Raw genomic sequence first — 72,089 nt, 5'->3', positions numbered from 1 at the left:
TTCCATGGCTTTCGTTGACCACTTCTATTTGACCATCAGTCCGAGGATGGTAAGCTAAGCTAAAACTAAAATTAGTACCCAATTTCTTCCATAGACTCCACAAAAAATGTCCTACAAATTTAGTGTGTTGATTAGAGACAACACTCCTAGGACCTCCATGTAGTCTAACTATCTCTTTGAAGAATAAATTGGCAATGTTAGTAGCATCACTTATTTTTGTCTAACTATCTCTTTGAAGAATAAATTGGCAATGTTAGTAGCATCACTTATTTTTGTACATGGAATGAAATGAGCCATCTTAGAAAATTGGTCAATTACCACAAATATTGAATCACGTCCCTTTTGAGTTCTTGGTAGACCAAGTACAAAGTCCATACTTATTGAATCCAATGGCCTTTTTAGAATTGGTAATGGTTGATACAAACATGCATTTTGACTACTCCCTTTAGCATGTTGACATACTTTACACCTCTCTACAAACTTCTTAACATCATTTCCCATACCTAGCCAATAATAGTGTGAACTCAATTGGGCTAGCATTTTGTTTTGTCCAAAACACCTTGCTAAGAAGCCACTATGTTTCTCCTTCAATAGGTTCTCTCTCATAGAACTCCTTAGAATGAAAATATAGCTACCCTTGAATAGGATCCCCCTATATCATGTACTACATTCAAGGACTCCTATCCCTACTAAGAGGATTCAAACATGCTTCATATGCCTCTTTGAAGTCCTTATCTTCCTTGTACATCTCCTTTAGGTCATCAAATCCCAATACGTTCACTTGAGATTATTGCATGAGAAAACTCCTTCTACTTAAAGCATCTACAATTTTGTTAGATCTTGTCTACTCTTATGCTTAATGACAAAAGTAAAACTTTGTAAAAATTCAACCTATCTAACATGTATCTGGCTCAACTTAGGTTGACTACTAATAAGCTGCAAAGCATGATTATTAGTGAACAAAACAAACTCCTTGGGCATTAGATAATGCTTCCATTCCTTCAAAGCCTGCACGATGGCATACAAATCCTGATCATATGCTAAATATATCTTCTTTTCAGCATTAAGCTTTTTTCTAAAGTAAGTGATAGGTTTTCTATCTTGAATCAGAACATTACCTATAGTGGTCCCACTGATATCACATTCAACTTGAAATAGCTCAGTAAAATCGGGTAAGGACAAGATAGGTTCTTTTGTAATTTTCTTTTAAGCATATGAAAAATATTATTAGTAGCTTCAGTCCAATGGAATGCCTTTTTATCTCCCTTAATGACATCCACTATTGGAGCACAAATCCAACTAAAATTCTTATGAATTTTCTATAGAAGCTAGCCAAACCATGAAAGCTTCTTACCTCAAAAATACTCTTAGGAGTAGGCCACTCAATTATTTGTTTAATATTTTCCTTGTCCATCTTTAATCATTCTCGTGAGATCACAAATCCCAAGTAAACAAATTCTATCTTCAAGAAGGCACACTTCTTGAGATTGATTAGTAGCTTCTCTTTATGTAGTTTGTCCAACATCATTCTTAAGTGCATCATATGTTCTTCCTTTGATTGACTATATACACTAGGACGTCATCCAAGTATACTATGACAAAATTACTTATGAAATCTTTAAGCACCTCATTCATAAGCCTCAAGGTACATGGGGCATTTGTTAACCCAAATGGCATCACTAGCCATTCATAGACCCCATCATTTGTCTTGAAGGTTGTTTTCCATTCATCACCCTCTTTGATTCTTATATGATGATATCCACTTTTAAAATCTATCTTAGAAAAATATCTTGCACCATTTAGACAATCCATCAAATCATCAATTCAAGGCAAAATAAATCTATACATGATTGTGATTTTGTTGATTGCTTTTGAATCTATATACATTCTCTAGCTTCCATCCTTCTTTATACTCAATACTATTGGAACAACACAAGGACTCAAACTTTCTCTTATTAGTTCTATGTCCAACAACTCTTGTACTCGATTCTTGATTTCTTCATTCTCCTTTGGAGTCATCCTATAGGCTGCCTTATTTGGAAGATTTCCTCTTGGAATAAAATCTATGTGATGGATGATACATCTCAATGGAGGTAAAGCATTAGGAAGATCATCCACTACTATGTCTACATACTCTTTCAACATGTCTTGAAATTATTCAGGCAAATCAATTAGCTTTGTGCTAGTGACTACACTTTTAAGATTTCCTATCAAAGCAAATTTTACCTCTTCCTTCTTCATTTGGTGTAAAAATTCCTTACCTCACATCAGTATCACTTTGGAGCTAGGTTCAACAACAACTTGTTCCTCCTTTAGGGGTGTAATAATGTGTTTCTTCCCATCTTTCTCAAAAGTGTAAGTATTGTGCCCCCAATCAAGTATAAGTTTTCTGTCATATTTCCAGGGTCTTCTAAGAAGAATGTGGTAAATGTCTATTGGCATAACATCACAAACTATTTGATCTTTATAATTTCCTATTTGGAAATCCACCTTGCATTGTTCATTAATCAAAAGATGATGTCCTTTTTGCAACCATGATACTTTATAGGGAAAAGGATGCATTACCTTTTTCAAAACTATTTTCTTCACCATCTCCATTGAAAACAGATTGTTTGTGCTACCACTATTTATGATGAATTTGCAACATTTTCCTCCACTCTTGCAGGTTGTTCTGAACAAATTCTTTCTTTGAAGTAGCTCTATTACCTCCTTGTTGGGTTTAAGTAACACCCTCTTCATCAAGAGTGATTCACCAACTTCAGGCACATCTTTATAAGTAACACGTTCCTCTGCAACTTCCTCCTCTTCACTGTGAGTAATATGTGCAATTCTCTAACTTGTGGTAGGATTCTATAGACACTCATAAGATATATGTCCAAACTTATTGTATTTAAAAAATTTACCAAAAAATCCTCTACCTCTACCTCTTGAATAGGCTCTTCTTCCCTTACAAGAATCATTACCTCAGGAAGATTGTTCCTATTCATGTGAACTATTCATTTCTTCATTTCGAGCTTGCCATTGTTCTCTGCCACTTTGTGATTCTCTTCCTTTAAAACTTTGGCTTTTTCCTCTTGATCTTTGTGTCTACTTCTTGGATAATTTTTCTTTTTCTTTAAGAGCATATTATTGGTATGCTTCTTCTACTATTCTAGGACACAAAAAAATAATTTCATCTTAAGCATTATATCTCAATCCATTGAGATATCTAGCCACTTTTTAAAGATCATCTTCGATATGACCAGCTCTAATGGTCAACCTATAAAATTCTTCTGTATAATCTTTAATTGTCATGTCTTTTTGTCTAAGATTTTGCAAATTTTTTAAAAGATTAAGTTGGTAATCTTTGGGAAAGAATTTACCTTTTATTTTAGCCAACATTCTATCCTAGCTACTGATCTTGGACTTGCCTTTTTCTCTCCTTTCTTCTTGTACTCCATGCCACCAAAGGGATGCATGGCCCTTAAATCTGGTTACAACAAACTTCACTTTTTTATCATTAGCAACATTTCATAATCAAAATATTTTTTCATTGCACTAATCCAATCAACCAGTTCCTCAACATCTAGGCTACACTAATATATAGGTACCTCTATCTTTGGTCTAGAACTTGCTCCCAGAATCTCTCTAACGATTCTTGTTTCAACTCCTTCTTTCTTGGGCTCTACCTCTTCTTCTTGAGGTTCTTGATCTCTATCATTGATATCTCTTGTATCAATTCCTCTCCTTTGTGTAAGTTCCATAGCATGTAATCGTGCTTGCATATGTCACATCTCTTCTAGAATTTTTGCATTTGCAGTTGTTCTTCCCCGACCTCAATCTCATCCTCTTCCTTGAACTTTGAGTGTCATCTCTTGGCAAAGAATGTCTTATATCACAATAACTAATACTTCTTCATTTTCAGATACCAATAATGGTAGAGGATTGAAGAATAATCTTCTTCTCATACAAATTTTGATTCTTACTAAGATCAAAATCATTTAGAAAAGAGATTTCAAATAGACAAACAATATTAAATCTAAATTCATAAAAAATATTCACATATATTGCAATAAAAAAACCTCACCTTCTGATTAAAACTACTAATTCTCTAGAATGAATTCTTTAAAATGATTTATAGGTTTGATCCTCCTCATTCCTAGCTTTCCATCTAACATTTTGAATTTCTCAATTTTGTTGAGAAATGAGAAAGTTATGGGAATTTTACAAGGATTTGTCTTTTTCTTTTGACTATACCTTTATAGTGATGCCTTCTTTAACAAATATTCACGCAACATTCATTATATGGTGACTCATCCAACAATGATGACCTGAGTTGATACAACAAAAACAAAAATGCTAACTGTAAATGGTGAAAAATGGATAACAATAATAACGATATTGAAAGGCTAAATGAATTCAACCACAAAACCCTAGCCTAACAACAACAAAGATCCACCATAACATATGAAGATTACCTAAGACAATGCAAATCAAATGAAATCACAAAGATTATACCATCACATGTCCAATAGGGTTCGGATCTCCATTCTTCCTATCTCCATTGATCTTGCTTGATATATTTGCTCTCAGATTTTATGTGCACAAGAGCTCAACAAAGAACAGAATGTGGTTGCAAGTAGGATCACATATGCCCAAAAGCGTAGTGTAGTCAAGTGCATAAAAATGATTAGGGTTTGATAATGAAGGAAGCATCTCCTTATATAGAAGACACTATATGAAATGGAGGGATAAGATTGAGAGGTGTAAAAGGAGGTCGGCTATGATTAGAGGGTAGGTAAAAGAAATAATAAAATAATGAAAGGGGTAGGTAGTGTATGAATTAAGAGATGAATGACATGTGTCATGGGTAGAAAAGGTTAATGAATTAATTAAATAAATAAAGATTTATCTAATTAATAGAAGAAGTGGGATCAATTAAATAAATAAGATATTTATTTAATTTAGGAAAAGGATAATTTAAATAAATAAAAGTATTTATTTAAATGAGAAATAAGGCTAGAAGAGGATAAATGAATTAATTAAATAAATAAAGATTTATTTAATTAATAGAAGAATTAAGCTTAGATAATTAAATAAATAAAGATATTTATTTAATTAGACTGGACAATTTTGAGTGTCTACACTAACAACAGTTAGTCACTCCTCAATTCTATATGTGATAACTAGATGCCACCTTAATTTCTATGCAATCTCTTTCAATGATTTGCTTTTGATTTGAATTAGCCTTTCACCTTCTCACATGGTTGATGATTTCCTTTTGTGATCCCAGTAAACTACAACACCTCCACAAACAATGGAACCTTCTCTCCTACTCACGATCTTCCTTTGATGATGCAAAGATGCAACAAGTTTAATGTCCAACAATATTATGCTACAACAATATTTAGATGGTAGTAAGGGCCCAACAACAAAGTGCGAGGATGCTTGAAAAATAGCCTCAATAGATCTTGGCTTTTATATTTGAGGAGTTGGATCTACTTCAACCAATTCTATCCTCGGCGGTGTTGACTACAATGAGCTTCATAGAACTTTGCAATCTTGAAATAAGACTCCTGTGCATGATCTATAAAACCTTTAACGACAAACTAGTGATCACACAAGGCTTTCATACCACAATGGTTAAAAACAAAATCACAAACTCTCAAACATATATATTTAGCAAAAAATAAGAGAGACTACATTGATATGTCATTTTGTATGTGACTTCTCTCCCCCCTTTCGAGGCTAAAATATTGCCTCATTTTATACATGACAATAAACTAAATTAAGCCTCCAATGGATCTGATTACTAAGATCCCATTATTTAGAAAAAGTTCCAACCTGCTATGATATTTTTAAAACAAATTTTATTCGGAGGTTTTACAACCTTTCATTTATCAACCAAGACTAAAACATAATAACAATCTGATGCACCTGCATCAATATGTGAGCCAACAAAGAACAAATAAGAATAAAGTATGTAGAAAACAAATAACCAACCATACAAAATTCTTTACCCCCAAATACAATAGATTTTCCTAAAACATATAATTGCTTAGATATATTAAATATTTTCAGAACAATGATATTTTTCCCCCCCAAAATAAGGAATATCCCTAAAACAATGATAATAGACCAGATCTAAAAATATTTGCAAAAATAATCAACTGAAGAATGTCTACAATTCGCTGGTTAGGAGGGTCGAATGGCTCTCCGACTAAAAAAAATTGCTACAAAAATAAATTAACTCAAACATAGACATATTTGTAGTCAAAGTTCATCCAAATAATCTCACATACACAATGGTGATGCTCAGTCAACTTAAAATTATACCAATATCTCTCCAAGATGAATATCAAAAGACACCCTATGTGCATTGTTACCATGTAAGAATTAGCTATGAAGGTAGCCACCCAAGATCTAGAGGCCTAATGGAAAGCCCAATAAAAAGAGAGAGATTATGTAACAAGAATAAATTGTATTCTCATCAATTATGCAAAGAATTAGATCAAGGACAAATGTACATAGGAGACCCCTTGATTACATAGCTAAAGTGAGTACAAAGTAGTGAATGAGATAACGATAAGTGTCGTTATCTCATGACATGATAACCTAAATTGAAATCTATCATCCCACCTAAAGTGGATAGGAGATAGTGTGATAACACAAAAGGTGGATTACCCATCAAAGGTGGAAAATTGTAACCATAATAGTTGGATATAATAAAGAGATAACATGATAAGTCCACCTAAAGTATAAATTCTCCAACTACTCCTATGTAATTACCTAAGTAAGCTTAAGTGATGTGTAACTAGGACCTAGGTGAGATATAACCAATGTAAAATACCTTAGTTACACCAACAACCACAACTTTGATCAACATGTGAGTATTTAGCTTTATACAACCTTTTGAACATACTTTCTACCCTTTTGCAATTGGATCCATCAATTCATCCATAATTTATTTGTATATAATCTTTCATAGATTGTCCATCCCACACTTTATTCCAACACAAATTTTTAGAGTGATTCTTCAACCCACACATTGAACAAGGGTATAGATCACAACACCTCTCTTTTGTATGTCCTTCTCTATTACAATGAGAACACTATATACACTATGTTCCATGAGTTGATTTGAAGTAACTTGTAACACTTGCAACGTGATTGCTATTTCTCTTACCATATCCCAGGCTTTCATTCTTTGGCCTCATAATTGGCTAAATGGGCTCTCTTATTCCTTGCTTATTTTTTCCCAAACCTTTGTCATCGTAACCCATTTTTTCATCCTCTTTAAGCCAATTTTTTTTTTAATTGCTATTAACATCATAACATGCATCTGCAAAATTTGAGGATTCAAATCCATCCTTACCTTCAACTTCATATTCTTTCCACAAACCAACAAACAAATCTTCTATGCCAATAGAGACATCACAAACTAATGGCGTTGATTTCGAACACTGATTTTCATTTTTCAACGCTTGTATTTGATTTTACAAATCTTCATTCTTCTTCTTAACCTCATCAAATAATTTTAAATTTTCTTCTAACTTTGCATTTCTTACATTAATATTCTCTAATTCTTTCTCAAGGTTCTCAATTTCATATAAATAATCACATATATTTTCCAAACTTTTTAAAATTGTCTATCAGTTGTGAATTACATTTCTTAAGTTCAGCTATTCCTTCCTCCAAACTATCTTTCTCACAAATTAAATTTGCATTTTCTCTTTTCACCTTCCTACCGATTTTTCCCATTGAAAACAAATTAAACTTTGCACATCTTTCATCCACCAACCTCTTTGTCTTTAGCTGCAGCTGACTCTCTTCTTTTTTCGTCATTTGACTTATTGTCAATCTTAGCAATTTAACCTAGCAAATATGATTGACCAACTTGTGATACCAATTTGTAGTATTAAAATCACACAAAATAGAATGCTACATCAAATAGAAAATTTGTAACAACAAACACAAGTTGAGTTTACAGACAAACAACCATCTGTAAATTTAATTCAGAAGAATTACATAATGAACCACCTCAATATAGAGATTTTGTTCTCATCTACATGAACAATACAAACAGTAGTATTTTATAGAGGTTATAGCCTCAAAAACATGATAATGACTACATTACAAATAAGAAAAATTCTAAAACATGACAATTACTATCTACTAAAATTTATCAAAACTACTAAAACAAATAATTTAGAATCTGTCTCTAAAAACTACAATTACATTCTTGACATTACTAATTGCATACTTGCATCACTATCCAACCTGAAAGTTTCACATGAAACTTAAAAATATGGCTTTCATGGTTGCAACTTCCGATGCTGCACAGGAGTGGAAGACATATGGAAGAGCAAACTTGTGGTGGATGAGCACGAGCAGCCACAAAATATTTTTGAAATTGGGTTGTGGGCGGGGTGGTAAATATTTTTGAAATTGTGTTGTAGGTGGGACCGGCGATAAATATTTTTGAGATTATGTTGTTAAGTTCTGGCATAGGAAACAATTGTCTGTCACCGTACGTTTATTCCTTCCGCTCAACCCTCCATTTTCATGCGCCCAATGCGAATGGTTCTATGAATGTTATGGATGATTTTAGGCATGTCCAGAGCTTATTTCAATAGAATTCCCTTAAAATTTTATAAAACATATTTTTCTTTTTAATGAAAGATTTTATGTGTAATCTTTTGATTTGACAAAATAGCTATCCCACCTTTAAAATGTAATACACCAATACATAATTACACTACTATTTATGCATTGATCCATCCTAAAGAAACATCAAATACATCCTAAAAACTGAATAGGCGCTTTCTCAAAGTGATAATAGTACCTGATTTGGTAAGAAAATGCGACAACGTCCACGCGAAATCTGGTCATAGCCTATAGTCTCCACTATTAAAGTCTTCAGACTTTTCTGAGAAAAAATGCTCGTCGTTTTCCAATTATTTAAAATGTATTTATAAGAGGACTATTCCACTTATTGGAATGAAATAGATTACGGTACGTGAACGGAATCTTTGGAAATTATATAGGAATGGGTCAGGTTAAGTTAATGGCCCCACGGTCCAGCCGAATTCTGCTTCCTCCAAATTACATGGGGATGACAGACAACTTATACAGATAAAATATAAGACTTGCCACCATGTGATTCCTAATTGAAAAAACCACAGAATACCATCGTCACGGACTATGCAAATGGGACATCCCTATCGATGATCACAGTATAAGTTTTGTACTTCATAAGCAACTCACAAACTTCCTGCGGAAGAGAATTTAGACAATGAAAGATTCACAAGTTCTCCATAATTATGTATGGAATATTGAGCCGAGAAAGAAGCAGCCCAGTTAATCGGGTTTGAAGTACAGGATAGATGATAAAGAAAAGCATTGGAGGAAGAAAGTTCAACCAATTGGCAATTTATGTTGCTATAGTCACCATATTTTCCTGCACTATGAGAACCGATGCAGGTATTTAACACTTCTTTGAAAACATAATATTTGACTGTTAGTAGACTTCCTGGTGTCAATTGTGCAAACCAAACTTCCATGAACTCTTATATTCTAATTGCATGTCATAATATCTTTAGAGGCCAGTTTTGCTTTTCTTATGGACAATCTCATAATATCTTTATAGGCCAGTTTTGCTTTTCTTATGGAGAATCTAAAATATATAGTCCAGTTTTGCATCTCGTCGTTATAAATTGGATTGAATCTTTTACCTGTTTTTATAAAATTTAGACAGATTAGAACAGTACTATGTTTTATTTTAGAAGATAACATTGTTTTATATAATTATATGTAACTTTAAGAGGCATGGCAAATTTTCACAAACATAAATCTATTTTTCACATACATTTATTTAATTCCAACGGTTCTGTCAAATTTCAATATAAACATCATTTCATGAATTCGGAGAAGAAACTTGAATTGATAATTAGGTACTGTGTGAATATGTATAACTTTTAATAATTAATTGTTAGATTTATGGTGACAGAGGTTATATACCTTTCTCTAGTTAAGGAAAAAATTAAATGGAATTAACGTTTTCTTAGAATGCCATATCATAGTTAACTTCGAAATATAGGGATTAAACTACGTGTCCTATAGGGATTAAATCTCATGATCAACTCCATTGTCCCACTTAAACCTTTGCTAGTTTTAATAGTGGTATACATTATTCTACCTGTTTTGGTATGTTCTTAGGATCCCAAAATCCCATACTGGGTATACCCTTTTAAACATCTCAAAATTTTTAAGATTGCGAGTAGGACATTTTGTTAGAATTCATAGGTTCTCTTATATTTCTACTCAATGAAATTACTCTGAATTCTACTCTTAGCTATTTTGGTTCTACTTTTTTTAATAACTGTTTTCTACGAAATCATAATACTTCTACAATTTCATTGTTCTACTTTAATCTTTTGTGAATACTAATACAATTTTTTCTATTTTCATCCATTTGTGGACTGCCCTGCTTAATGAAATCTGTACTCATAAACACGCATTTCCAGGTTGTGGCCTAAACTTCACGTTATACCCGTATTCGCCTTCTCCCAGTTGCTTGAACACTGATAATATTACAAGTAACAATGTACTTTGGATGTCCCTGATAGCAGAACCGTGCTGTATGGATGCTAAAGTAGCTTTTGCTCAAGCATTGACTGTGAGAGAAAACCATAGTTCGAGTTCCATCTTCTTGGACACGGATGAGATGTTGGCTTGTACAGACATTGTAATTCATGGTCATCCTGAGTTTGCAAGCTGCTCCTTTAACGACTTCACCAAATTAGGAGCTGGTTTTTGCTACAGTGAGAGCGTTGATGACATTGGCAAGAAGCTTGGAATGCAGTTGAATACTCTACAAACAATATGTGATGGGACACTTGAAGACTGGGATAATATGAGAAACACCACGGCCTGTAGAGACTGTTATGGAAATTTCACTGAGAAAACAAGATTTTTGAATAATCTATTGAGTGGTGAAAGTAATGTGACAGAGAATTTACAAGATTGTGTGCTGGCCCTTCTCATTGCAATGGGTGCTTCTCGCATAGATAATTATCAATGGATGCCTGCCTTGTCCAGTTGCTTGGTATATCAACACCTAAAAAATGACTGTAAGTTCTTTCACATCCCTTATAAATTCAGTGTGTTAGGTAAATTTTTTAATGTGACTGGTGACTCTGGCATGACACATCCTCGGGTACCATGTGGACTGTGAAAGATTAGACCTTATGACCACGTTCTTCACCACAAGAAACACTCACCAATCGAATTAGGCCCCCAGCCCAACTTTAAATCTGATTAGAATATGATAAATCCTATACATTTACTTGTCAACTCCTTTCCTTACCAGTAAAACATGGCACTTTTGAACTGTTTGTAACTGGGATTTCTATATATATTGAACTAATATGTAGACATAGATATAGATGGATATTTAAAGGACAATAGGAAAATAAGTAGGATGGTTTGAATTAGCGTTACTTGTGCCTCATGTTCTTCAATAAGAATTCTCCTGTCTTTTATTTCTTCCATATCGAAATAAATGATTTTTGCTTAATTTTTTTATTTCGGGAATCATCCCTCTACGGTTGTCATTAGTATTTTGTCGACCCTGACAAAGTTTCGGGGCACATTTTGAATTATTCTCCAAAGTTTTGCTTTTGGATTCACGAGTTCATAAATTTTTTGACAAAAAATCGCTCTTTCGTAATGCATTTAACTTCTTGTTAATATTGGTTTGCAGTGCACCAAATTCAACCTGAACGTTCAAGCAAAAAAAATCAATCTGGTAGGCGTCCTTATCATAAGACCAAGGAATGAGCAATAAATGACATAATAGAGTTTTCTTTAAAGCAAGTACCATTCTAATTAGGTTTGTTCCTCTATGAATGGCTCTAGCAGGAGTAGGAGCTATAGTTGGACTCGTTACCATTGTACTTGTTTTGGTAGCTTCGGTTTCAAATTGGAAAAATATTAAAAAAAGCAGAGGTATTCGAGCTAAATGTTGAGAACATGTATTATATGACTACATTATTTTATCAGGGAATTAAGCTAATACCACAAAAATGCTATGTTTTTTTTTATACTACAGGTGAAGGCAAAAAGACCAAATCACATGGTGCTAATGGATCTTCTTTGATTAGATTTTCACACGAAGAGATTTTAAATGCACTGAACTCTGTCTCTCCCCGGGCTTTCCTTGGAGAAGGAAGTGCAGGTGAATTTATGACCCCACGAAGTGCACTTCTTTTGGAAAAATACTTCAAGTGCTAGAGAACATATTAGAATTTAGTATTTTGTACTAGAGTTCATTTCATGTTACATTATTTGTATATGCTTTAAGTTTTTTTAAAAGTTTATTTGTTTTTAGAATTGTGTGAGCATTTTGTTTTCTTTTAAAGATTTATGTAATGGATTGGTTTATGGAGTGATGTGTTATATGCAGTATTTTTTTTAAAATCTAAAAAATGGTTAAAAGTTTATTAAATACAAAGAGAATTACAAAGTAAGAAAGGTCAACAATCCAATAAAAACAAAGAATTACATATTCTTATATTCACTAACTAATTGCTCCAACATGTCAGAGAAATCCATAGGCAAATGACTCCTATCCACAATACTCAACCATGCATCTGATCGTAAGCCCATTTGGCTAGATAGTTCACAACTCTAATCCACTCCCTAGTAATATGAGAAAAGGTAATAGACTCAAAAGACTTTTCAATCTTAAAATCTGCTGAACAACCATAGCTAAGTGACAATTAACACCATCGAAACACTATTCATTCAATAGATTCACCATCAAAATTGTGAATTAGATTCACAAATAATCATGTTCCAACCAGAAACACAACCTCTCTCCATAGCATACAAAATGGCAAGAGCCTCCATATAGTTATTTGTATGAAACCCTTTATAAATAGAAAAGGATAATTGAACCACACTAGAACTATCATGACCAATTCCAACAATACCAGCGTGACTAGGATTCCCCCTAGAGAACCCATCAATATTTATCGTCAAAATTCCTTGAGGAGATGGAACCATCGACCCACCCGATCAATATTCACCATAGACTATCTACATCTGTTTCCTTTAGCTTGCCTACAACCCATACCAAGAGAAGTACCAACCCCTTGATTATATGAAGTTGAACCTAATTATAATATCTACATCACTAGGATCCACAAGAATAGAGAGATTACACTTTTCTAAGATAATCTCCTAAAGAGTATGAACAATTTTCCTACAAAATTATTGAACAATCAATTTTACATCCTGAAAAATCTAACAATTTTGTTCTTATCAAATATGCTAAATGATGAAAGGAGTTTCAAGACACCAGGCTGTCTAAAAAAAATGATTTATTATATGTAGTATTAAAATCAATGTATTGATTGCTTTATTAATGGCAAGGTGTAGATGCAGTTCGTTCTACAGTTTGTTAATGACTTAAATGATATCATTTTTTGTGTCATAATTAAAAATCCATCCCAAAAGAATATCTTGTTATGAAATAGTTAAATATAATTAGTTTAGATGTCTTAATGCATCTATTTAAAGAATATTGCTACACAATTTTTAATGTATAACTAGTATATATATCTTAGTACATCTATTTAAAAGAAACTAAGAGATATAGTGTTGAGGCATCCATCTATCTTAAATATTTGAATGGTTTGCATTAGCTATCTATACTTGTTTACTCTATATTTACCTACATGATTATTTCAAAAATATTACTATTTTATTTATAAAATTCCTACTTTATTGGGACTCAACGATAAGGACTTGTATGGATAAGGTTTCCAAAGTGAGGAGATAAAGTGTTTAGGAAAAAATAAAGATGATAGGAGAAATACTTGTAGAATCCGAAGTCATTAACATTTTTAATTACACTTGTTATTTTCTCAAAAATCATAGTTCTATCATGGAATGGTAGGGTTTTGCACAACACCCCTCATCAAAATATTTTCAAGAGCTTATTAAATTAAGATCCATAATAAGCCTAATATTATTTTCCTTTCCTAAACTCTCTATGGTGGAAATTTTAGCTGCTTCTTCTTCTTCTATGCTTTGGAAATATAGTTCATGTTAGTTTGTAAGAAGTCAAGGTTTTGTTGGAAGGTTAGCTTGCCTATGGGACTTTGGTTGGCTTGTACTTTCAAGATTGGCGAGTGAATAATGCTGACCACACATGGAGATTGAGATGAGGGGATGAATCAATCTTCACTTAAAACTATTTTACTTCTAATTAATCATTCATTATGCATTAATGATTAAACAATAAGAGTACAGAGAAAACAAATACACAACCAAAATACTAGATTTACATAGAAAACACCCTAGTAAGAAAAGCTTCTTGGAGCTATTGTCCAAATCTAGCATCACAAGAGATAACAAGATTATAATAGGTTTTTATAGGATGAGTCCATAAGGAAGTATACACTCCTCTAGAAAACCCTCATAAATTATCTTCACAACCTCATCCAATAACTTAGTATTGTCCAAATGCTATTGAAGAATCTCCTTTCCTATTGATGAGTGCGAAATATCTCCAAGTTGTATTTTATAGAGGGATCATATATTAGACGAGTCAACTTGTCCATCATGTGTTAGTTTTGGAGCATTTGTGGAGTCACCATTCATTGAAAATATCTTTAAATGAATCAGAGGAGAAATAAGTTTGTTGGTCAATCTGCCCCTCAAGTATAACTAATTTCCCTTTAGTCTCTTGCTCCTTCTTAAAGCAGCCCTTAGTGATATCACCTATTTTCCACTTAACTAATTTTCCTCTAGCATCCAAACTCTTCTTAGGATAATCCTTGGTGTTATAATCAAACCATTCTATGTTTTTTAGGATGAGGGACACTATGTTCTTGTTGGGAAAATGGTGTCTCAACCTTGCATTTACATGAGGTTACTACTTATAGTAAGTTTTTGTTTGAGAACAAAGTTGAATTCTCCCCAAAGCTTCAAATTGACTAGATAAGCATGTGGTAAATTTTTTTCACAAGTTCATAGCTATTTTTGAAGATATTAAAGTTTCAACTGTGGAAGGTGCGATGAAAGGTTTAAATTTAATTTTGAGGACTTTGAAACCTTTGAAATATTGTGAAAAGTGGGTGTAACTGGCAAACAAATTGCAAGGTGATAGAGCACTTCACAAGATTTTGTGTGCTTCAAACAGTTCATCAATCGGACACCCGATTCACAGGTTATGGCATCTGGAAGTTTGGACTCCTGAAATAGGAATATAAAATGCACCAGACTCATAAATGAGTTGTAAAAGGGAGGGACATGAGTTAATTTGTATTTTGACACATCATAGGGTATCTAGATTGGAGATAAAATTAACTCTACTTTATTGGGAGGTTTTAGCCCATGGTTTTGTAATACCATATGACAATTCTTGTATTGTATCTCTTATATATGAGGTGTGTGAGATAGAGGTTGTGTGTAAGAGTCTTATGGCTATTGAGTTACCTCTGAATCTCTAATTAGTGGTACTCCTATGAAGAGTTATCTCTGCAAGTATATTGTAATATGTTATTGATTGTTGAATAATATATTGCGCTGCTTTTGGGGAGTGGGGTTTTTCTCCTAAAAGGGTTTTCCCCAATAAATCACTATGTTATGGTATGCATGCTATTGTGTCCATTTCAGTTAAGTTTCTGTAACTGTTGTAATGATTTGTAATTTTTTTTGCATTACCATCCTCTCAAGGTTAGTGTAGGAAGTTGTTCCACCACTTAACTTCCTTACAGTTCTTCTTGTTGCCATACAATTTGTGTAAATTCAATTTTCTGCCCTTGTTCATCATTCTTCTCGAGTGCAACATTCTCTAATGAGGGAACTTCAAAGGATGAGAGATTTATATTTTGTGAAAATAAATTAGACATATCTTTCTGATCAGAGAAATTTGGAGGAGGAGCAAAAGCTTCTTCATCAATTACCACTTGAATCCTTTTTAGTTCCTCCAAAATGTTGGCTATCTTTTTCTTAGTTTCCTTTTCTATCTTATCTCTATCCTCTTTTTCCATGCTCATGAGAAAATTTACTCTTTGTTTGGTTCTAAGTTCCTCAGCTTGTCTTTGAGATATTTTATCTTTCTATTCTTGTGTGATGGAGGATCTGACCTTATCAAGTGCTTGCTATCTCAACTTAGCATCCTCTTTTATTACCTCTTTCCTATTATCACTAAGTGCATCAACAAGGATTTCTAGAAGCTAATCAATAATCTCATTTAGTGCCATATTATACATCATCATATACATTACTATAGCTTTTTTAATGGTTGCCTTGTCTATAGAAGGAACCTTTGGATAAAGATTTATTGTTTCCTTTAGTAGTCCAAATTGTGCAATACCATTAAATACGATATCAAGTTGATGAGGATCTCTACGAGGTGTTACCAAAGGAGTTTTCTTTGTATTCTTTTCTTTCCTCTTCACCTCAAAGGTTTCCCCTACTTCTTATTCTTCTTCTTCATGCTCTATATTCATTGGTTTCATCTTTCTTTTTACCTTTTTTTTCACCAGAGCTTTAGAATTTTCTCTTCTTATAATAGAGGGAGTTTGGGGAGATCCAGAGGGCTATAGAGTAGTGGTGGTGGCAGATGTGAATCTATTGGCCTTTCTAGGTCTTGGAGCCTTCTCTAATCACACAAGCATGTATTGGGGATCCACCATAGGATATTTCATGGAGAAATTTAATGGAATACCCCACATCTTATATAATTTTTCTCTATTCTTGTTTAAGTGTTCCTGCAAGCTCTTTTTGTTTCTCTTATCTTAGATCTCATCATATGTTCCAAACCTTTCTACACTAAGATATTTAGGATTATTGATCAAGATGTTATCATAAGCAATTATCTCCTCTTTAGTAATCTTATAGGGGAGTGTTGGAATCCAAATTATCCTAGGCTATATAACTTCCTTGTAACAATTGTCCTTGTCAACTATGAAGGTGATTTGTTCTTCATACTAGTAGGGATTCTATATCTATCTTTCATATCTATTTGAAATGTTTTAAAGAAACCCCAATATGCCTAATTGCAAATATTTTCATCCCTAAACCCTCTCATGTGATATCTGATTTGTGTAGCAACAAGCGTGTGCAATTTTTAAACTTTACCTTTGAACCTAGATAACTCATTTAGGAAATAGAATATTAAAAAGATGATTAGGGCTCCAAACTTGAAGTTACATCCAAATTATTTTTTTGTCTTCAAGTTTTTGATTTTTCCTCTCATGACCTTGTAGAGATTGAATTCCTTTCCCTCTTTTGCCATATGATTCGTGGTGTAATTGTAGTGGCAATCAAGTTTGTCCTTCTCTATTTGTATAATAAACTTTGTATGCAATACCCATAGTGGCATACCTGACCCCTCAATCAATTATATCATTGACACTAAGGGTTCACATATCAAATTTCCCACCAGTTAGTTTTATGTCCTCATTTTTTATCGCCTACATTGTTGGGATTGCTCCGGTGGATCATAGACCAGTAATAGCATTAATTACCTCCCTAGTAATTTTGTGGGGTTTTCCAAGATACATGAGGTCATCATTTATTCTACTTAGCACATACTTGACCCATTCATATTCATAGTAGAAATTGGGGTAATCTTTTTAGGTATCCTAACATTTTTCTTCTATATTTGAATACTTCAGTTTGTAGTAGTCAAAAGGTTCATATTTGAGTTCTTCAAACTTGGTGTGGTAAACCTCTAACCATAACCTTCTTGGATAAAGGAATCAAACCAAAATATACTAAATGTCCATACCTTAGATGCCAAAGTTTGGAGGGGTATCAAATGATATTCTTAAAGAATGATTGCTATTGCATTGATGTACATTTATCACTCCTAGGAGCTATCACTATAGATTGGGTTGAAAAACATATTTATATAATCAAAAGAAATATCTAATTATTTTTCATTAGCATTGCTGCACCAATTTCTTTATCCCATTTTCATCAAAGGTTATACATTCTCCTTTCTCAATAATTGCCTTGTAACCCCTTTGGACTAGTTGTCCAAAACTCAAGAGGTATTTATTTATAATAGGAGAAAAATACATATTTTCAATCTCTTTCTTGTCACCATTTTCTCAAAATTGTTCTATGCACTTCACAGGCTTATGCTTTATCAACCCAATCATCAAAAGATGGAGAAAGAGCAACTGAATGTATATCATAGAAAAAACCCTAAAGAATACTTTGTGGGTTACAAGTTTGGAGATAATCATCCTCAGGAGGATAAATTTGATGATGAAGAAATGGGGGAAAGTAACCCAAAAGGTTAGTTTGGGGGCCTTCTATGTTGTTTTCATTGCAAGCTATTTAGGGTTTCCAGGTTGTCTTTTGGTGTAAGGTTTTTGGTGGCTCCTTTTGGTAAATTTTGGGGCTCTATTTTATCTATTTTATTAGGGAAGTATATCGTGTGAGGGATGATGGCTCTCATGTAAAAATATTCTACATTCTAGGGCATGTATGGAAGAGTGAGTGTTGTTTCTCCATTAGCTCCATTTTTGGTAATCATTTTTCTCCTTCCCTCTAGTTACTTAGTGCTAGCCCGCAAATTGAGTATGGCTCTTTGCATTTTAACTCTATTTGATCTGACTATTCTCATATCCCAACTCTATTATTGTAATGTTTATACTTATAATAATTATTATTATATCTATGCACTTGTGCTTTGCCTCAAAAAAAAAAAATCTCTTTCTTGTCACAATGCTTGGTGCCAATTATAATAGACCCTTTGTCCACAACTTGAAATATTTTATTGTTCCCCATTTTAATCTCAGACTTGACATTTTATTAATAAATGCAAATAAGCTTTCCTTACCACACATTATTTCTACAATCATTGTCCAAATACCAAACTTCAGTGCTTTCCTACTCACTAATGTTGCACATGATAAAGGCATTTGACTGATTATCTTCAACTACCTTTTCATCAACCATATTTACACTTTGTTTTGGTTGATCATATTGATTTTACTACACACACTTGCATAATGATCAAGCTTATGACAATAATTTAACACTCCAAATTACTCTTATCATATGTCTAGCTTGATCTATTGTTGTTATTCTTGGCCCCAAATTTAGATTGAGAGTTGTTTGCTCACTCTTGGTTATGTGTTCTTGTAGAGCTATCTACTTTTTAACTTCCTCATTCAAAGTTTCTTCTTCCTCTAATTATTGAGCTCCATCTAGAGCAATTCCTACCCCTCCCCACAATTCTTGCATTAGCTCAAGCTTTGAATGCTTGTTTTTGGGAAGAAGTTGCAGACATATTTAGGCATTGCTTGTGGGTTTGAAGTGAACCCCTCAACTCATCAACTATTAATGTTAAGAGGTCTTTTTCCTCTATAATGACAATCACTATTGCAAACAAACTTTGAGGGAAGACTTCTGAGGATTTTCTCTATGATCTTGTATTCTTCCATGGTTTGACTATCTGTCCTTAGCTAGTTTATCAAACCAAAGACTCTTGTGTGGAAATTAAAAAAATGAGCTAATCATCCTTCATTTGGAGAGTCTCAAAATATCTTCAAGCCATTTGGAGCTTTACTAATCTGACATTATCAATCCCCTTGTAACTTGTTTGTAGGTTTTTGCAAGCTTCCTTTTCATAGTTACTTGTTGTTTTTACAAAGAATATTTCCTCTATTAAGGATGCCTCTACCAAACTAAATCTTTTTGCATATTTCCTTCTTGTCTCCTTCAAATGGGTCTTCTAGTTATTTTTGAGGGTTACATGCAATGTTGGAATAGTCACATCTATGAACCCACTGACCACTATCTTCAAAAAATCATCTTCAACCAATATTATTTTCATTTAATTTTCCCAAACATCATAGTTTTGTCCATTGAATGATGGTGGCAATTGCTAACTCTTGTTGTCTTTTCCAACCATGTCTACAACTCATAAAACTTCAATACCTAGAAAAAACAAATTCTCAACTCATTATAAGACTCAGTGCCTTCTTGCTCTAATACTAGTTTATTAAGTTATTAATAAAAATTCAAGGAGAAGATAGATGCAAATTCTGAAAACTATAAATTATTTTATTCAACTTGTAAAAATAATTACATCTCAAAATAAAGGTTTTGAAATTATATAGATTTTTTAAAATCATAAAATGCAATTAATTAAACTAACTAATTAATTTTCATATTTATATTGGAGGTCCTTAATAAGCATTACGATCCCTATTTTATTTTATTGTATATGCTCATATTTTCTTATCCCCATTGACATTGGTAGAGTTTTAAAACCAATTGTTGCAGGCAAAGTGTACAAGGGAAAGCTACCCAATGGCCAGTTTATAGCCATTAAACACATTTACAAAGACATTCCACAGGCTGACACATTCGAAAAGGAGATTGAGATCATTTCAAAAATCAAGCATAAAAATCTGGTCTCTCTACTTGGCTACTGTGATGAGAATGGTGATAAATACTTTGTTTATGAGTATTGTGCTAATGGAAATCTATCTCAGATGCTTCTGGGTAAAAATCCACTCTTATCACTGATTTTATCAGTTTACAAATTATCTTAACATTCATTTTCAGTCTTCATGTTTCTTTTTTATCCCACTATATTATATACTTCAAGTTCCATTGATGTAGTTTGGTAAATTAAGAAGACTAATAATGTAATTTCATTTGATATTCATTCTAATATCTGAATATTAAACAGGCCTAGAGGATAAAGCGTTAACATGGGAGCAAAGAGTAAAAATTGCATATGACAGTATTGCTGGCTTGCGTTGCCTTCATCTCTATCCAGATGGATGCACAGTTCATCGTGATATAAAGGCAAAAAAAACCAAAACCAACAATTCAGTTTCTTCTTTTAAGCCATATTGATTTGTTCGTTAATCTTGTTGAGTGATCAAAGTCTTTTAAGGGACAAATTAAATCAGCTTCATTTTTATATTTATTGCTATTGGTGTAGTACATAATTAATTGTGGCATTATGAGTTTTATAGTAAAGATTCAAATCTGGTTTAAATTACAGAAAAGTTCTCATGTTGAAAATGAGGTTGTCTATTTATGACTTCATCAATTCATAATTTTATATTAAAAATATTTACCTTTTTTAAAAGCATCATTGAATTACAGAACCGGACCCCCGAAATTCTCATGTTTCCAAGATGGAGGGACTTGGGGAAATGTCCAACCTCGCCACTGAGAAGTCAGGGACTCAAGGGGCACTGCCTCTTGATCCCAAACCGCCACCCACCATTTTTATTGTTAAGGCAATCATTTTAATGATATTTATGTCTATTAGTTTAAAATTCATTTAGTATGCCAAAGTTTCATTTGTAATTTTTATACTTATTCTTGATTCGCTCTTCAAATCTATTTACCATTGTTAATATTCAAATTCCAATAAAATCATTATCATGTTTTCAAAAATTATTAATCTAAAACTTTAGATAATGTAAACAAATTTCATTTACAGTTTTTTATACTTATTTCTTAAACATCTTTTTATAATTAATTTTTAAGTACTCCATTCCACTTCTCCGCTGTCCCCCCGCCATTCCTAACTTAATGCTCTTAGTCCACATCCCCCATCTCAGTGGAACAAAGTAAAACACATACTATATATTTAGTTTAACCAATCACATGCCCACACACTCAGTATTTGGATAGATATAATACCTTGTATTTAGTTGTACGAACCGGATAAGCTCTTCCTCTTATTTAAAAATTTCTGTGTATTTTTGCTCTACAGCCAACAAATATCCTACTTACAGAATCCATGGAAGCAAAGCTTGCAGATTTCGGGCTTCTCAGAATGTTTAAGATTCAGGATACAAATGTTTTTACCGAAGTGAAGGGCACTCTGGGATATCTGGATCCTGACTATGCTAGTCAGGGAAGGCTAACATGCTCTACTGATGTTTACAGCTTTGGTATAGTTTTACTCCAACTTCTTTCCGGTAGAAGAGCAATTGACATCGATCAATCTAATCGAGAATCCCTTCTTAACAAGGCCAGTTTTCTCCGCATACTCAGTTTTGTCTAGAGATTCTAGGCCAGTTTTGTCTAGAGATTTTAGAAGTTGAAGGGCTTTTCTTTGTTTTTTTTGGTTTAAAGCCCATTGCAGATGTGAAGTAAATGTTATTATAATTTTATGGCTTTACAGGTGTAGCGTCCTAAAATTGCGACACTTGCAATTTCGACTGCATTTGGGTCTTCACGATGGCGACGCAACACTGAACCTGAATGGAGACCCCGAAACTTGTTCATGACATCAAAAACTGCATTTTTCAGCACCCTGGCCTGATCCTCCTTGCACTCTGTTGTCCCTGGAGGTGGGACCATGGTGCCTAGTGCCCTGGTCCTTCAGGACCATGGCGCCCAGCGCCCTGGTCCCTGGCCCTATTTTGGGCCCGGTCTCTTATGGGGCTTCGGGTCTTTAAGTTTGCAAATTGGAAAATAAGGTTGCTATGTTGGCCCAAGGTCGGAAAAATTAGTCTTTCACCCCTAATTGGCAAGTATATAAACTACATTTCCTCTCCCATTTTGGGAGGGAGGACATATGTGTACAAGACGCGGAAACGATATTCAAGCATTCAAGCATTCAAGCATTCCTTCAAGCAATTGAGCATTCTAAGTCTCCATTCAAGGCTAAGTGTTGCATTCAAGACAAGGATTCAACCATTGAAGAGGAGATCACATACAACATACAACATATAACAACAATTACACTTTCACATGTAAGAATACAAACATTCTTACAACAAGGTATCAGTACTTGTTTACATTACAATCATTTACATTTACAGCATTCTCATTTCTTGGTTAATTCCGAAACCGGGGTTTGACCTAAGGGCAAACCCCTAATCCCTAACCCCTCAATCGTCCTCTCTTTTCTGTGTGTAGGTTGCAGATACGCGGCTGTAATTGAAGACCTGAAATCCTTGTGCAGAGATGAAAAGATCCCCCTTCGTTTCGCGGATTTTTCGGAGGACCGTGTGCACGCCGGGCGCCATCGTCCCGTCAACTTTCGCTCAAATTTGCAGGACAGCGCCGTCTCGACATTTTACTGCTAATTCCAGGTCCGCAGCTTCATCCTATATTCCTATCTCTGTTTATAAGCGAATCTTTCTCACTTTACATGCATTCCTAGCTCAATCCTTCTATCTACATTCTTTACAAAAGAGGGTAGCCTTGTTGTCTTAACCCTTGAAACTCATTTAGAATCCAATCTTGCATTGTGTGGGATTGGATCTTGTGGGTTTCAACCCCTCTTTTGAATGTAAAGTCTTCCCTAAGTGAAAACCGTCAACCCTAGTGACCTCCTTTCTCTCTCCTTGGAGTGGTGGGGGGAACACTTAGGGTTCGATCGCGATTTTCCACTTTACATTTTGGTGAACCCGACGTGAACATCCTTTCTGATTATTCATGGTTAGATCTAAAAATTGGATGCCTTGATTACATTTCCATGTTTGATCTTTTGCAAATTTTAGAGGTTAATTGCATAAAAACCCTAAATTTTCTTTTTAGTAATTAAGCTTGTGAAATGTTTAATTATTAATGCTTGTTTCAGATCTACCCTTCTATTACAAATTGTCAATTCATATTTGTGCTTTAATTTTGAAAATTAAGTGGTTAAGTGTCAAAACCCTAATTTTTAAAACCCTCTTTGTTCAACCTTTGACTGATAATTTCACTGATCAAAACATCTCCAAATCAGCTGTAACTTTGGATTCTGCAATAAAATCATAATATCTTTCATCCTTGAAAATTTGGAAAAAAGTTGCGAGGACCGTGTGCACCCCGAGCGCCATCGTCCTTGACATTTTTTTCGAAATTTCGGGAGCTAGATCTTACTGTATTTTTCTGCTAAAATCCAGAATTTTGGCTGATTTCATCAATTACAACACTTTCAAAATTAAAGTCAAAGTTGGTCTAGTGATTGCTTGGATTAAGGCTCCTAATCAGTTAAAAATTATTGAAATTGAAATTTTGTGGCAAAATTGTGTTCTTACTATCCTAAATCTGAAAAGTGTGTCGGCATTCATTTGAAATTTCAGTGCTTTATTCAAATTCTTGCAATTTGTGACTTTTGAAATTAAGTGTTTAATTACACCAACTTTGATTTCCGCTTTCAAAATTGAATTTTGTGTGAAATTGAGTCAACTTTTAAAATTCAAAGCTTGCATTTCTCTTAGTATTCCCTCTAAAATCATAAAATTCAAAATTTCAGTTTCCCTCTCTTTTTCAAAATTCAAATTTTGCATTTTCCAACAATCTTGGTAGGATTCAATTTTGAGATTGCAACTTTAATTTGGCCTATCTACAGATCATAAAATCACTCAATTTTTTCAGATTAGCTTTAAAATCATCATAACTTTCATCCCTAAAAATTTCAAAAAAAGTTGCGAGGACCGTGTGCACTCCGTTCGCCACAGTCCCGGATATTTTTTCTGAAATTTCAGGAGATTGTCCTGATTGTATTTAACAGCTTAAATCTAGGAGATTGGCTGATTTTACTGAAATTTTCTACCTCTAAAATTCAAAATTTTCTCTCTCTCTTTGGTGCATGAGTTTTACAACAATAAGCCCTACTTACACTATTCCTGTTAGACGAAGCATTAGAATTAAGTCTTTCCAAGGTTTAATTACTGAGGAGATGGAACCTAATTTGAATGGCCTTTTTAACGAGGACACGGGTAATTCCTCTAATCCTCCTAATTATGAAGAAGCTCTCCATGAGGTTTTTGTAGAACAACTTTCAAAATTGGATAGCCAATTTGATGATTTTCAGCAATGGATGTCTCAAGAGTATCCCGATAGTCAAGCTCTTTCATTAATTGAGGGTCTAAAACATATGGTTCAAAGTGATAAGAATGGAATTGATATTTTGCGTGGTATTGCACACATTGTGGATTCGAATGTGATTCCTATGAAGAGTTGTGCCGAAATTTTAGGTTATACACAACCTCCCACTCAAGTCAATCATTCTATTCCTTTGACAACTTCTATTGCTAGTATACCTACCTTTACATCAAACATAATGACTACTTCTATACAAGACATTCCGCCTATGATCACCAGTCATGGGGGCAATCCTTCTTCTTCAATTAACCCTCTTCCTTCATTTAATCCGACTTCTTCATTCATTCCTTCAATGAGTGTTCCTATTACATCTCCACAAACGAACCTGGCGCAAGGGGGCAATTCATTTAATCATTCCATTCCTCCTTGTAGTGTTCCTCCTTTTCAATCATCTCCTATGACTAACTATCATAGTGTCCCACCACCTTACTCTCAATCAATACCTTCTTTCAATAACATAATACCTCCATCTCAATCTAACACGTCTAATATGAATTCTTCGACTGAAGCAACCATTAACGATCTTGCACAAACTCTCTTCTTTACAGCAACAAATTACCTCTATGGATCAATCTAAGTTTAGTGTGCCCACATTTGATGTTGCGAGCCCACTTTCTCTTTAACATTGTTCGAGCTATTCCTCCTAAACATGTTGAAATCCCGCATTTGGAGCTTTATAATGGTAAAGGTGATCCTCTAACACATGTTAAGACTTTTCAAACAATATGTACCGATTTTGCTTATGACCAAAGGATGCTTGCAAAACTGTTTACTAGAACATTAAGAGATAAAGCCCTACAATGGTATTGCTCGTTGCCTTCTTATTCTATTACTTCTTTCGAACAACTTGCAAATGCTTTCATTCAACAATTTCAAAACAATATAAGTCCTAAAGTTACTTTGATTGATTTAATGCATTGTAAACAAGGTGTTAAAGAAAAAGTGACTGATTTCATTGGTAGATATAAGCATTTGTATGCTCAAATTTCTTTTCCAGTGCCTGACAATGATATTCAAAGAATCTTTATTTCTAATTTACAAAAAGATATTCGAGACAAACTTCTGTTTTCTGAGTTTACTTCTTTCCAACAGTTGTGTGCAACTCTTCACAATTATCAACTGACTGTGAGTCAAATGGAACAATCACATCCTATGGCTCCGAGTGATAAGGGTGATAGTACTCAATGTAGACGTATAAAAATGACCACATTCCTAAATGAATATTTTATGTTCATTTTTCTATTTGATTAAATTCAATTTAATTAAATTATCCACATTCTTCTATTTTATTAAGTAAATTACTCAATTTATTTAAATAAAATTCACTATATCCATTTATTGAATAAATCATTTTATTCAATTAAATCCCCCCTATCCACTTTTAATTAAATTCAAATTTAATTAAATAAGTTATCCCAAATTGAATAAATCTAATTTATTTAATTTCTCCAAATTGTAACCAAATTGAATGAAAATCATTTAATTCAATTAAATCCTATTATCCCCCCCATCCACTTGCAAAATCCCAAACCCCTTCCTAATCCCTTCTAGAATCTTCTAATCACTTCTAAATAACCTAACCCTCCTCTAAACTTTGTCACATCCCTAAGCAAAGGGAAGTCACTTCTCAAAAACCTTAAAGTCTTTGATAACCATTGAAGGCTTCCAACCTTCAACCACTTAATCCCCAAAGTCTCCAATAACCATTAATGGTTAACTCAAACCCTCCCACATGGTTAAAACATTTGTTTTGACTCAACCTCTACCCAACCCAAAGGTCTCATCAGGCCATTAATGCTTTGACCATGATTATCTCTTAATCATTTGCACAAAGGTTTATCCTTGGATTAACTCTTAATCTAGTGGGTAAGCCTAACTTAGACTTGACCCTTAGCCTTTAGATAACCATGAGGTCTTCTCAGGCCTTTAATACCTCCAACCTCTTCTTTCAACCCAACCCTATGTTGACACTTGTCACCATTTCATTGGTGCCAATTGTGCACATGGATCCCCAACTTTCAAACTTGGCCCTTGATTAAACCATTAAATCTTGACCATCCATTGCCCTGTTTGTGCTATAAATAGAGCTCTCATTCCTCCATTCTTAACAATCATCTTTCAAATTTGAAGCATCACACTTATGCTCAAATTCTTTCAAGCTTTCATATCATTTAGCCTCTTTTAGATCATAAATTAGACTAATATGCATGCTTAGATTATTTTCTTTATCATTTTAGTTCAATCATAGACTAAATATAGTATGCTAGGATAGTATTCATACTAATCTCATCATCTTATCATCTAGTTTATTGCATTTTAGCATCATACATAGCTTACAACACATCTCATACTAAAATCAATCAAAAGCATCTCTCGTTCTCATATTTGCCATCCCTAAACCATTTTGCTCAATGATCTGAGAGCAAAAACGTTGGTTTGAGGGACATTGTGAGATAGAGAACCATGGGACCCTCCTTGGGAAGCTGAGTAACACTACGTTACTCCATAGCTTGCATCAAGAAGTCCTCTGTGTGTGTGTGGACTGGTATTTAACTAAATTTTCACATATTAAGTTTTATTCGCCCACTTTCCCCGCATACAGTCAACAACCATTTGGGAAGTTTAAACCGAACAGAGAGTCTGTTAAGTTCAATGAAAACATCATCAACAACAATGTGAATGCAGCATCAGGTGTGCCTCCTATTTCTAAGTTTTTCAAGAAAGAAAGAAAGTTTACTCCTTTGAATGAATCATTGCATAGTATTATGAATAAGTTATTGGAACAAAATGTGCTTACTCTTCCTCCTATAAAGCAAATAGATCCTGCAAAGATTAATTCACCCTATTTTGATAACAAATCTTTTTGTCAATTTCATCGTCAACCTGGGCATGATATTGAAAAATGTTTTGCTTTAAAGGGTAAAATTTAAGATTTGATTGATAATAATACTATCTCTATTTTTGGTGTGAATGATAAAGGCAACACATTTGTAGCTCCTCCTAACCAAAATCTTAAGATTTTTACTGATCCATTACCTTCTCATACCTCTAATGTGATTGAGACTAATGATTCCTCTTTCTCATCTGATGGTCTTGTGTCTATGACTCCGAATGTGATTAACTTTGTAGAGCAGCAGAAACTCCCAAAAGAACCTTCCATCACATTTGATTCTAGTGAAACTATCAAGGCACCTGATGGTCCTTTATACATAGTTGCAAAAGTCAAGAATACACCTTGCCGTGGAGTGCTTATTGATCCTGCTTGCATGGTTAATATCATTACTGAATAATTTCTTTTTACTTTGCAACTGAATCAAGTGATCTATGACAAAACAGATGTGATTGTGAAATTATTTGATGCATTTTCTTCTCCTGCAATTGGTTCTATTACATTACCTATTGAGGTCCATAACAAATCCCTTGATGTGAACTTTGCTATTATTCCTTCATCTAAACAATTTCGTGTGAAGCTAGGCTATCCTTGGCTATCTTCCATGAAAGCTATTGCTTCTCCTATTCATAAATGTTTGAAATTTCCCCACAATGGTGAAGTTGTTACTATCAATCATAGTCTCTTTAAACCAGCTGAAAGAACTTCTAGCGTTCCTATTGATTATTTTTGCCTAAACAATTCCAATCTCTTCCTCCACGAAGTGATCATCTTTTCAAATCTTATCAAAAGTGGAAAACAGATATGATCCTATCTCTAAGTGAACCTAGAACACCCAAACTTGATATTCCTATCATTCTTGAGAAGGAAGTTCTTCCTTTGAAAGATAAAACTAATGTCTTTCCTCAAGAAGATTCCCAACCCATTCCTATGGATGTGACTATGTCTATGTCTAATAAACTTTCTAAAAGTAGACCTATACCTCCTCGTCATGATGGACTTGGTCTCCTTCCTAAACCAAATATTCCTCCTTTATATGGAGCAGTTCCTCCTCCTTCCTCTTATGGAGAGAAGAGACCTTCCTCTTCTCCTATTATCCAACCTAAGAGACCACAACCCAAACACCCAAGTGATAAGGATGAGAACATTCCTCCTCCTCAATCTTCTCAACTTCCTACTAAGACTAGACGAAATCGTTCTGCACGTGAACGCCGATGAAAGCGTCATCTTAGAGCTTGGGCAGCTGCTTCTCAAACTTTGCAATCCCCAAAAACACCTTCAGCTAGCATTATTCCATTTTCTCCTCAACCAGAAATTGAGCCAAAATCTCCTAAACATAAGATGCATGATGGTCTTGATCCTGTGCGAGTTAAAGATCCTATTTTTATAAATCTTGATGATGATATAGATGAAAATGTTATTCATGATGAAAATGTTACTTCTCTTGCTTCTGATAGTGAATATGAATTTGTTGATGTTGATAACCATCTATCTAACGAATTTTCTAAAGCACTTATCCTAGCTCCTAGACAAGAACAACGTGGCTTGGAACATGAACATAGCCCTTATTTGGATCTTGTGATAGCTCCATCTACTGTGTTGAATGTTCCTCCTCTAGCGTGTTTCCTGCCTTCCCAAAATATTGATCAGCAAGATCAGGGGGTGGATGACGTGCTAGACTAGTTTCATTAGCATAGCAGACTCTCTCCTCCTCTCTTTTGTTACTTCTTCTATGTGTTATTCTCATTCTTCTATTTGTTGTCCTTAGTGTTGTCTACTTGAGGATGATGCAAAGCATTGAGATCTCTTTTGGTCTCTCTCATGTTGACTCAAAAGACACATGTGTTCCCTTCTTCCAGGTGACCTTCCTTGATTAGGGAATGAAGAACAATTATGCACACATACATATGATATACATGAATTATCATACAGCATACTGACCCCAAGGAAAGCGAAGTCACCTCGTGATTTGTGTTTTGTGTCTATTATCCTTGGGTTTATCTCACACTTGGGGGCTAAATCTTTGTGATAACATGCTCCTTTCCCTTCTCATTTCTTATGTGTATCACTACCTTAAAGAAATCACCCCCATTGAGGCGTGTGCGATCACTTTAACATAGGGGGGCATACACCCCGTCTATCCCTTCAGGATACTTGAAAATTTCTTGGCGAACTTAGCTTTGCCTTGAAAATTTTTGGTATTTCTCTTGCATGACTCATACTGAGGGAACCTTACTACTGACAGTCATGGTTCTCCCTCGTGATCTTCCCTTTTACTTTGTCAATTGAAGTCGTAAGATCCTTAGTCCACTGGGGGCTTGGTGTGTCTTGCCTCCTTGACGTGGTGAAAGTCTTTCAATGTTGTTTCCTTGTACTTTACCGGAAGTATGAGCGTACACTTATACTCCCGCTAAAGTGGGGGCTAAATGTAGCGTCCTAAAATTGTGACACTTGCAATTTCGACTGCATTTGGGTCTTCATGATGGCGATGCAACACTGAACCTGAATGGAGACCCCAAAACTTGTTCATGACATCAAAAACTGCATTTTTCAACACCCTGGCCTAATCCTCCTTGCACCCTGCTGTCCCTGGAGGTGGGACCATGGCGCCCAGTGCCCTGGTCCTTCAGGACCATGGCGCCCAGTGCCCTGGTCCTTCAGGACCATGGCGCCCAGCACCCTGGTCCCTGGCCCTATTTTGGGCCTGGTCTCTTATGGGGCTTCGGGTCTTTAAGTTTGCAAATTGGAAAATAAGGTTGCTATGTCAGCCCAAGGTCGGAAAAATTAGTCTTTCAACCCTAATTGGCAAGTATATAAACTACATTTCCTCTCCCATTTTGGGAGGGAGGACATATGTCTACAAGATGCGGAAACGATATTCAAGCATTCAAGCATTCCTTCAAGCAATTGAGCATTCTAAGTCTCTATTCAAGGCTAAGTGTTGCATTCAAGACAAGGATTTAACCATTGAAGAGGAGATCACATACAACATACAACATACAACAACAATTACACCTTCGTATGTAAGAATACAAACATTCTTACAACAAGGTATCAATACTTGTTTACATTACAATCATTTACATTTACAGCATTCTCATTTCTTGGTTAATTCCAAAACCGGGGTTTGACCTAAGGGCAAACCCCTAATCCCTAACCCCCCCATCGTCCTCTCTTTTCTGTGTGTAGGTTGCAGGTACGCGGCTGTAATTGAAGATCTGGAATCCTTGTGCAGAGACAAACAGATCCCCCTTCATTTTGCGGATTTTTCAGAGGACCGTGTGCACGTCAGGCGCCATTGTCCCGTCAACTTTCGCTCAAATTTGCAGGACAGCGCCATCTCAACATTTTACTGCTAATTCCAGATCCGCAGCTTCATCCTATTTTCCTATCTCTATTTATAAGCGAATCTTTCTCACTTTACATGCATTCCTAGCTCAATCCTTCTATCTACATTCTTTACAAAAGAGGGTAGCCTTGCTGTCTTAACCCTTGAAACTCATTTAGAATCCAATCTTGCATTGTGTGGGATTGGATCTTGTGGGTTTCAACCCCTCTTTTGAATGTAAAGTCTCCCCTAAGTGAAAACTGTCAACCCTAGTGACCTCCTTTCTCTCTCCTTGGAGTGGTGGGGGGAACACTTAGGGTTCAATCATGATTTTCCGCTTTACAACAGGCAAAGAAGATTTGCCAGGAAAATCCCATCAATCCTTCGAAATATGCAGATCCAAGGTTAAATGGAGAATATAGCAGGGAAGCATTTATAACTCTACTAAAGTTGGCTGTTATTTGCACAGCTTTCTCATCTGAAGGACGTGCAAGACTGTCGGAGGTGTAGGAAGAGATAGAGAAGGCTTTAAAGCTTTCTTCTTCCATAGCCTTGTAGAAATACAACAACCTAAAAAAAAAAGTGATATTCATGAAGTAATTTTCATTTAAGATGGTTGGTCACTTGAATTTCTTATTTTATTATGAGCTTGCTCTCAATATTATGTAATCCAGCACTATTCTAATTGTCATTCAAAAGTACCTCTTAGAGATTTAGAATTAGTGCATGTAAACTTTTATTTTAACTTGTAGAAATGTAGCAACCCCAAAAAGCAATAATTAGGTGATAATTTTGGTTTATGATGGTTTTTTTTGTTGTTGATAAAAGTGGCAATGCCACTGAAATTTTGTATTAATATAAAAGAAGTGTTACATAGACCTGGTTCAAAGGAGGGCATACTGGCAGGAAAGAATCAGGCAAAGAAAACCTACAGTTGTAGCCCTTGGAAAGAAAAGAAAAACCTACTACTATCCAATAGGAGACCCAAAATACATATCCTTTGTCAACCCAAAAACCCCCATTACAAGGCAATGCATCCTTACAATGAAGAACCCAAATACCAATGACTAGAACTTTCAATCGGAGGCTCAGACAAAGGAGGAATGATTTGCAAGGGTGGCACCACCGAGGAGCAGCTACCATTTTCTCACAAACCTCAATGAAGAAATGAACACCATCAAACACCTCTGTTGCAAAAGCGACAATACTTTATGCCAAAGCTCATATCATAGCAGAATCTAGAAGAACATCTATGCACATAGTAAGAAAGCGAGAAGTCATCTCGCGTACAGAAGAACCTACATTGTCCAAGAGCCATCTTCTATCCACCATCTTATGAACCACAAGAGACACTTAAGAAGAAAACACATTAAAAACTCCCCCAATTTTTCATCCACAAAGGCATAGTCATCCCAAAAAAAAGGAGGTACCACAACACTATAATATTCTACTATAGGAAACGACAACATCAACCCAACAGGCACCAAAAAAGGAAACACTAAACCGCTAGAAATGGCAAAGAATATCCAAATAAATAGCCACCAGGCACAATCTAGAATGATCATAGCACAAGACATAATTCACTATCCTTTCAAAGAACAATAGCAGTCGAGCACATACTCACCCAACCCAATGCAAACCACCAAAAATCATGAATACCATAGCACAGAGCGAGAGGGAAGCACAAAGTGAGTTCCAATAATAATTACCAAAATCATATCAATAAGACTCCTAATCAAAGCAAATAAATCCAACAAACACAAGTAAACCATGAAGTACAACCACCGTTTCTATCATAGCCGCCACATTGAACTCGCACGAACCTGTCTGCCAAGAGTACTGAATGAAATAGCAGTAATAATACTATGACATGGAAAACCAAAAACACATCACATCGCATGAAAGGAACATGGTGAACAAAACCAAGCATCACACCCCCCCACCCAACGTGGAGATGTCCAAATAAAGCTACAGAAATCCAAAGTAGCAAACCTCTCCAAAATAAGACAATCATATAGTATAACCAAAGAGTCCAATGATTAGCAGAGAGATAACATCACCAAGTAAACCATGTGGTCCTCAATATATGATCCACATATAACATCTGATATACAATATATAAAAACAAATCCTTGCACATGACATATTACATATGGGCAATATAAAGAGGAACCGAAACACATCATTAACAGAACAACAAATACAAAAGAGATAATCTCAATACATAGATATCCATCACCAAGAAAACAAGCCTTCCTCAATATATGGTCCACATATAAACTATATCATGCGGTATATATAAACAGCCAACCCTGCACATGAGACATATTATATATGGGCATATAAATAGGGGTCGAAGATACATTATCATTAGATCAAGATATGCCATTTACAAAAAAGAGACCACTCGTGATGAAATGAGAATCCTACCATCCACCAATAAAGGAATATCAGAGGTAGAGACATCCAAATGAATTGCAGTAACAATTGCCTTGTTTGCCAAAAAATCTACCACCTTATTAATTTCTCTGAAACAATGAGAGATAGTATATGAATCAAAGTAAGTAAGATTCAACAAAATATTGTCCAAGATATATTGGAGATGCCAAGAAAATATTTTTTTGTTAGTCACACATTGGAACGTGATCATTTAATATCCTTCAATCAAAATATTCTTAATTTCAAGAGAGATAGCTAAATCAAGCCCAAAAGATAAAGCATAAAACTTAGCTTGATTATTACTCATAACACCAAGATAATGACATCTAGCTACCACTAAATGAGAGGAAGGATCAAAGATTGCAATTCTAATACCTACTTGACCAGGATTACCCCTAGCAACACCATCATAATTCAACTTAAAGGATGCAGAAGGGGGATGACACCATCTAGCATTCTTTTTGTTATTTAAGGCAACCAAAGTTTTAAGAACAGAACCATGAGATGCAAGTAGCTTCATATACTTCCACATCCTTGTGATCCGAGAATCCCAGTGAGAAAAGGATTTTAAATGATCAAGATTTTTATAAATATATGACAAAGCAACCTCAGAGATTGAAGCCTCAATCCTAACCAATACATCTGACACATCCAAAGTTTCTTTATGAAAAATTCTATTTTTTCTCTCCAACCAAATATTCCATATAACAATCGAAGGAGCAATCACCCATATATAAGAGTAAAAAGATGATAAAAACAAGAAGGGCCATGCTTGAAACGGAGATAACAAATTCAGACAAAGAACATATGACCACCTCAACACATCGAAAAGCTAGTACCAATAGTGAGATGCAAATTGACAATGAAGAAATAAATGAGAAGAGGATTCCAAATGAGAATTACACAACACATAAGGAAAGACAACCGTAATGCCAAGCCTATCAAGCCTCATACCCGTAAGGACCGAATCATGCACAACAAGCCATGCAAAGGCCCCTAACTTAGGAAGACAAGTGTCATGCCAAAAGAGTTTCAATGGCCAATGAGAGACTAAGGAGGAGGGCATAAGGGACTTGTACCCTTCTTTCACAAAATAAGAACTAGACGCATTTTGGGTCTAGATCAACTCATCATCACCTTCACACAAAATCACCCTCCTATTGGCCATCTCATGAATGAAAGCATCCTTCAAAGCTCAGTCAACCTTAATAAAATCAATAGATTTCCATTTAACCATTGGAAAAAGACCCGAGGTGTCAACATAAAAATAATCCACAACATATTTTCCCCAACAAGAGGACAACAAGGTCCGAAGGGGGGACTAGTCCCTAATGCTAGTTAAAGGAACATAGCCATTCCAAACTTTATCCCAAAATCTGGACTTTTTACCATTATGAATAAGCCATGAAAGGTGAGGGAGTATGACAAACCTACATTTAACCATGAAATTCCAAATGGCCGAGCCTCTAGGTAGATCAGAGGCAGTAAAGACACTTTCCCTCACACCATGTCGTAAATATTTCGCCAACATAATTTTTGCCCATGAGGAATGAGGTTCCTTATAAAATTTCCAGACCAACTTTGCTTGAAGAGCTAGATTTTGCTTCTCAAGCCCCCAAATACCAGCACCGCCCAAATCTTTAGGAAGACAAACCTTATCCCATGCAAGGAGAGGAAATATTTCCTTACCATCTTTATTGTTATTCCATAAGAAAGATCTAAGAACAAATTACAATTCTACTATAACTCCCTTAGGGGTTGTGAGGACAGACATAAGATAAATTGGGACCGCATTTAAAATAGAATTAATCAATGTAATTTTACCAGCCAAAGTAAGCCATCTCTGATTCCAAGAAAGAATCCTAGCTAAAACCGAAGAGATCACTTTATTCTGAAATTGGTGTTTGCCTGATCCAACAAAAAAAGGAACTCCTAAATATTTGCAAGGAAAGGTGCCAACTCGATATCCCCAAAAAGATGTCAATTTCTATTGGACCAACATCGTGGTATTCAGGAAAAAAATCTTTGATTTGGAACTATTAACTTTTTGTCCCAAAAAATAGAATAATCTAAAATAATCTTAATTATAACTTTAGCCTCCGCCATAGAAGAATATCCAGACAAGAATGTATCATCTGCAAACAAGCAATGAGAGATGGCATCAGAGATGCCTTCAACATGAATCACTTTCCACAACCTAGACATCTAAGCTCATCTAATAGCCCAGCTAAAGGCTTCAGCCAGAAGAATAAACAAAAAAGGAGAAAGGGGGTCACCTTGTCTCAAACCCTGAGAAGAAGAGAAGAAACCCATTTACCAAAACCGAAAACCTAGCAAAGGAAATACAAGAATATATTCATTTAATCTAGGACCTCGCAAATCCCAATTATGCTAAAATTGCACACAAAGACCCCCAATCAACCCTATCATATGCTTTCATCATGTCCAACTTGAGCATCATAGCTAGAAGTTTCTGTGATACAATAGAATAAAGGACCTCATGGGAAGAAATTTCCCCATTCAATGTCTCTTTACCTGGAACAAAGCCCCCTTGTTCAGCTATAATGATCTTAGCCAAACGAATAGAAATTGCCTTAGTAAAAATTTTGTACAAAGTATTGCAAAGAGAAATTGGCCAGAAATCTACAAAGGATGCAGGGTTATCTACTTTTGAAATAATAGCTATCAAAGTAGTATTCATTTCTTTAAGAATAGACCGATTTCTCCTGGACTCCTCAAGAGTAGACACAATATCATTACCTAAAAAATCCCAACTTTTTTGGAAAAAGAGGGTCGTATACCCATTTGGACCAGGAGCCTTATCCGGCCCCATAGAAAAGATAACCTGCTTGACTTTAGTGACCATGAAGGGAGACATAAGCATTTTATTATCATCAAAAGACACCAGAGAAGGAACAACATCAACAAAAGAACTATTTGGGCAAATAGGTTCAGCTGAGAGAAGTTTTTAAAAAAACTTAGTAGCCTCACTAGCAATAGCCTCCTCATCCATCAGAAGAGTACCATTTTCATCTTGGATACTAGATATTCTATTTCTTTTCCTTTTGACTTTAGTGGTGGCATGAAAAAATTTAGTGTTTATATCACCCTCAGAAAGCCACAAATCCCAAGACTTTTGTCTCCAATAACATTCCTCCCTAGCTAAAACCTCCTCTAACTGAGATTTAAAATCCTTTAAGTGATCATAAGAAGTAGAATCCATACCATTACATAAAACAAACTCATTAAGACATTCAATCTCATTCTTGATCCTAGCCTTCTCATGAAATATATTTTTAAAATGAGAAATATTCCAAGCTCAAATCTTTGATTTCAAAAAAGACAATTTTTTAACAAATTGGAACATAAGTGAACCAAGAAAAAAAGGAGCAGACAACCACCAATCCTTTAACAATGGTAAAAAAGAGGTATCTCTCAACCACATAGGTTTGAATTTAAAAGGAATTTTATGTGGTGCTCTATCCTCCAAAATGTTGAAAGAAATAGGGAAATGAATAGACCCAACATTGTGTAATACTAAAGAAAAGAATTCCTCAGGAGAATCAAACCAATTTTGCGACACAAGAAAGCGGTCCAACCATTCTGCAACCTGAGAAAAATCCCTTTGCATATTTGTCCAAGTGAAGGGCCCATTCTGATTTTTATAGTCAACTAAACCCATACCATGAATGAAAGAACCAAAATCAGACATTACCCTCCTATTTGGCAGAATGCCACCAGTCTTTTCTCCTAAATCCAAGATCGCATTAAAATCACCACCAAGAACCAACATATAGTTTTTAAGAGGAGAGGAAATTGACAAAATATCCCACCACACAGTTCTTTTTTCCAAGATACCCATAGGCCCATAGACATTAAACAACCAAAACTTTAAATTTTAAGTTCTTCTTTTTACCAAAACCAACATCTAGTGAAAGGATGAAGCAACAATGGTCAATTCTACACAAAATCCTTCCAAAGAACAGCAAGGCCGCCTGAAGCCCCTACAACGGGAACATAAACAAATTTCCAAAGTTTCCAAGAGGAGAAAAGAAACTCCATAGAAGCAGAATCTAATTTAGTTTCTTGAATCATCATAATCTCACACTTCATTAAGTCCAATTGAGACTTAATCAAGCGCCTCTTGTTAGGGGCATTCAAGCCCTTAACATTCTAGGATATGATCCTCATTGGCTTCGAGGGGAGGTTTCAAGGCTCCCCTCTTTCCTTGTTTTTGAGAAATCTTTTACTCAATGAATATTTTCTGCAAACTTTTCTTTACAGTAGTACACCTAGTAATAGGAGGGATAATTAAAGTCCTCTTCTTACGTTTAGTAAATGACCCAAGAGAAGGGATTGACAAAGAGTGCAACTTCTCCCCATCAACTAACCACTCCAAAGATTTATGCTACTTCGAAGTAGAGGACCCAGGAGGGGAAGACTTCCCATCCATAAGCAATTCAAGAGACTTCTTTTGTTTCAAAGAAACTGAACTAGGAGAAGAAAGCTTACCATCTTTAGTTAGAACCAGAGAGTTCAGGAGATTTTTACCAGAAGAGCCAGGGGGAGAAATGATTTTAGTTTTATCCTTACTCAACACCCCTAATTTATGCTCTTTTATCGAAGTAGAAGGAGAGATGAGCGTGGACTGAATCCCAACATCAATTTCTTGTTGGATTTTCACATGCTTGGGCTTACGGCCCCTTTTAGAGGGGGATACAAAGGGAGAAACCAGAGACAATAGAGACTAGACAATGGGTAACTCATAAAGGATAACATTCTCTTTATCCAACTCCAAATTGTTTAAAATAATCTCAAAAGGATTAGCGGATGGTAGAATGATCAAATCCTTATGAATGGAAGCCAAATCATTATCAATAGAATTAACCACTTTATCCGTAGTGAAATCATCTAACTTCACCTGATTCTTATCTACTAGGTTTTGAACTTCCTTAATCAATTGATCATCGGGAGTAATAAGAGGAATATGGACAGATGTATCACCATTTGAACCAATAAATACCTTACCGAAAGAAGACAAATCCTTTTTACTAGCTTCCACACCTCACTTACCCAGAGGAGGAGGATTCAAGTTAACATCTCTAACGAGCTGTTGATCATAGCCAACTGAATGCAGACCATTCGAGATAGTAGTAGCATTATTCCTAGAGGAAGGAATTCCATTCTGAGCCATAATAACTTGCATTTCCTACCATGACAAGGATTCTAAAAGTCTTCCTCTAAAATTTGTACCATTAGATTTCACTTTCAGGGGATTAGAAGTAAGATTTCCTTTAAGATTTAAAAATAAGGGCGCATCCATAGTAACAGAATCTTTAACAAAAGACTTTAAATCTTTAACAATAGTCTGATGCCAAATTACTTTCATAGATTTAATGTTGAAATTTCTGGGAAATATATCAGATGGCATGACCAACACACATATCTTAACCACAAAATAATTTTCCTCAAAGCATGAGTGAGAAGTAATAAACTTACCAAAATAATCCCCAATCTATTTTAAAATATCTGCTTCAACAAATTCAAATGGTAATTGGGGTAAACAAAACCAAACAGGAATTTGTTTAGGGTTTTCCCAAGTAGGAACATAAAAGGGTTTCTAGGGCTCAACGAAAATCAAGTTTGTACCAGACAAAAAGAAAGGAGAATCCAAAACCATAGCCCTAGAATCAGGCGAATCAAATAAAACAATGAAATAATACACTGACATGACTTGAAAAAACACAATTCCAACCCATAACTCAACTAATTTCTTGTGCAATTTTGAAAGGTTAACATTATCTCCCCAAACCTGAATAATAACACCTTGAGCTTGCAAATATCGTGACTTTTGAGCCAAAGGAATATCTATTAGGATTAATGATAGTCCCAAAGATACCAAGAGGGGGGGGGTGAATCAATATCTAACCGGTTTACAAAATATTTGGGTATGTGCACCAAGTTATGGTACCAAAAGGGGGTCTTAAGATGCCACTTTGTTCTGAAATCAGCAAAATCTGAACTTCAACAACAAATTGAAGATAGTTACACTCCAAATTTGAAGATGCAATAAGAACAAGAGTCAGAGTTATTCGAGTCTACTTTCTAAACTACTATTTTTTTTTTTAAATGGTGGAGATTAAGGGCTTCAAAAAGGGGGGCCACAAAAAGTGGTCCTGTTTATATGGAAAAAATATAACATAGTGTATGTTGTGGCTCCCCTAAAATGTTAACTTTTTTTTTGAATTTTTAAAATCGCTTTGGTGAGAAATTAGTTAACACCTTGTAGTTTATGCCAGATTTTTCATCTAATTTTTTAACAAGTATATGATTTTTTACTAATTTTTGAAGTGGACACATCCTGAAAAACAGAAATTTGAGTGTGCTCCCCCCTAAAATCTTTGATAACTAATAAAAAATCAAAACTTTTTTTTAAAATTGTGTAGAATGGAGTCTAGTTTCTAAAAATATAAGTTTCTTAAAAATCTGATGAACGTGTAAAAAACTATACCCAAAATAGTGCATGTGGGTTTTTGACAAAAAATGGACACACTAACAAAAGAAATTATAGATGAAAGCCTTAGCAAAATCAAAATGCGAAAAAAATTACATGCTTGGATAGCTAAGAGAGAGATTGAGGTTTCTATGGTGTTTTTTTTAGCTTCATTGAAACACGTGCAAACCTAATGGAGACCACGGCCAAAAATATGTGAAATTTTTTAATCTTCTAATAAAAACACGTCTCAGGCCTGAAATGGTCATCCAACCCTTTGCCCAAGTAAAATCCAACCCAAAGGGTTGGTGGTTTCCAATCCAAACCATTTGGAGAGAACTAAATATGGCGCTTGCCAAATGCAAAATTTTGAATTTTCACATTTGGCGCGCGCCAAATTTGGTGCTCGCCAAATGTGAAAAGTCAATTTTTGCATTTGGCGAGCACCAAATTTGGTGTGCGCCAAATTTTTTACATTGTCCAAAGTGAATGTTTTGTGAGTGTGTAGATTTTCCAATCTGGGCATAGTTTATATCCACCCTCAAAGAAGAATATATACATGAAATATAACATTTAAGTATAAGTCACATTTCAATATGTCTTTTTTTTCTTTCTTATACTTTAAGTTATATTTCATTTATATATTGGCAGGATGTTTGAGAGTGGTTTCAACTCTATAGGACTTATAATGTAGATTCTAGTTTTAAAAGGATCATATAAAATTTCAAACTTAGTCAAATTTCAGTAATCAACATGCTCCTATTAGCATTCTTCAGCTATGTATCTCACTCTCTTTATCGTCCCCAAACTCTAGACCTATCTCTATCCCTCTCTTGTCTCTCTCACTTCTCTCTCCCCTCTCTAGGTAAACCCAACTTATCTACCTTTCATTCCTTCCTTAACCCCATATCTATCTGTAAAGCGGAAAATCGCGATCGAACCCTAGTTGCTCTCCCCTCTTCCAACTCCGAGGAGAGAGAAGGGAGGTCCCTAGGGTTGATGGTTTTCACTTAAGGGAGATACTTTACATTCAAAAGAGGGGTTGAAACCTACAAGATCCAATCCCACACAAGGCAAGATTGGATGCTAAATGCATTTCAAGGGTTAAGACAGCAAGGCTACCCTCTTTTGTAAAGAATGTTGATAGAATGATTAAGCTAGGAATGCATAGAAAGTGAGAAAGATTTGCTTATAAACTGAGATAGGGATATAGGATGAAGCTGCGGACCTGGAATTAGCAGTAAAATGTCGATACGGCACTGTCCTACAAATTTGAGCGAAATTTGCCGGGACGATGGCGCCCAAGCACCACGGTCCTCCGAAAAATCCGCGAAACGAAGGGGGATCTGTTCATCTCTGCACAAGGATTCCAGATCTTCAATTTCAGTCGCGTACCTGCAACCTACACACAGAAAAGCGAAGACGATTGGGGGGTTAGGGATTAGGGGTTTGCCTTTAGGTCAAACCCCGGTTTTGGAATTAACCAAGTAATGAGAAATGCTGTAAATGTAAATGATTGTAATGTAAAACAAGTACTAATACCTTGTTGTAAGGATGTTTGTATCCTTATGTGCGAAGGTATAGATGTTGTTGTTTGTTGTATGTTGTATGTTGTGATCTCCTCTTCAATGGTTGAATCCTTGTCTTGAATGCAACACTTAGCCTTGAATGGAGACTTAGAAGGAATGCTTGAATGCTTGAATGCTTGAATGTTTGAGTATAGTTTCCACGCTTGTACACATATGTCCTTCTTTTTTCATCTACCCAAAATGGGAGAGAAAATGTAGTTTATATACTTGTCAATTAGGGTTAATAGACTGATTTCCCTGACCTTAGGCCGACCAGGAAAGTTTATTTTCCAAATTGCAAACAAAAAGACCCGAAGTCCCAAAGGAGACCGGGCCCAAAATAGGGCCAGGGACCAGGGCGCTGGGCGCCTTGGTCCCACCTCCCGGGACAGCAGGGTGCAAAGGAGGTTCAGGCCAGGGTGCAAGAAAATGCAGTTTTTGGTGTCATAAATAGGTTTCGGGGTCTCCATTCATGTTGCGTGTTGCGTTGCCATCGTGAAGACCGAAATGCAGTCGAAATTGCAAGTGTCACAATTTTAGGACGCTACATTTAGCCCCCACTTTAGCGGGAGTATGTATGCTCATACTTCTAGTAAAGTACAAGGAAACAACATTGAAAGACTTTCACCACGTCAAGGAGGCAAGATACACCAAGCCCCCAGTGGACTAAGGATCTTACAACTTCGATTGAAAAAGTAAAAGGGAAGATCACGAGGGAGAACCATGACTGTCAGTAGTAAGGTTCCCTCACTATGAGTCATGCAAAAGAAATACCAAAAAATTTTCAAGGCAAAGCTAAGTTCACCAAGAAATTTTCAAGTATCTTGAAAGGATAGACAGGGTGTATGCCCCACTATGTTAAAGCAATCACACACGCCTCAATGGGGGTGATTGCTTTAACGTAGTGATACACATAAGAAATGAAAAGGGAAAGGAGCACATTATCACAAAGATTTAGCCCCCAAGTGTGAGAAAAACCCAAGGATAATAGACACAAAACACAAAGCATGAGGTGAATTTGCTTTCCTCGGGGTCAGTATGCTGTATGATAAGTCATGTATATATATCATATGTATGTATGCATAATTGTTCTTCATTCCCCAATCAAGGAAGGTCACCTAGAAGAAGGGAACACATGTGTCTTTTGAGTCAACATGAGAGAGACCAAAAGAGATCTCAATGCTTTGCATCGTCCTCAAGTAGACAACACTAAGGACAACAAATAGAAGAATGAGAATAACACATAGAAGAAGTAACAAAAGAGAGGAGGAGAGAATCTGCTATGCTAATGTAACTAGTCTAGCACGTCATCTACCCCCCGATCTTGCTGATCAATGTTTCGGGAAGGTAGGGAACACGCTAGAGGAGGAACATCCAACACAGCAGATGGAGCTATCATAAGATCCAAAAAAGGGCTATGTTCATGTCCCGAGCCACGTTGTTCTTGTCTAGGAGCTAGGATAAGTGCTTTAGAAAATTCATTAGATAAATGGTTATCAATATCAACAAGTTCATATTCACTATCAGAAGCAAGAGAAGTAACATGTTCATCATGAATAACATTTTCATCTATATCATCATCAAGATTTATAAAAATAGGATCTTCAACTCGCACAAGATCAAGACCATCATGCATCTTATGTTTAGGAGATTTAGGCTCAATTTCTGGCTGAGGAGAAAATGGAATAATGCTTGTTGAAGGTGTCTTTGGAGATTGCAAAGTTTGAGAAGCAGCTGCTTGAGCTCTAAGATGACGCTTTCGTCGGCGTTCACGTGCAGAACGATTTTGTCTAGTCTTAGTAGGAAGTGGAGAATATTGAGGAGGAGGAATGTTCTCATCCTTATCACTTGGGTGTTTAGGTTGTGGTCTCTTCGGCTGGATAATAGGAGAAGAGGAAGGTCTCTTTTCTCTGTAAAAGGAAGGAGGAGGAACTGCTCCATATAAAGGAGGAATTTTTGGTTTAGGAAGAAGACCAAGTCCATCATAACGAGGAGGTATAGGTCTACTTTTAGGAAGTTTATTAGGCATAGACATAGTCACATCCATAGGAATGGGTTGGGAATCTTCTTGAGGAAAGACATTAGTTTTATCTTTCAAAGGGAGAACTTCCTTCTCAAGAACGATAGGAATGTCAAGTTTAGGTGTTCTAGGTTCACTTAGAGATAGGATCATATCTGTTTTCCACTTTTGATAAGATTTGAAAAGATGATCACTTCACGGAGGAAGGGATTGGAATTGTTTAGGCCAAAAATAATCAATAGGAACACTAGAAGTTCTTTCAGCTGGTTTAAAGAGACTATGATTGATAGTAACAACTTCACCATTATGGGGAAATTTCAAACACTTATGAATAGGAGAAGCAATAGCTTTCATGGAAGATAGCCAAGGATAGCCAAGCTTCACACGAAATTGTTCGGATGAAGGAATAATAGCAAAGTTCACATCAAGGGATTTGTTATGGACCTTAATAGGTAATGTAATAGAACCAATTGTAGGAGAAGAAAATGCATCAAATAATTTCACAACCACATCTGTTTTTTCATAGATCACTTGATTCAATTGCAAAGTAAAAAGAAATTCTTCAGTAATAACATTAACCATGCACGAAGGATCAATAAGCACTCCATGGCAAGGTGTATTCTTGACTTTTGCAACTATGTATAAAGGACCCTCAGGTGCTCTAATGGTTTCACTAGAATCAAATGTGATGGAAGGTTCTTTAGGGTTTTCTTGCTGCTCTACAAAGTTAATCACATTTGGAGTCATAGACATAAGACCATCAGATGAGAGAGAGGAATCATTAGCCTCAATCGCATTAGAGGTATGGGAAGGTAATGGATCAGTAAAAATCTGAAGATTTTGGTTAGGAGGAGCTACAGATGTGTTGCCTTTATCATTCACTCCAGAAACAGAAATAGTATTATTATCAATCAAATCTTGAATTTTACCCTTTAAAGAAAAACATTTTTCAGTATCATGCCCAGGCTGACGATGAAATTGACAAAAAGCTTTGTTATCAAAATAAGGTGAAGTAATCTTTGCAGGATCAATTTGCCTTATAGGAGGAAGAGTAAGCACATTTTGTTCCAATAACTTATTCATAATACTATGCAATGATTCATTCAAAGGAGTATACTTTCTTTCTTTCTTGAAAAACTTAAAAATAGGAGGCACACCTGATGCTGCATTCACATTGTTGTTGATGATGTTTTCATTGAATTTGATGGAATCTCTGTTCGGTTTAAACTTCCCAAATGGTTGTTGACTACTATCACCCTTATCACTCGGAGCCATAGGATGTGATTGTTCCATTTGACTCACAGTCAGTTGATAATTGTGAAGAGTTGCACACAACTGTTGGAAAGAAGTAAACTCAGAAAACAGAAGTTTGTCTCGAATATCTTTTTGTAAATTAGAAATAAAGATTCTTTGAATATCATTGTCAGGCACTGGAAAAGAAATTTGAGCATACAAATGCTTATATCTACCAATGAAATCAGTCACTTTTTCTTTAACACCTTGTTTACAATGCATTAAATCAATCAAAGTAACTTTAGGACTTATATTGTTTTGAAATTGTTGAATGAAAGCATTTGCAAGTTGTTCAAAAGAAGTAATAGAATAAGAAGGCAACGAGCAATACCATTGTAGGGCTTTGTCTCTTAATGTTCTAGTAAACAGTTTTGCAAGCAACCTTTGGTCATAAGCAAAATCAGTACAAATTGTTTGAAAAGTCTTAACATGTGTTAGAGGATCACCTTTACCATTATAAAGCTCCAAATGCGGGATTTCAACATGTTTAGGAGGGATAGCTCGAACAATGTCAAGAGAAAGTGGGCTCGCAACATCAAATGTGGGCACACTAAACTTAGATTGATTCATAGAGGCAATTTGTTGCTGTAAAGAAGAGACAGTTTGTGCAAGATTGTTAATGGTCGCTTCAGTCGAAGAGTTCATATTAGATGTGTTAGATTGAGATGGAGGTGTTATGTTATTGAAAGAAGGTAAAGAGTAAGGTGGTGGGACTCTATGATAATTAGTCATAGGAGATGATTGGACAGGAGGAACACTACAAGGAGGAATAGAATGGTTAAATGAATTGCCCCCTTGCGTCATGTTCATTTGCGGAGATGTAATAGGAACACTCATTGAAGGGATGAATGAAGAAGTTGGATTGAATGAAGGAATAGGGTTAATTGAAGAGGAAGGATTGCCCCCATGACTGGTGATCACAGGGGGAATGTCTTGTATAGAAGTAGTCATTATGTTTGATGTAAAGGTAGGTATGCTAGCAATAGAAGTTGTCAGAGGAACAGAATGATTAACTTGAGTGGAAGGTTGTGTATAACCTAAAGTTTCGGCACAACTCTTCATAGGCATCACATTCGAATCCACGATATGTGCAATACCACGCAAAATATCAATTCCATTCTTATCACTTTGAAGCATATGTTTTAGACCCTCAATTAAAGGAAGAGCTTGACTATCAGGGTATTCTTGAGACATCTATTGTCGAAAATCGTCAAATTGGTTATCCAATTTCGAAAGTTGTTCTATAGAAACCTCATGGAGAGCTTCTTCATCATTAGGAGGATTAGAGGAATTACCCATGTCCTCGTTAAAAAGGCTATTCAAATTAGGTTCCATCTCCTCAGTAATTAAACCTTGGAAAGACTTAATTCTAAGGCTTCGTCTAATGGGAATAGTGTAAGTAGGGCTTATTGTTGTAAAACTCATGCACTAGAGAGAGAGAGAAAATTTTGATTTCAGAGGTAGCAATTTTCAGTAAAATCAACCAATCTTCTAGATTTAAGCTGTTAAATGCAATCAAGACAATCTCCCGAAATTTCGGAAAAAATGTTCGGGACTGTGGCGCTCGGAGTGCACACGGTCCTTGCAATTTTTTTCGAAATTTGCAGGGATGAAATTTATGATGATTTTAGAGCTAATCTGAAAAAATTGAGTGATTTTACAATCTGTAGATAGGCCAAATTAAAGTTACAATCTCAAAATTGAACCCTACCCAGATTGTCGAAAAATGCAAAAATTTGAATTTTGAAAAAGAGAGGGAAACTGAAATTTTGAATTTTATGATTTTAGAGGGAATGTCAAGAGCAATGCAAATTTTGAAATTTAAAAATTGACTCAATTTCACGCAAAATTCAATTTTGAAAGCGGAAATTAAAGTTGTTGTAATTAAGCACTTAATTTCAAAAGTCACAAATTGCAAAAATTTGAATAAAGCACTGAAATTTTGAATGAATGCAAACACACTTTTCCGATTTAGGACAGTAAGAACACAATTTTGACACAAAATTTCAATTTCAATGATTAGAAGCCTTAAACCAAGCAATCACAAGACCAACTTTGACTGTAATTTTGAAAGTGTTATAATTGATAAAATCAGCCAAAATTCTAGATTTTAGTAGGAAAATACAGTAAGATCTTGCTCCCGAAATTTCAGAAAAAATGTCGGGGACGATGGCACTCGGAGTGCACATGGTCCTCGCAACTTTTTTCCAAATTTTCAGGGATGAAAGATATTGTGATTTTATTGCGGAATCCAAAGTTACAGCTGATTTGGAAATGTTTTGATCAGTGAAATTGTCGGACAAAGGTTGAATCAAGAAGGTTTCAAAAATTAGGGTTTTGACACTTAACCACTTAATTTTCAAAATTAAAGCACAAATATGAATTGATAATTTGTAATAGAAGGGCAGATCTGAAACAAGCATTAACAATTAAATATTTCACAAGTTCAATTTTCAAAAAGAAAATTTAGGGTTTTTATGCAATTAACCTCTAAAATTTGTAAAAGATCAAACATGGAAATGCAATCAAGGAATCCAATTTTCAGATCTAACCATGAAAAATCAGAAAGGATGTTCACGTCGAGTTCACCAAAATGTAAAGCGGAAAATCACGATCGAACCCTAGTTGCCCGGAAGAGAGAAGGGAGGTCCCTAGGGTTGATGGTTTTCACTTAAGGGAGATACTTTACATTCAAAAGAGGGGTTGAAACCTACAAGATCCAATCCCACACAAGGCAAGATTGGATGCTAAATGCGTTTCAAGGGTTAAGATAGCAAGGCTACCCTTTTTTGTAAAGAATGTTGATAGAATGATTAAGCTAGGAATGCATAGAAAGTGAGAAAGATTCGCTTATAAACTGAGATAGGGATATAGGATGAAGCTGCAGACCTGGAATTAGCAGTAAAATGTCGATACGGCACTGTCCTACAAATTTGAGCGAAAGTTGTCGGGACGATGGCGCCCAAGCGCCACGGTCCTCCGAAAAATCCGCGAAACGAAGGGGGATCTATTCGTCTCTGCACAAGGATTCCAGATCTTCAATTTCAGCCGCGTACCTGCAACCTACACACAGAAAAGCGAAGAAGAATGGGGGGTTAGGGATTAGGGGTTTGCCTTTAGGTCAAACCCCGGTTTTGGAATTAACCAAGTAATGAGAAATGTTGTAAATGTAAATGATTGTAATGTAAAACAAGTACTAATACCTTGTTGTAAGGATGTTTGTATCCTTATGTGCGAAGGTATAGATGTTGTTGTTTGTTGTATGTTGTATGTTGTGATCTCCTCTTCAATGGTTGAATCCTTGTCTTGAATGCAACACTTAGCCTTGAATGGAGACTTAGAAGGAATGCTTGAATGCTTGAATGTTTGAGTATAGTTTCCACGCTTGTACACATATGTCCTTCTTTTTTCATCTACCCAAAATGGGAGAGAAAATGTAGTTTATATACTTGTCAATTAGGGTTAATAGACTGATTTCCCTGACCTTAGGCCGACCAGGAAAGTTCATTTTCCAAATTGCAAACAAAAAGACCCGAAGTCCCAAAGGAGATCGGGCCCAAAATAGGGTCAGGGACCAGGGCGCTGGGCGCTTTGGTCCCACCTCCCGGGACAACAGGGTGCAAAGGAGGTTCAGGCCAGGGTGCAAGAAAATGCAGTTTTTGGTGTCATAAATAGGTTTCGGGGTCTCCATTCAGGTTGCGTGTTGCGTCACCATCGTGAAGACCGAAATGCAGTCAAAATTGCAAGTGTCACAATTTTAGGACGCTACACTATCCTTGACTCCCTCCTTGTCTCTTCTCTCTCATTCTCTTATTATTTCACTCTCCTCCCTTTCCATTCTCTTGGTCACTACCTATCCCTTATATCTTCTCTCTCCCCATATCTAGGTTTCTTCCTCCCTCCCTCTTCACCTCAGCACCTCTCCCTCCCTATATTATTACCCATCTCTCTCTCCCCCTCTAGGTACCTCACCTAATTAATTATCCACCCTCTAGTTCTCTCCCCCCATCTCCATATTTCTCTCTCTCCCCCTTACCCCTATCCATTTATGAACTCTCAACCTCTATTCTCTCTCTCCAAACCTATATATCTCCTCATTCCTTAGGTCTTTGAATCCCTCCTTGTCTACCTCTCCATCCATCCCCTCTTAGTCATCTCTTTTCTCTTCTATATATTCCCTCTCTCCATTGTCTAGGTTGTCACCTCTCCCTCCTACTCTCTCTACCTCCCTCTCTCAAATTTATAGGTTTCTCCCTCATTCCCTCTCCACCTCTATACTTATCCATTAATGTCTCATTAGGAACCTATCTTTAAGCCCCTAGCTATCTCTCCTTTATCTCTCCCATCTAGGTATTTAATCTCTCTCTCATGCTTTACATATCTCATCTCTCTATTTATCCCCTCTCTAGGTCTCTCCTATACTCTCTCCCTCTCTCTCTCACCTTCCCTCCTTATCTTCATATCTATCCTTCCCTCCCTCCATCTCTCTTATCTTTTTATTGTTTCTCTCCACTCTCTCTCTATTCTCTTAATGAATACCTCTCCCTCCTAACCTATCTTTCCATATATATTTTTCTCCTTCCCTCCATCTTTACATATCTACATCTCCCTCTTTGTCTCTTAATCCCCCTGTATCTCCTTCACCTCTATCTTTCCACCCTAGGTCTCTCACCTCTCTCTTTCTAGGCTCTAGATCTCTCACTTCTATATCTCTCTCCTCTCTAATTCTTTCATTTTTACCTCCTTACCCCTCTTTCTCTCTTTGTGCACTTATCTCTCTTATTTTATTCTCTCTCCCTCACCTATCTACTCTTCCCTCTCTAGGTCTCTCAGCCACTCCCTACCCACCTCTCCCTTTCTTCGTAGATATCTCTTTCTCTTTATTCTTCCCTCTCCCCTCTTTTTTCTTCCTCCCCTATAGAGGATTTAGATAATAGGTTGTAGGATAAAAGGTTTATGGTATGGATTACAAGATTGATGGAACATTGTATAGGGTAGATAGGGTTGATGGTAGTGATCATATTGATACTCAAGACACCATATGACCCCTTAAGACACCATATGACCCCTTACGATACCATATGACCATTTAGGACACCTTATTACCCCTAACAACATCATATGGTGTCCAAAGGGATCATATGGTTTCCTAAGGGGTCATATGATGTTCTAAGGGGGCATATGGTATTCTATGGCCCCTTAGGACACCATATGACCCCTAATGACACCATATAGTGTCCTAAGGGGTCATATGGTGTCGATAGAGGTTATATGGTGTCCTATGGGGTCATATGGTGTTCTATAACCCCTTAGGACACCATATGACCCCAGCGACACCAAATGGTGTCCTATGACCCCTTAGGACACCATATGACCCCTAACGTCACCATATGGAGTTCTAAGGGGTCATATGATTTCCTAACGGGTCATATGGTGTCCTAAGGGGTCATATGGTGTTATATGACCCCTTAAGACACCATATGACCCCATACAACACCATATAATCCCTGATGACACAATATGGTGTCCTAAGGGGTCATATGGTGTTCTATGACCCCTTAGGACACTAAATGACCCCTAATGACAACATATTGTGTCCTAAGGGACCATATGTTGTTCTATGACCCCTTGGAACATCATATGAGCCCCCAGGACACCATATGACCCCTAAAAAGACTATATGGTGTCCTAAGGGGTCATATGGTGTTCTATGTCCCCTTAGGACACCGTATGACCCCATACAATACCATATGACCCCTCACAACACCATATGGTGTCCTAAGGGGTCATAGAACACCATATGACATCTTAGAACACCATATGACCCCTAACAACATTAGATGACCCCTTGGGACATCATATGGTGTCGTTAGGGGTCATATGGTGTCCTAAGGGTCATAGAACACCATATGACCCCTAACGACACCATATGGTGTCATTAGGGGTGATATGATGTCATATTATGTCCTAGTAGGTCATAGAATACCATATAACCCCTTAGGACACCATATGATCTCTAACGACACCATATGACCGCTTAGGAAACCATATGACCCCTAATGATGCTATGTTGTGTCTTGATGTCATGTACTAGGATGTTAAAAGAGGTCATATGGTGCCCTAGGGGGTCATAGAACACCATATGACTTCTCAAGACAACATATGACCCCTTAGGACAACATATTGTGTCATTAGGGGTCATATAGTGTCCTAAGGGGTCGTATGGTATTGTTAGGGGTCATATGGTGTCCTAAGAGGTCATATGGTATTCTATGACCCATTAGGATGCCATATGACCCCTTAGGACACCATATGACCCCTAACGACACTATGGACACCATATAGTGTCGTTAGGGGTCATATGGTGTCCTAAGCGGTCATATGGTGTCATAAGGGGTGATATGGTGTTCTATGACCCCTTAGGATACCATGTGACCCCTAAGACCACCATATGGTGTCCTAAGGGGTCATATGGTGTTCCATGACCCCTTAGGACACCATATGACCCTAAAAACACCATATGGTGTCCTTAGGGGTCATATGGTGTTCTTAGGGGTCATATGGTGTTCTATGACCACTTAAGACACCATATGACCCCTTAGGACATGTCATATGGTGTCGTTAGGGGTCATATGGTGTCCTAAGGGGTCATATGGTATTCTATGACCCATTAGGACACCAAATTAGCCCTAACAACACCATACAGTGTTGTTAGGAGTCATATGGTGTCTTAAGGGATCATACGGTGTCCTAATGGGTTATATGGTGTTCTATGACCCCTTAGCACACCATCTAACCCCTTAGGACACCATATGACCCCTAAGGACATTGTATGGTGTCCTAAGGGGTCATATGATGTTGTTAGGGGTTATATGATATCCTAAGGGGTCATATGGTGTTCTATGACCCCTTATGACACCATCTAAACCCAAACCATACCATATTGTGTCCTAAGGGGTCATCTGATGTTGTTAGGGGTCATATGGTGGTCTATGACCCCTTAAGACACCATATGACCCCTCATGACACTATATGGTGTCATGAGGGGTCATATGGTGTTGTATGGGGTCATATGTTGTCCTAAGGGGACATAAAACACCATATGACCCCTTAAGACACCATATGGTATTTTTAGGGGTCATATGGTGTCCTGGGGCTCATATGGTGTCCCAAGGGGTTAGAGAACACCATATGTTGTCATTAGGGATCATATGTTGTTGTCCTAAGAGGTCATAGAATACCATATGACCCCTTAGGACACCAAATGACCCCTTAGGAAATCATATGACCCCTTAGGACACCATATGGTGACGTTAGGGGTCATATGGTGTCCTAAAGGGTCATAGAATACCCTATGACCCCTTAGGAAACCATATGACATGTCCTAAGGGGTTATATGGTGTCTTAAGGGGTCATAGAACACCATATGAACCCTAAGGGAACCATATGACCCCTTAGGACACCATATGGTGTTTTTAGGGATCATATGGTGTCCTAAGGGGTCATAGAACATCATATGACCCCTTACAACACCATATGGTGATGTTAGGGGTTATATGGTGTCCTAAGGGGTCATAGAATACCATATGACCCCTTAGGACACCATATGACCCCTTAGGACACCATATAAGATGTCCTAAGGAGTCATATGGTGTCTCAAGGGGTCATAGAACACCATATGACCCCTTAGGACACCATATGGTGTTGTTAGGGGTCATACGGTGTCCTAAGGGGTCATAGAACACCTTAGGACACAATATGACCCCTAACGACACCATATGACCCCTAACAATGCCATATGACCCCTCAGGACATCATATAGTGGTCTTACGGGTCATATGGTGTCCTAAGGGGTCATATAACACCTTATGACCCCTTAGGACACCATATGGTGACGTTAGGGTTATATGTTGTCCTAAGGGGTCATAGAATACCATATCACCCCTTAGGACACCATATGACATGTCCTAAGGAGTCATATGGTTTCTCAAGGGGTCATAGAACACCATATAACCCCTAAGGACACCATATGACCCCTTAGGACACCATATGACCCCTTAGGACACCATATGGTGTCATTAGGGGTCATATGGTGTCCTAAGGGGTCATAGAACACCATATGACCCCTTAGGACACAATATGACCCCTAACGACACCATATGATCCCCAATGACACCATATGACACCTCGGGACACCATATGGTGGTCTTAGGGGTCATATGGTGTCCTAACGGGTCATATGGTATTCTATGACCCATTAGGATGCCATATGACCCCTTAGGACACCATATGATCCCTAATGACACCATATGGTATCGTTAGGGGTCATATGGTGTCATAAGGGGTCATATGGTTTTCTATGACTCCTTGGGATACCATATGACCCCTAAGACCAGCATATGGTATCCTAATGTGTCATATGGTGTCGTTAGGGGTCATATTGTGTCCTAAGGGGTCATATGGTGTTCTATGACCCCTTAGGACATAATATGACCCCTAACAACACCATATGGTGTCCTAAGGGGTGACCCCTTGAGATACCATATGACTCCTTATGACATGTCATATGGTGTCCTAAGGGGTCATATGGTATTCTATGATCCCTTAGGACACCATATAACCCCTAACGTCACCATATGGTGTCCTAAGGGGTCATATGATTTCCTAAGGGGTCATATGGTGTCTAAGGGGTCATAAGGTGTTTTATGACCCCTTAGGACACCATATGACCCCTAAGACCACCATATGGTGTCTTGAGGGGTCATATGGTGTCGTTAGGGGTCATATTGTGTCCTAAGGGGTCATATAGTGTTCTATGACCCCCTAGGACATCATATGACCCCTAATGACACCATATGGTATCATAAGGGGTCATATGGTTCCCTTAGGGTTCATATGGTGTTTTATGACCCCTTGAGACACCATATGACCCCTTAGGACATGTCATATGGTGTCCTAAAGGGTCATATGGTTTCCTAAGGGGTCATATGGTATTCTATGACCTCTTATGACACCATATGACCCCTAACATCACCATATGACTCCTAACAACACCATATGGTGTCGTTAGGGGTCATATGGTGTCCTAAGGGGTCATATGGCATCCTAATGGGTCATAGAATACCACATGACCCCTTAGGACACTATATGACCCCTAACGATACCATATGACCCCTTAGGACACCATATGACCCCTAATGACACCATATGATGTCCTAAGGGGCCATATGATGTCCTAAGGGGTCATATGGTGTTCTATGACTCACTAGGATACCATATGATCCCTTTTAATAGCCTAGTAAATGACATGACTACTTGTGACACAATATGACCCCTCAAGACACAATATATGGTGTCGTTAGGGGTCATATGGTATCCTAAGGGGTAATATGGTATTGTTAGGGATCATATGATGTCCTAAGGGGTCATATGATATTCTATGACCCATTAGGGAACCATATGACCCCTTAGGACACCATATGAACCCTAACGACACCATATGACCCCTTAGGACACCATATGACCCCTAATGACACCATATGGTGTTGTTAGGGGTCATATGGAGTCCTAAGGGGTCATATGGTGTTCTATGACCTCTTAGGATACCATATGATCTCTTAGAAGACCATAGGAGCCCTAATGACACCATATGGTGTCCTAAGGGGTCGTATGGTGGCCTAAGGGGACATTTGGTGTTTTATGACCCCTTAAGACACCATATCACCCCTTAGGACACCATATGAACCCTAACGACACCATATGATCTCCTAAGGGGTCATATGGTGACTTGAGGGGTCATATGGTGTTCTATGACCCCCTAAGAGACCATATGACCCCTTTTAACATCTTAGTACATGAAATGACCACTTGTGATAGCATATGACCCCTCAAGACATAATATGGTGTCGTTAGGGGTCATATGGTGTCCTAAGGGGTCATATGGTCTCATTAGGGATCATGTGGTGTCCTAAGCGATTATATGGTATTCTATGACCCATTGGGGCACCATATGACCCCTTAGGACAACATATGACCCCTAACGACACCATATGACCCCTTAGGACAACATATGACCCCTAATGACACCATATGGTGTCGTAAGGGGTCATAGAACACCATATGATCCCTTAGGACACTATATGGTGTCATTATGGGTCATATGGTGTCATTAGGAGTCATATGGTGTCCTAAGGGGTCATATGATGTCCTTAGGGGTCATAAAACACCAAATGACCCCTTAGGAAACCATATGACCCCTTAGGACACCATATGACCCCTTAGGACACTATATGGTGTCGTTAGGGCTCATATGGTGTTCTAAGCGATCATATGGTATCCTAAGGGGTCATAGAACACCATATGACCCCTTAGGACACCATATGACCCACAACGACATCATATGACCCCTTAGCACACCATATGACTTGTAATGATGCCATATGTTGTCCTAAGAAGTCATATGGTGTCCTAATATAGATAGTAATGGTCTCCTAAGGGGTCATATGACCCACCATGCTCATTCACACACCTAGATGGGTTATATAGAGATATAAGATACCTAGAGGGGGAGAGAGGCATGAGAGACCTAGATAGGATGAGAGAGAGGGGGTTGAGATAGATGGAGGGGGATAAAGAGAGGTTGGTAATGAGATATGGATGGAGATGTAGAGAGGTGGAGAGGGAATGAGGGAGAAACCTAGAGAGGGGTAGAGAGGGTGTGATGGAAAGTTGATGATGTAGATGGTAAAGAGAGAATAAGAACTAGTAGGGAAGGGAGAGAGATATGGGGATAAGGAGGGAGAGGGAGATAGAGAGGGAGAGGGGAAGAAAAGAATGAAGATGCCTATAAATGAGAGGGAGGAATAAGAGGAGAGATGAAAGAATAAAGAGAGAGAAGAGTATGAGGGGATTGAGGGAGAGGTAGACATGGAGGGACTAGAAGACCTGGGGAAGGAGAAGATAGAGAAGTGAGGGGAAAAATAGAAGAGGAGGAGAGAGTTAAAAAATAAATAGGGGTAAAGAGGGAGGGAGATAGAGGGGACAAATAGATAGGTGAGAGAACTATATTGGGAAAGAGAGGTGACATACCTAGATGATAGGAGAGAGGAATGAGATAGATAGAGGGGGAGAGAGAGAGGTGAGTAATGAGACATGATGCAGAGGTAGATAGGTGGAGAAGAAGGAAGTGATAAACCTAGAGAGGTGAGAGAGAGTTGATGACCTAGAATGTAGAGAGAGAGAATAAAAGAGGAAGAGAATTAAAAAGTGGGGAAGTGAGATATATATGGGGGTATGTATGGATGGGGAGGTAGAGAGGGAGAGGGGAAGAAATGAAGGGAGAGACCTAGAAAGGGGAGGGAGGGAGAAGAGAAGAGATAGAAGAACAAAGAGAGAAGTAAGAGGGGATGGATGGAGAGGTAGACATGGAGGGAGGGAGAGACCTATGAAAGGAGGAGATAAAGAGGCTAGGGGAGAAGGAGAGAAAAGGAGGGATTTCATAAACGGACAGGGTTAAGGAGGAGGGAGAGAGAGGTAGAGAGGGACAAAGAGAACTATAGAGGGGGCATATAGATATGTGAGAGACCTAGATGGCCACATAGTGAGATAGATAGAGGGGGATAAAGAGAGGTGGGTAACAAGACCTATATGCAAAGGTAGATAGGTGGAGAGGAAGGGAGGGAGAAACCTAGAGAGGGGAGAGAGGGTGGGATGGAGAGGTAATGACCTAGACAATGAAGATAGGGAATAAGAGAGGAAGATAGAAGATGAGAGAGTGGGAGAGGGAGACAGAGAGGGAGAGAGGAAGAAAGGAAGGTAGAGACTTAGAGAGAGGAGGGAGGGATAATAGAAGAGATAGAAGAACAAAGAGATGAGTAAGAGGAGATGGATAGATAGGTAGACATGGAGGAGGTGAGAGACGTAGAGAATGAGGAGATAGATAGGTTTGGAGAGAGAGAGAGAAGAGAGGAAGAGAGTGCATAAATAGATAGAGGTAAGGAGAAGGGAGAGAAAGGTGGAGAAGGAGGGAGAGAACTAGAGGGTGGACAATTAGATAAGTGAGAAACCTAGAAGGGGAAAGAAAGGTGGGTAATAATATAGGGAGTGAGAGGCAATGAGGTGAATAGGGAGGGAGGGACAAACCTAGATATGGGGAGAGAGAGGATAAAAGGGATAGGTAGTGACCAAGAGAAAGGAGTGGGAGGGGAGAGAAACAATAAGAGAGTGAGAGAGAGGAGAGAGGGAGAGAGTCAAGGATAGAGAAGTGAGAGAGACAAGAGAGGGAAAGAGATAGGTCTAGAGTTTGGGGAAGATAAAAAGAGTGAGATACATAGCTAAAGAATGCCACTAAGAACATGTTGATTATTGAAATTTGACTAAGTCTGAAATTTTATATGATCCTCTAAAAACTATAATCTACATTATAAGTCCTATAGAGCTATACTTAAATGTTATATTTTATATATATATTCTCCTTCGAGGGTGGATATAACTTCTGCCCAGATTGGAAAATCTACACACTCACAAAACCTTCACATTAGACAATGCAAAACATTTGGCGCGTGCCAAATTTGGCACTCACCAAATGCAAAAAAAATGACTTTTCACATTTGGCGAGCACCAAATGTGAAAATTCAAAATTTTGCATTTGGCAAGCGCCAAATGTGAAAATTTAAAATTTTGCATTTGGTGAGCACCATATTTGGCACTCTCCAAATGGTTTGCGCCAAATGTGAAAATTTAAAATTTTGCATTTGGTGAGCACCATATTTGGCACTCTCCAAATGGTTTGCTTAGGAGAATACCAACCCTTTGGGTTGGATTTGCCTTGGGCATCCAACCCATAGGTTTGGATGACCTTTTCATGCCAATGACGCATTTTTATGAAAAGATAAAAAGTGGCACCTTTTTGGTACAACTTGGTGCACTTACCCATTTAACCTTATTAAGTATTTTGCATTCCAAAATAATGTACTGGTAAATAAGAATTAATGCAGTAAATAGGAACAATAAAGATAGCATAGAAAAGACACCATAACACAAGATGTTTAATGAGGAAACCTAGTGTGGGAAAAACCTCAATGGGATTTGTGACCCACAATATTCACTCAGTGGCCAATGAATAAATATTACTTACAATGAGGGGCCTGCACATGCAGGAAGGCCAACTACCTAGAGCTCATTGCTCAATCTACAAAATGGATTATGAAAATCCAATACAATGTAGTGCTTCAAATCAGCATCAACTATGTCAGCTTTAGTACCGGTTTAAGCTCATACTATAACCATAAACCTTATACAAGATCTGCCTTTATAATTCGCTCATTCCTATCTCATCTCCTATTCCATATCTATATCATCCTCTGTCAAAATGATTTACAAGATCTCATACATATATGAGTCTATTACAATATGCCATGTTGGCTTTACAAAAGATATTTACAATTACATACAATAAACAAAGTTTATTCCTGTAGTTTGGGGCGTCGCTACGCATTGTTGTTGCTGTCGGTGAAGTGTCTGCCGATGCTGGTGCCTGTCGGTGGTTTACCAGGTGAATGTTGGGTGGTTTCCTAAAGGTTTCCAGTAGATTTCTGGTAGGTTTCCATCAATGACAACACCATCATTTCTCACTAGAGTGTAGAATTCCAACAATCTCCCCCTTTGGCATTGATGGCAACACTCATGAGAAAAATCCAAAAACTGTTTCGAAAAATAAAGTCCAAAAATTTACCAAAAAGATGTGCCCCCCCTAAGTAGATGATCTTCTCTAAATAGTTGTTTTTCTCTGTCCACTACTCCCCCTTTGACATCAATGACAAAGGTTGTCAAAAATTGTCAAACAAGTGCAAAATTTCACCTTAAAGTTTGTAACCGGTTGGTTACAATCTGAAATATATCAGCCAAAACCAAGTTTAAACTCTACATGACTCTATTGCTATCATTCATGGTTGCCTCAATTCATTGGATCATGTCGGTGAGATGATGCATATGCTCCTCCAGTGATATTTCTCCTTGAATTAATGTCTTAGAGATCTCATTTCTTAGAGAGATAAGGTTATCCAGTTTAGGACTAAGTTTATTCTTTAGCTCTCTAGCATTTGCCTTGATCCTTGCTTTTTCCTTCTCAAATTTCTCCAACGTTTCCTCAAATCCCACTATGTCTTGCTCAATAACTGATATAGGTTCAGATGAACCAATGATGTTATCAGCTATATCATCAATTTCTTTCTGTACTTTGGTTATCTCTTTTTCAATGTCCTGGGTCAACAGATGTGGCTTGCATGTTTCTCTATACAGTTCCTTATACTCCAAAATTGTTGTGCTGGTAGAAGTGTGTTAATATGCTCAGTGCACTTATTTATTGTCTCCTCAAAGAATTTTTCTTTTTCTTTTTCCATTTTCTCTTTGAATGTATCCTCATTTACCTTATCCACTATTATTACATTTCCAACAATAAATTTAGACAATGTGTCTAACTGTCCTAAAGAATCCTTTACATTATCTACATTGCATTTTGGTGCAATCATCTTAAGAATAGGTATTGTATCATCAATTGCCTTGTTGGCCAATGCATTACAATAAGTTATCATCTTAATTGAGTCCAGAAGTACCTCTATCACATTAGTAGGTTTGAATTCAGATGTCTGACCAACTGCCTTTATTATTTCAATGCTTCCAATATTTGTTACCAATTTGCTTGTATCAACCTTCGGTGGATCAATTTGAGTTTGTGTTTCCACCTGTAGTGGTTTGGGTTTCTCAGTGATTACCATATTTTCTATCTCAACATGTACCTGTGCCTCTGTCAGTTTCTCTGTTGGTTTCTCTATGTTATCAGCTATCAGTATCTCTGTCTCTGTTAGTTTCTTAGTGCCAGCATCTAAACTACCAGTATTCATTCCACTGTCCAAAGGTTTCTCTGTGTGCTTTGTTTTCTCTGTAAGCATTTCAACCTCTACATTTTCTGTCGGTTGCTCAACAATGTTTCCACTGCCAACAATATCATCATGTACCTCTGTGTTGTTTTTGTCCATGATAATGTTCACTTCTTGAGTATCAACATTCATGGTAAATAGAATTTTTGAATTGGGGTTAGTGTCATCATGTGTTATGTCCACATTTTCAGTAGAGCGGTGTATCAATAATATGTGTCAGTGTGGTATCCAAGGGCGGTGGTAAGTTGTCAATTATTTTGATGTTTGGTATTCCACCTAATGCTCTGCGAAATGGGGTAATGTTAGACTAAAACTTGTGGTCGTATAACACAAAAAAACACAAGAAAGCAAGAGAAATGTTAGCGTTAATCAACCAAAAACTAGTCTAAGCAGGCATACCAAGAGAGACACTAAAAACAGAGTAAAGCATTTAACTATGAAAATGAATGCAAGAAGACATCTCCAAATGTCTTCTACCATGCTTGTAGCTCTTCCTCCCTTGTTCCTCTCCTCTCCAAGTTCCAAATTAGTGTAGCTCTCGGCAGCTTTTTGCACTATGGATGCCTCATGGAGATTCAAGATAAAAGATGATTAATCTAAAAATGATATGCAAATGAAAAAGAGCTAAAAATAAGAGATTTCCTAATTAGCTAGTGTTGATTTTAAAACAAAATAGTTAATATGCAAATGCTCTCTAAAAATGGCTATAATATAAATGCTTGCAAGTTTTCTGGATTATAGCTAAGAATGCTAAAATGCTTGAAGATTTATAAATGAGGAATGTGAGCTCTATTTATAGGAAAAATAGAGCAATGGATGGTTGAGATTGAGTAATCTCAACAAGGGTAATGATTGAATGGTTTATGATCTATGTGAGGACTTTCAACCCAATCCTAGGATGACAAGTGTCAACATGAGATGGGTTGAAAGGAGAGGGAAGAAGCATTAAATGCTTGACATGACATGAGGGTTAACCTGGGAGGTAAGGTTAAGGTTACGTTGAGTGAATAAGTTCATTATTCAAAGAATAATGCCTTTATCCAATGCATAAACTCTTGTGCAAGAGTTAGTGAGGATAACCATGGTCAAAGCAATAAATGCTTGAGAAGACACTTGGGTCACATGAGGGTTGAGTTAGGGGTCAAAGTCCCTAACCATGGGTACAAGTGGATTTAACCATAAATAGTCATGTAAGAGCCATTAATGGTCATGTAAGAGCCATTAGTGGTTTGGAAGACTTTAGAGGTTAGCTTGTTGGACACATAAAGCATTTAATGCTTTTCAAAGACTTTGGAGTCTTTGAGAAGTGACTCCAAGTTGCTTAGGAATGTGACAATATTTAGGGGATGGATTAGGATAATTAGGAAGGGGTTAGAAGAATCTAGAAGGGGATTAGGATTGCAAGTGGGTTTGGTGGTTGAGGGAGAATATGATTTTTATTAAAATAAAATTCATTTATTTCAACAAACAGGTTGCAAGTTACATTTTTAGGAGAATGCAAGTGGGGGATTTTAATGATTTAAATAAATGTTTTATTTAATTTATTTAAAAGAGTAAAGGGGGTTAAATGAAATAAATAAAATTTATTCATTTAATTGATTGTGAATTTGGTTTAATGAATGAATTAAAATAAATTAAATAATTTATTTAATTAATAGGAGAATGTTTGAAGATGAATTAATTAAATATTAATTTAATTAAATGATGGCTACTAGGTTTTTAATCAAATAAATAGCAAATATTTATTTAATTAAAATGGATAGATTTATGTGACTACATTTGCCCCTCTTTGAGACGATGCGGTTTATCGCGTTGTTTTAAAGAAAGAAAAATAGGTGTGAAGAAATATGCCCCATAAAATGTTAATTTAATGGGTGGCATGTTCCCTCGAGAGATGGGCTGAATTTTTTTTCAAAAAATCGGGTGATCTCTCGAAAAAGAATGAAAATTGGCGGGGTGATAGAAGAGAAGAATTGAGCAATACTGGTGAAAAAATAGAAGAAATCAGAGATAAAAAGGAGAAATAGAAGGCACAGGAAGTTCACGGGGACCACGGTGGTGAGCAAGGTAAAATTAGGGTTACGACAAAGAGTATCTATGAGGGGAAGGGGTGAAAACAGGCTCTTTTACATTTGTCTCCATATTGATTCCAGAGCTTTGATAGTGACCTTTTGAAAGAGCAAGCAACAGTCAGGATGTCGGTTCCCATAGCAGATCATCGGCTAGAGCGAGTTCATCAATTCCAACAGCCAGATGACTATGGACCAGCGGTATGTGAATGTGAATTTTTGAGTTTCATGCCTTTTTGATAGGTTTTTAAGTGTGTCCAAGTTGAGTCAGAACAATAGCGCTAAAATTGTGTTTTGGTGTTGTTGTCAATTTATTTAGTGCTATTGTGCCACTATAGCGCTTTTGCATAGTGGTTTTAGCACTTTTGTCAAGTCTAGCGCTATGGTATAGTTGTTTTAGCATGGTTGTGCTTGTAATGCTAGTGAGTATGGCTTGTAGTGCTTTTGTTTTGATGTGGTGCTATTGTATAATTGATTTAGTGCTATTATTGGTTTAGCACTATTGGGTAGTGGATTTAGTGCAGTTGTCAGAATATTAGCGCTATTATGTGCAGAGTAGTGCTTTTGTTTAGGAAGGTAGATGCCCCAGTGTGTTTGAAAAAGAATCTCTTGATGCCAACGATGGATGGATGGAGATGTGATTTTGAGAGTTGTTTTGAACCATAGCAGCCCTGACGAGACTTAGGTCATTAGGATAAATTTTTGTTGTAGTCTAGGTGTGCCATGATTGCTTACCTATTGAGACCCGAAGCTACTTGATCAAAGTATCTGTTGATAGTCTAGGTTTAAACTTAAGAAAGTTTGAAACAAAAGAACCAATGATGATGGTTGATGCACGTGTGTAGGAGGATATTTGCATCTTATAGATGCGCGAGAGGCATCCAGCCACACAGATGTTGTGCAATCAATTGACAGAGGCCGAGGTGGATTCCATTGCAATGACAGACCTATATGATGTTATGTATATGCCCATGATTTGGATGAATCATGGGTTGATCACAACATGTTGATCACAACATTGGCAGAGTGGTGGCATAGTGAGACATGCACATTTCACTTAGCGTAGGGGGAGATGATGGTTACATTGGAGGATGTATGGTGCATCCTACACATTCCTATTTGAGGAGAGCTTGTGACGTATGACTGAGCATGGGGGACAACAGTAGTACAAAGATTTTTTTGATGAAGATGTATTTATTCATGATGGCTTGATAGCATGGGAGGATATAACTGCTTTGTATGAGCCACTACCATCTATTTTATCAGGTATTGTTGGGGGACTTCTATGTCTAGATCGATTATCACTTGGACTAGCTATTGGTTGGGGTCAGGTGATCGAGTAGATGATGACAGAGGGGACCTAGTTTGCATGGGGACCGTGCATAATTTTGCACTTATATTGGGAGGTACATGAGGTAGTATACTGAGAGGTGAGCTCATTAGGAGTAGGGATCACTCTACTTCATGTTTGGGTGTGGGAGCACCTCCCTGTGACATGACCCATGAGTCTGAGATTCAGAGCAGTGGACCAGCCGTATGTATACATGTATGGAGGTATGATGAGTCAGCCCCACTTGGGGAAGTTAGAGTGGTGGAAGCAGACATTGGATGATTTAGATACTGTTATCTGGAGGTTGTACATTGAGTGTGAGCCCTAGGAGGATGATGTAGAGGCCTTTCCATATGTGTTCATGACATGATACCTCATTGGTAGGACAACCTACAATTTGGAGAGATAGCTTCCGGGGAGAGTACTGAGATAGTTTGGGTGGAGGCAGGGATTGCCTAGTGGATCGGGAGAGTATGCACGGGTGGTACAAGAGAGGTTCTTATGGGGGCCAGTATTACCCTATGATTAGGCTTTGGTAGATTTCTGCATGCTACAATCGAGACCATGACAGATGAGGTTGGGGATGGTAGATACAGGGGTTACAGAGGAGTATACACAATATATCATCGCAATCTGATTCCTTGGATATCCGATCTAGTAGAGCCTATTCCTTCCTTCGAGGAGGAGGGGAGATAGAGATAGAGGAGGAGAGGAGGTTGTGTAGGTGGATGAGGGAGAGGATATGGTGGTGGTGGGGATGGAGGAGGTGGTGATGGAGGAGGAGGAGGAGGAGGAGGAGGGGGTGGGGGTTTTGGAGGAGGTGGTGGATTCGGAGGTGGAGGTGGGGGTGGTGGACAATTATAGCAGAGAGGGAGAGGTGGTCAGCCATTATAGCTATCACATGGTCCTTTGATGCAGGGAGGCATTAGATTAGGTGGCAGGGATGCAAGGGAGGGATAGGTACCTATGGAGACAAGGGAGGGAGCCACTAGAGAGGCACCTATGGATATAGGGGAGGGAGCTATAGGTGGTGGAGATCTATGAGATCATATGATACTAGTTTTACATACTTGACTAGAGGATATGGAGGTAGAGGTGGCAGCTAGAGATGTGCAGTTGTTTGCACAAGAGTTAGAGTTGACCGTAGTGCTATAGGAGAGAGATGATGCAGTGGAGAGATTAGCAGAGCTATAGAAGAGAGTTCAGGTTGGAGTAGGAGCACAAGGTCCTACTAGGGAGGTGATGAGGGAGATTCGATGAGCACAGGCTGAGATAGAGTATTGGTGAGGGTTATATGAGCAGGTGGTGCCAGCTAGTCAGTGAGAACTGAGCTATTCCTAGATGTGGCAAGCGAGATCAGAGCGGTCTCAGAGGATGCAGAGCAGTGGTGGTGTGATGGGTCCTCCATGGTGAGATAGGTCAGGTGGTGTAGGGGGTAGTGGGGGAGTAGGTGGTGATGGTGGTGTAGGTGGTGCAGCATCTAGTCAAAGTGGCATCTGAGAGAGAATTTTGTATGTTATCATATTTATTATTTTTGGACTATGTCTTGGATGGCTCTTGGTAGCTGATATTTTGGACTTCATTGTACTCTGATACATGTATGTTTTTGGTGATATGATATGATATATATGAGGAGATCCCATATTTTGTGATGATATGTATGGATTTATACAGGATGATGATCTTATGATTTATTACTTTCTAGATGTATGTGTTGATAAGATGATTCCTATATGATGGCTACATGTATGTTTTATAATGTCTATATATTCATGTCTATGAATGTGGTACTAATATGTGGATGCAAGTTTATATACATGATTTGTTGGTGTAATGTTTTATGTATGTACTACTATGATGATGATGTATGCATAATGAAATGATCCTAATGATGATATAGACAGTACTTGTGCTTTATGTCGATTAGATGATGAGATGATGATATACAATGATGTTTGATGCAATGTATGAATGATTTATGTAAATGTATCTAGATGGTTAAAATGAATGCAATATGGATGAACAAATGCTTATATGATGATTTCTAAATGAATGCATATGTAAAATTTATAAACCAATGTTGAAGCAAATGGTGCTATTTGTGATGATCTAAATGTTGATAAAATATAGCTAAGTGAAATGATAATGTAATGATAATGCAACTCATGGGTAATGAATAACTGCACCTTAATGCAATTAAAAAAGATAATGAATGCATTCTAATGAATCTTAAATGAAATTTGTTGTAAGATGAAATGAATGAATATAAGACTATACTAGATGGATAAATGAATGCACTTAACTTGTGGATAGATAAATAAATACATGCAACTATGGAAATCTAAACAAATGTATGGGAAACAGGTTAAAATGATGATAAATGATGAGTGTAAATGATACTTAATGAATGCACAATAATGGCTAATAATGGTAATAAATGCAATGATGAGAATTTTTCATATAAATGAATCTAAATGTCATGAGTTTGCAATGATGTAATGATACTAATACAAGTACCTAATAATGAACTATATGTATTTAAATGCAACTAAATGATATGAAATGCACTCTAATGAATGGATAAAAATAAAGTTAATAAACCTATATGCAAGCATATGATAATGAGCTAGGTGTATTTAATTGAAACTAAATGTAATGAAATGATGATGTGGTCATGATAGATAAATGCAAGGTTGTTTAGACTTTGCATGATGCACTAATGATGTATCAGAGAACTTTGTCATTATTTGTATCCAAGACCAATTCATTTTTCAAACAACTTCTTATATTAATCTTGTTCACACTTGCATACAAAACCATGCATATGAATGATGAATGATTAAATGGATGGGTGATATGCAACAGAATGCAATATAAACAGATGAGATGGAATGAAGATCCATGGTGCTTTATTTTCATCATTGAGCATGGTAGTATTAGTCTTGGATGAGGCAGTAGGAACCAAGGATAGAGCATTGTACTTGCAAAAAAGTAGCATAAATAAATAATAAAGAATATGGACCCTCCATAATGGTTCATGTTCATATGGTCAAGGTATACGCTGTAGTCAGTAAGCCATAGTGATCCATGACTATATTTTGCATAAGATCACATAGCTTAGTGAACTTCCCACATAGACACCATTAGTACATGCCATAGAACTTCATTGGAATAATTCATAGAAGATAAGCAAATAGAAACGATACTTAGGAACCATCATGGCCACTCTAATCACTTGTGGATATCCTGGAGTAGCATAAGAACCTGATATAAATAAATAAATAATGTATCAAATTGACCAAGTACTTGATAGCTTAAACAAAATTTTCTTGTTAAAGAAAATGTTATCTTGTCTTTGTTTTAGTAAGGAAGGATGCATCCTTGTTAAGATAGTTGGCATGTCAATGTTGATTGTTTGGTTGGTATGATAAGTGATCATCGTTTGAGTATTTCACAATGTTTGTTTGGTATCTTCTTGGATGCGTATGTACAAGGTGTTTCCATGTTTTTGATTGATTTTTGATGTTTTCTGATGTTTGTTTTGCTTTTGTGAGTTTTTTTGAATGTTTTTGCGATTTTGTGATTGTTTTGAATGTTTTTGGTATTTTGTGAGATAGTTTTCCGAATGTTTTTTTGGATTTTTATGCGTGTTTTGAATGTTTTTGGTATTTTGTGAGACAATTTTGAATGAAGAACTTAATGAATCATCAGTAATGTAGAATCCACTTCCATCAAACAGATGAAGGGCATTGCCCCCAGTTTAGACATGACTATGGAAAAGCAGGATGCAAGACGCATGAAGTAGTATCCTTGATTGCAGATTAATAACAAGCCATGGCTTTGATTGATGGATGAATGGATGAAATGAATGTGATCACAACAAGTCTGAAAGACAATGGAGCCATAGCCTTTATGAGTGGTGCCTTTTTGCCAGGTTTTCACCATCGCACTTACCCAAGGTGCCACCAGAGTGGTTGTTCATCGTTTGGATGCATGAGTTTTCTTTACTATTTTCATTTTTTTGTATTTTCTTTAGGACAATTATCTAAATGTTTTTGGTTTTTTTTCTTATATGTATGGGAGCCTGATGCTCTGTACAGCTCATGTATAAAACCATTTGAGGTGCATGTTGTTGATCGGATTTGCTAGTGGGTCTCCTTCTGAAGTAGCCAATTGATATGCCCCAGACCCAAATACAACAGTGATAACATATGGACCCAACCAGTTTGATTCAAAATTTCCCTAATGTTCTCTGTTTGGTTGGTTACAAGGATTCTCTTAGAGAACAAGATCACCTACCTCAAATGTATGAGGTCTAAGTCGATTATTATAGCTTCTGCTCATGCACTGCTGATAGACTTTGAGGTGATTGTATGCATCTTGTCATTTCTCATCAAGTAGCTCCAAGTCTTGAAAACATGATACTCAGTATGCTTCATCATCTATCAAATTATGCAAGGAAACCTATAGAGATGGTATCTTGACCTTGATAGGTAAGATAGCTTCTGCTCCATGGACTAGTGAGTAGGGAGTTGCGCCTGTAGGGGTTCGAATGCTAGTTCGATACACCCATAGTGTTGGATTCAATTGAATGTGCCAATCACGACCGACATCATTGACTGTCTTCTTGAGGATTCTCAATATGTTTTTATTTGATGCTTCAGCTTGACCATTTCCTTGTGGGTAATAGGGAGTGGAAAAGTGGTGTTGGATGTGAAACTGCTCACAAAGCTCATGGACATCCTAATTTTTGAAAGGAAGACCGTTATCTATGATGATGGACATGGGTACACCATACTGGAAGATGATGTAATTAAGGATGAATGAGGCGATCTACTTGCTGGTGACTTGGGTAAGTGGAACAACTTCAATCCACTTTGTGAAGTATTCAGTGGCGGTAATAATGAATTTATGGTCGTTGGATGAAGATGGATGAATTTTACCCACAAGGTCAAGTCCCCATTGACAAAAGGGCCATGGTGTTGTGATTGGTTGTAATTCTTGTGCTAGTGCATTTATCAGGTCCCCATGAACTTGGCATTTCTTGCATTTTCTGATAAAATAATAGGAGTCTTTTTCCATGTATGGCCAATAGTATCCAGCTCGTATGATCTTCTTGGCTAGTGAAGGTCTGCTTGCGCGAGTTTCATAAATTCCTTCGTGTAATTCTTCCAAGGCCTTTGTTATCTCATCCTGTTTCAAAAATTGAAGGAGAGTACCATCAAGACTGTGTTGGTATAAGGTTTCAACAATGATGGTATATCGAGCGGTTTGGCGAATGAAAGTTTTACGTTGGTTATTTGATTGGTTAGGAGGAAGTGTGTGATTGCGTAGATAGGTGGAGAACTCACCGTACCATAGGGATTCAAAACCTATCAGATGACATATCATCTTGGATTTGGGGATATCATAAGCAGGAATCCAAAGTTGTTCTACCAAGAACTCATAGCATGTTGAATTATGTGGAAGATCTAGGAGACATGCAATTGTAGCCATGGCATCGACAACATGATTCTGATCTCTGGGTATCTGCTCAAAGGTGATAGTAGTAAATGATGTCTTTAAATTGTCCACCATTCATTTGTATGACATGAGTTTATCATCCTTGGTCTGATATTCATTAGTTACTTGTCAGATGACCAGTTGGGAGTTGCCATATATCTGTAACTCTTTCAATTTCCATTATATGGCTAGTCAGAGTCCTATGATCAAGGCCTCATACTCAACTATGTTGTTCATGCATGGAAATGTGAGCCTGTAAGACTTCAGGATGCTATCACCTTGAGGTGTGATAAACAGAATGCCTGCCCCTAAGCCATGCCTAGTGTATGAACCATCAAAGTATAGTTTCCATGGTTGTGTTGTGGTGATCATGAATATCTCTTCATCTGGAAAATTGGAAATGAGATGATGATCGCCTATGAGTGGTGCATCGACCAACTGATCTGCAATAACTTGACCCTTTATATCCTTAATGTCCACATACTCGATGTCAAATTCACTTAGAATCATCACCCATTTGGCCAAGCAGCCAACCAATGCTGCTTTGTTGAGTAAGTATTCTAGTGGATCGATATTGGCAATGAGTTATATTTTATGTGTTAACAGATAGTGCCTCAGTTTAGTGGTTGCCAAGATTACTGCTATGCAAGCTCACTCAGTAGGTGTGTAATTGAGTTCATAGCCGACCAATGTGTGAGAGATGTAGTAAACAACACATTCTTTCCCTTCTGCATTGTGTTGAGCCAATAGCACTCCTAATGTCGTATTTGTTGCAGAAATATAGAGCAATAGAGGCTTACTCGAATCTAGTGGAATTAGCAATGGTGTATTCATGAGATAATTTTTAAGCATCTGGAATGCTTTCTGGCATCTGGTATCCCATTAAAAGTGGATGTTTTTGTGTAATAGGTGTGTAAAGGGGTGACATTTATCTGCTAGTTGTGCAATGAATCTTTGGATGGATTGTAGCCACCCTTGTAATGTCCTTAGCTGACTGATATTCTTTGGAGGTGGCATGTCTATGATTGCTTTGACCTTTGCAGGATTGACCTCAATTCCTTTTCTTGAAACAATGTATCCTAGAAGTTTCCCTGAGGTTACTCCAAAGACACATTTCTTTGGGTTGAGTCAAACATGATATTGTTCTAGTCTGTCAAAGATTTTCTCTAATATTTCTAGATGACATTCTCTTGTTAGTGATTTTACCAACAAGTCATCAACATAATCTTCCATTATGGTATGCATCATATCATGAAAGATGGTTGTCATTGCTCTTTGATATGTTGGCCCTGCATTCTTTATTCTGAAAGGCATTACATTCCAACAGTATGTTCCCCATGGACATGTGAAGGCTATCTTATGTTGATCCTCTGGTGCGATCTTTATCTGGTTGTACCCTAAAAAGCTATCCATGAGAGAAAGCATGGCATGTCCTACTATTAGGTCAACTATTATGTCAATGTTTGGTAGGGGGAAGTCATCTTTAGGACATGCCTTGTTTAGATCTCTGAAGTCAGTACAGATATGGATGCCCCCATTGGGTTTGTCGACAGGCACAATGTTGGATATCCAATCTACATAATCAATTGGCCTAATAAAACCAACATCCAGGAGTTTCTTAAGTTTTGCTTTGACTAACATCGCAATTTGGGGGTGCATCTTGTGAAGCTTCTATTTGACAAGCTTCGCTCCTTCGGCAACAGTGAGGTGATGCATGACTAAATCAGGATCAAGACTAGGAATGTTTGCATATGACCATGCAAAATTGATCTGACACTTCTAGAAGAACTCTACAAACTTAGGTTTTTCCTCTGGAGTTAAAAGAGATGCCAGATGTATGTGGTGAGGAGTTTTAGGAGTCCCCACGTTAAATTCTTTTGTTTCTTCAATAAGGATTGTTGATCATTCCTGCTGTGTACTAGAAGGAGGATGTCAAACCTTTCATCCTCAGGAACCTTAGAGATGTTTTCACCATTGGATACGCTCTTTTTTTTTACTTTTATGGGATCAAATAGTGCCACAGTGTGGTTTTCACTAGAAGATCCATGTTTTAGTGTTATATTTTGCAGTTGAAAGGTTTGGCATCCGCCCCAAAGTATGTTGTGCTATTAAGTTCAATGGTGAATCCAACTTTATGATCCCCACTTGGTATGTTATCCCTTAGTTCCTAAAAGTCAATGATCGCCTAATCATTTTGGAATTGGTGAAGGCATGGGGGATTAGATTGGTTCCATTCGATGAGTTCAGGATGTTTAATAGGCATTACCTCATCGATCAGGTTAAGTTCATAAGAGGTGTCAGTGAGGGTTAAGATGTTGTGGGAAAGGTCATTGATGGTACTATCCCTATTAGAATTAGGCGTAGGATGTGACGTAGGGTCTGTGGAAGATATTTCCAGTTCAAGAACCTAAGAGGTCTTTATCTGTACTTCTCCATAAATAGGGATGTCTTTGCGAGGTGGAGGTAGAGATGCGTCTTCCTCATCTGAACTATTAAGCTGGACAAAATCAAATTCCCATTCATGTGAGTCGGTCTCTGAGTCACTTTCTAGTATCCAATTACTATACCATACTGGGATGTCCTTTGAGTTAAACACTGCCAGTGTGATCGGTTGATGTACCCTTGTAGATGAAATGATTGGTGCTGCAGGAAGGATTATAGGGTTCAGTGAATCCGATACAGGTAGCATCGACATTGTTGAATTTGTTGCTTCTTCTGGAATTGTCGGTGTTGTCAATACTACTGGGGGTTCTGATACTGCTAATGGTTTTGTTGATGTGGTTGCTATTGTTGATGGAGTTGTTGGTTTGATTCGTGGGATGATTGGTTCTGTGGATATTATTGCTAGGATTTTCCATTATATTGGAAAAATTGGTGTGGTTTGCGGTGTTGCTAATATAATCAAGGGTGACCTATTTATGTTTGTAGTAGGTTGATATAGAGGTTTGGTGGGTTTCCCTTTGAATCTGAGCTTAGGAAGGATCTCCTTTTGAAAACCTAATCCCATGTTATCTTTGGGTTTTAATTTCAGTTGTAGCGGTTCATGTTGTCCTTTCTTGCAAGGTCCCAAAGCACTCTGACCATCATAACCCATTCTTTGCATAATGAGAAGGACTTTTCCATATTGATTTGTGGGAAGCTTAGATTGTGGGATGTTCATGGTGATAGGATCTTTATAGATCCATTTTGCTAAGTCCTCATCTCTGATCTCTTCTTCTTGACTCTTTCTAAGGATGAAAGGTGTCAAAGTGCATGCTGGCTTGACCAGTGGAATTTGTAGTAACATTTGAGGTTTACCATGAGTTCTAGGAGAAGTGGGCATTTGTCCAACACAAAAGAGTTGCCTAATAT

At 37.0% G+C, this 72,089-nt stretch overlaps 2 protein-coding genes across 2 annotated transcripts; one reads left to right on the top strand and one right to left on the bottom strand.

The window, feature by feature from the left end:
- Nucleotides 1-18,170: 18,170 nt before the first annotated feature.
- Nucleotides 18,171-22,051, top strand: LOC131873941 (probable serine/threonine-protein kinase PBL28). Its single transcript, XM_059217123.1, has 4 exons — nt 18,171-18,303; nt 20,302-20,523; nt 20,714-20,832; nt 21,758-22,051. Exons 1-4 carry the CDS (start codon nt 18,171-18,173, stop codon nt 22,049-22,051), a joined length of 768 nt encoding a protein of 255 aa, XP_059073106.1.
- A 13,862-nt stretch (nt 22,052-35,913) lies between these two features.
- Nucleotides 35,914-59,969, bottom strand: LOC131873940 (uncharacterized). The gene is made up of 2 exons (XM_059217121.1): nt 59,792-59,969; nt 35,914-36,482 (listed from the first exon to the last, which is right to left on the bottom strand). The coding sequence occupies exons 1-2, from the start codon at nt 59,967-59,969 to the stop codon at nt 35,914-35,916; spliced, it is 747 nt and encodes a 248-aa protein (XP_059073104.1).
- Between the last annotated feature and the right edge of the window lie 12,120 nt (nt 59,970-72,089).

Source organism: Cryptomeria japonica, chromosome 3 (assembly GCF_030272615.1).
Source record: "Cryptomeria japonica chromosome 3, Sugi_1.0, whole genome shotgun sequence".
Taxonomy (NCBI): Eukaryota; Viridiplantae; Streptophyta; class Pinopsida; order Cupressales; family Cupressaceae; genus Cryptomeria; species Cryptomeria japonica.
Note: the sequence above shows the minus strand (reverse complement) of the source record. Positions and strands in the feature narration are given on the sequence as shown.

Excerpts from the sequence above, each read along its gene's own strand:
- LOC131873940 (XM_059217121.1), bottom strand. The coding sequence starts at position 59,969 with ATGAATGTTGATACTCAAGAAGTGAACATTATCATGGACAAAAACAAC. Across the intron at positions 36,483-59,791 it reads GGACAGTGGAATGAATACTG|CTGAACCTATTTGCCCAAAT; the intron begins GTAGTTTAGATG and ends AACTTCTCTCAG.
- LOC131873941 (XM_059217123.1), top strand. The coding sequence starts at position 18,171 with ATGGAGAAAGAGCAACTGAATGTATATCATAGAAAAAACCCTAAAGAA. Across the intron at positions 18,304-20,301 it reads GGGGGAAAGTAACCCAAAAG|GCAAAGTGTACAAGGGAAAG; the intron begins GTTAGTTTGGGG and ends CAATTGTTGCAG. Across the intron at positions 20,524-20,713 it reads TCTATCTCAGATGCTTCTGG|GCCTAGAGGATAAAGCGTTA; the intron begins GTAAAAATCCAC and ends AATATTAAACAG.